The sequence below is a fragment of the Elephas maximus genome, chromosome X (genome assembly GCF_024166365.1).
Source record: "Elephas maximus indicus isolate mEleMax1 chromosome X, mEleMax1 primary haplotype, whole genome shotgun sequence".
NCBI classification, from domain to species: domain Eukaryota; kingdom Metazoa; phylum Chordata; class Mammalia; order Proboscidea; family Elephantidae; genus Elephas; species Elephas maximus.
In genome coordinates, this window is record NC_064846.1 from 152,261,203 (window position 1) to 152,333,291 (window position 72,089).

Below are 72,089 nucleotides of genomic sequence, written 5' to 3' on the forward strand. Positions count from 1 at the left end.
TAATATCAATAATTGGGGAAAAAATAATTCATAATTTAGACAAGATCAATTTTTATTCATGTCCGGTGTTTGTTTATGCTCTATCATTGTTCAGCCAATACTCATTTCCTTCCCTGTCCCTACCTCCAAAGAAGGAGTACATTGCTCTTCCCATTGATCTTGGACACGGCCGAATAACTTGCGTTGGCTGATGGAAAGTGGGCAGAAGTAACAGTATGTGAGTTTCAAGTCTAGAAATAAAGAGGCCTGGCAAATTTCTCCTTGCTCATCTGAGAACTTATGACTATTACCATGAGAAAACTATTCCCCAGAGAGTCACTGCCCCTTTATCCAGGGCTGTAAATGAGACCCATGGAGAAGACCTGAATTGGACTTGGAGCCTGAATCAGTATCGTCCAGATGAACTTCAGACCTGCACACTGAAACAGAGCTGCATCGACCAACACTTAGATATTAAAATGAGAAATAAATGCTTGTGTTGTAAACCACTGGGTTTGGGGGTCTTTTGTTATAGAGCATTATTATAGAAATTGCTGACCAAGACAATAGGAAAAAAATTTTACAATTATTCCTTAAAACTCAGCGTGATTTAATGAAATTCTACTATAGATTGAGTAAATGCGTATATATTAGATATTATAAACTTTGAGAAAGGTTTTTTAAAGAGCTCAATGTACATGAATGGTGTCACACAATTTCTAGATGATGAGAAAAAAAGGAGAGCATTTGTTCATGTGTCTTATTTCTCAATTGACAGTTTGCTAGAGTCTCCCATATACGTAAACACTGTGCCAACCAAGTGAAAAAGCAAACCACATTTTCATTAGTATAAAGCGGCCTACTTCTTCAAAAGACAGCGCAGAAACTGAATTTGAAAGCTTTTCCTCAAATATTGCTTAACTCTTTATGTTGGCTTTTGAGATGGTGAATTAGTATCAGATCGTTGCTTTTAACAAATTACCCCAAATGTAGAGGCTTAAAACAACACACATGTGTTACCTTACAGTTCTGGAGGTCAGAAATCTTAAATGGGTCTCACTGGGCTAAGATCAAGGTGACAACAGGGCTGTATTCCTTTCTGGAGGCTCTAGAAGACAATCTGTTTCCTTGCCCATTCAAGCTTCTAAGTAGCCCTCTACAGTGCTTGCTTCATGGTCGTCTTCCTCCAACCTCAAAATCAGTAATGTTGGGCCAAGTCCTTCTCATGTTGCCATCTGTGTGGTTCCCCCTCTCCTGCATCCCTCTTTCACTTATAAGGATGTTTGTGATTATACTGGGCCCACCCAGATAAACTAGGATACTCTCCCCATCTCAAAGTCAGCTGACAACCTTAATTCCATCTGCAAACTTAATTTCCCTTTGCCATGTAACCTTAGATATTCATAGGTTCTGGAGATTAGAATGTGGATATTTTGGGGGAGCCATTATTCTGCCAGCCACAGGTGGTATGACTGCAAGTTGAACGTGCTAATAACGTTAGGACAAGATACACCACATTGATAAATATATCTCTGTGATATCACAGTGATTCAGGTCACAGACTTTACAGTGAACTTCCAGTATTCCTTAGCTGGTTCCAGCTCCATAAATTTTAGGCAAGATATTGAAGTTCTCTAAGCTTTCATTTTCCCATCTGTACAATTGAGGGTAAAGGTATAATCCTTGCCCCTATTTTGTTGCAAGGATTAAATGCAATAGCACACATAAAGGATATAGCAAAGTGTCTGACGCATAGTGAATGCGATCTGTTATTTCTATACTAAAATGTTCATGAATCTTTTATCTAGCAATAGATTAGGTTTTATGTCTACTTATAATAAATAATTAGCTGGACCTTTGATATTATATTGAATACTGTTTCCGGAAGGAGATTTTCAAACTATGCATCTGGCTATATAGGCTGAGCCTACAAACCGGAAGCTGAAGTCCATAATATTTACCCACTGAATCTACATTTGTCTGAAGGACGAACTCTAAATGCCTACTCATTTAATACTAACCGTGCTGTTCGCCAACTACATTTCTCTCCAGCTAATCTCAAAACAGATATCTAATATTAAAGTGTTGATAAGTTGAAACCACATTTTATGGATCTGAAAACAAATACGAGCAAGATTTTTTTGAGATTCTGATATTGCTTGATCATAATGGCTCTTACTTTACAGAAGAACTAATTGAAATTCAATTACCAATTGAACTAGAAGTACACCTGCAGCATTATTAAAGCATCGGTCTTGGTTAACAGCAATTTCCTTGAGATAAAATCCCACCATTAATTTCCATAACCTGGGTGATGCACAGAGATTACTTGAGGTACATTCAGAAACTCAGGGGTAAACTTTACTCTTTACAGCAGCATAGAGAGTTAGGAGACGCTATAGAGTGTTATTATCTTTCATTCCTCTTTTAAATCAAATTTAGAGTACAAACTCTAGGCATTTCAGGACTCCAGGGTGTCTCACAAAATTTTTACTCATAAGAAATACCCATTTTAAACGACTTGTGCTTCAAGTCAAAGATGATGAAATTACATGGGATTATCTATTTTGTCATTGTAAAAATTTACAAAATAAACTGCAAACAGTTTTAAGGGCCATTGAGGAGTACGTTATCGGAAGAAGGGTAGAAAGAAAAAGTCCCTGGCAAAGGTTCTATTAGCCTAAATTTTCTAGCCAAAAACAATTACTACTTCATTTAAAAATAATTTGTGTATATTGTTCTCTTAGTTAAAGGCCTGGATTGTTTTTTTTTTTAATGTAGTAGTTAAGAGCTTGGCTGCTAACCAAAAGGTCAGCAGTTTCAATCCACCAGGCGCTCCTTGGAAACCCTAAGGGGCAGTTCTACTCTGCCCTGTAGGGTCACTATGAGTCGGAATCGACTCTACGGCAACTGGATTGGTTTTGTTTTGGTTTATAACGCATGTATGTATTGTGTCGTATTAATATTGTAATATTGGAGTATTAATACATTGAAGATGTTTTCCATAAGATATGCACACACATAAATAGATGGAAAACAGCAAAAAGAAAAGGAATTTGTAAAGCAGGTGGATGGGTAGTGTCTTAGTTTCCTGGTGGGTGTCTTTAAAGAAGGGAAATTTATTTTCTCACTGTTCAGGAGGCTAGAAATCTGAATTCAGGACACTAGCTCTAGCCGAAGATCTTTGTCTTTTTCAGCTTCTGTAGCCCTGAGTTCCGGCTTTCCTTGGCTATCTTCACATGGCGTCTACCTTCTCCTGTCTGTGCTTGCTCCTGTGTCTAATCTGCTTTTTTATAACTCAGGAGTGATTAGGTTTAGGACACATCCTAAGCTGATATTACCTAATTAACATAACAAAGGAAACCCTGTTCTCAAATGGACTATATCCACAGGTATGAAAACCCTGACCCATTGCCATCAAGTCGATTCCGACTCACAGCAACCCTATAGGACAGAGTAGAACTACCCCATAAGGTTTCCAAGGAGCGGCTGGTGGATTCGAACTGCTGACCCTTTGGTTAGCAGCTGAGCTCTTAACCACTATGCCACCAGGGCTCCATCCACAGGTATAGGGGTTAGGATTCCAACATATATTTTGGGGGGGGGGATACAATTCAATGCGTAACAGGTTAGTTACTGATTTATCAGAATTATTAGATCCCAGAACTCTTTCCCTACTGGGTTCAAAGGCAGAATGTTACCCTTCAAGCAGGAAACTAGAAGAGTACTTTGGGGAATGTGACCAGCCCAAAAGAAAAGACCTAAACATACTGCCACCAGGATTTCCCTAAGAACTCACATTCCTATCGACCTAGGATAAACCTTCCATTTGTTAAGCTCCTCCATGTACTCAGAATTTTAGAAGGCCAATTATAATTACAAGCAGAAGCCCAAATGTTCCTGGTTCCAGTTTTTGGCTTATAATATTGATAACTAAGAAGAAAAAAGAGGAAGAAGAGGAATAGAACACAAATAATAACAACAAAATAAAATAGAATACATACCTTAGAGAAACAGACACTATGTAAAGAAAAGAAAAATTCAATATCTACAGAGAGGTAAGAGAAAATATCCATGACATAAGACCAGAATGTTACCAAAAAAAAAAAAAAAAAATGTTCAGAAAACAATAAAAGAGTTTTTAAATTTTTATCTGTTAGCTCCAAATCCATCCTTTTGTATTCTACACTGCGATGCAGAAGAGGGAGTCTGTAAAACCCATTTCAGTTTTGCCAGCTGCTCCCTGGTAGAGTCTGCCAGAAGTGGGGTATGAAAGGCAAACTGGGAGACAAGCAAGAAGTGAGGTATTCCCATTTGCTTTCCAGCAATATTTCTTCACCCCAGCAGCAGCATTTCCTTCTAATTCCAGTTGCTGATTCCAACTCATGGCAACCCCGTGTTGCAGAGTAGAACTGCTCCATAGGGTTTTCAAGGCTGCGGCCTTTCAGAAGCAGATTGCCAAGCCTTTCTTCTGAGGCATTTCTGAGTGGGTTCGAACCACCTAGCTTTCGGTTAGTAGTTGAATACTCAACCTTTTGCTCCACCCAGGGGCTCCTTCTTTCTTATAAAAATCTGTTGCCATGGAGTCAGTTCCAACTCATGGTGACCCCATGGGTTACAGATTAGAATTGCTCCATAGGGTTTTCTTAGCTGTAATCTTTATGGAAGCAGATTGCCAGGTCTTTCTTCTGAGGTGCCTTACGGTGGGTTCAAACTATCAGCCTTTTGATTGGTGGCTGAGCGCTTAACAGTTTTCACCACCCAAGGCTTCTTTCCTTCTCATAGCACCAGCTTAATCTAATTTTCAATTTTTCCAACACTTGCAAAACTAGCTTCGTCATGCCCTCCCCCATCAGAGACGCCAGTACTAGTCCACTAGTGCCCCTCCTTAGAAGGAAGGGTAGGTTATAGGCCCGTAGGGCCCCTCCTCTGAACTCAGAGACACCAGTACCAGCTGAGCTCTGCCTCCTTCTCCGGAATCAGAGGATCAGCTTGAGGAGCATCCCCTGCCACATTACTACATTTTAATGATTTCAATCTCTTGCTTTTGTTCCTTTAGCCCTAAGGATGGTAGTTGCTTCCTGCAACTGTGACTTTTCTTTTATCCTTTCAGTAACCTAATTAACAACCTTATAGCTAGTTAACAATTCTTTCTATTAAATTCTCTCTATTCAGAAAACGGGTGTAATTTCCCTCTCCTCAAAGGACTCTGCCTGATATAACACAATAGCAAAAATGAAAATCTCAACGAACAAGTTGGAAGATAAGTTGAGCAAATCTCTTAGAGAAAAAGACAAAGAAAATAAAAGTATAAAATTAATGGCCTGTTCCATTATTAGGAACCCTGATAGTTGAATAATCAGCATCCTAGAAAGAGAGAACAGAAAATGCATGGGAGGAGATAAGTAAATATTTCAAGAATATTTCCCAGAACTGAAGTAGGTGAATTTCCATATTAAAAGGATCCACTGAGGGCCCAGCACAATTCATAAGTATAGATCCACTCCAGATAACATCATTATGGACTCTCAAAACACTAGGGACCAAAAGAAGTTCCTACAAGATTCCCAAGAAGAATTTGGCACAGGAAAGACTCAAAGGGAATTTCCAGGATGATCATGAAGGGATAACAGGATAACAATCACGTAGTAGGCATAACTCAAACTCGTTGGTGTGAAGTCGATTGCGACTCATAGCGACCCTATAAGACAGAGTAGAACTGCCCCATAGAGTTTCCAAGGAGTGCCTGGTGGATTCAAATTGCCGACCTTTTGGTTAGCAGATGTAGCTCTTAACCACTATGCCACCAGGGTTTCTGTAGAGGGCCATAATTAAACCAGTTGCCGTCAAGTCGATTCCAACTCACACTGACCCCAAGTGTGCAGAGTGAAACTGCTCCATAGGGTTTTCCAGGTTGTGACCTTTAGGAAGCAGAGTTGCAGGCCTTTCTTCCAAGGCATCTCTGGGTGGGTTCAAACTGCCAACTTTTTGGTTAATAGTAGAGTGCTTACCCTTTGTACCACCCAGAGACTCCTAGGCATAGACAGAACCAGTCAAATTTAAAGCATGATAATGTTTGTCCAGAATACTGATTTAACTTAAATTTGTGCTGTAATACTAATGGGAGTTTGAAAGAAGGGAAGCGTAGGAATGGCACTATGAAAGAGAAGGGAAGATGTAGAACTAAGCGAGCACTCTGTTCCTACTGAAACTGAAACTCTATGGGGTAGTTCTATTTTTATTTGTAATTAATATTTACAAATAAAAATAGCCATATATACATATTATGTAGAAATGTGGAGATATGTAAGTACCATATTAAACAGTTGAAAGATTTAAAAGTGTTTGCCTCTGAGACAGAGGAATGGGGTCAGTCGAGGCAGGGTGGAGGCAGTGCTGTTGTATTTTTGTTCTAAGCTTTGCAATACCATTTAACTTGTTAAATTATGTGTGGTCAAGTTGATTTATTTTATTACGCTATAATGCATTTATGTATTTCTTTGAAAAGGCTTTTCTACAGGTCTCCAAAATGTCTGAGAAAAAGGAATAAATTTATTAAAGAGTAGCCACCGAGATGCTCTTTTCGCACAAAGGCAAACAGATACAAATTTCCAAATGTCTTCCTTCTACTACGCATAAACAAAACACTAGAACGCTGACTGGCACTGTATCTGATGCAAAGTGCTCATGCAATAAAGGTTCAATGGAATGAACAGGCAATGCCACTCTTCATTCCATCTTTTTGAGTGATTACAGAATACTTATGCCCTGATCATTGTTTATGATTCAGCCATATGTCAAGAGAAAAGTGGGAAATAATATTTATTGAATGCTGAGCCACCAAACCATACTTATTCTCAATACAGTAAGATTTATTACCTTCAAAAATTCACCTTTATAAATATCTGTAAAAGACTCATTAAGATTCATTAATTTACTTATTTTTCTCTGAGAATATGGATTAAGTACCTTAGTAGACATTATTCTAAAATGAATGAAAACAAAATTATGTCATAGCCTTTCCCTTTCAATGCCTTGTGGTATGTTGTTTAGCACCAAACAAATAACTGCATAAAATTTTATTTTACTTTTACAAAACAATTCCTTATCCTCACTTCACACGTGATAGAATGCTCCGAGATTTAATAACTTGTCAAAAGTCAAATAATTTCTTTTAGTGACAACAGTGGGATTTGAACTTAGATTTACCTTACTCTTCAGCTATAGCAGATAACCTGTATTGTTCTCAGAAGTGATTGTTTCAAAGAATTATCATTTGTTAGCCAATATTGTTCTTCCAGAATTGACCCTATGTGTTACCACTTAACATTTTCAATAAGGTTGATACAATTAAGTGCGTAGATATAGATTTGAATATCCCTGAAATCCAAAAGGGCTATGTTTTGCATATTTCTCTGAAGAAGAATGCCGTTAATGCCAATGCTTGGAGCACAATGCAAGTCTCGTGTCCTGCATGTTTAAAACATCATTGGACAAAGCCGCCATTTTCTATCTGTTCTAAACAATTTAGAATTTTAGAACCTGAAAGTATATTTGATAATGTGTAAAAACTAAAACCAAACTCATTGCTGTGTTGAGTTGATTCCGACTCACCGCAACCCCGTGTTACAGAGTAGAACTGCTCCATAGGGTTTTCTTGGCTGTAATCTTTACAGAAGCAGATTGCCAGGCCTTTCTTCTGTGGTACTGTGGGGTGGAGTCCAACCACCAAACTTTAGGTTGGTAGTCAAAAACAAACAATTTGCACTACCCAGGGACCTGTGATACTATACAATCCAACTAAAAATTTTATTAATAAAAAAAACCAAAGGCTGGAGACATTAAGCAACTACTCCAAGGTGTTAGTTCTGTAGTGGTGGGTTTGGAATCAAATCCAGAAGTTCTAAAACCCAGTCCTGTGCTCGTTGGACTAGATAGGCTAAAAAGGAACATTGAAGAATCATCACCCAACCTCTGTTTTCAATATATTAATATCAATATATTTCTTGATTGGCTTTTCTTTCCTAATGTTTGTCTTATAAAAGCTTTAAAAAAAATGCCTGGTAAAGGCCAAAGTAGTATATTAGACAATACGTACATTTCAAAAAGTGAGAAAATAGTAGACATCCTAGAAAAGAAAGAATTGAATAAAAACATAAAATAATATAAAAATGTAATAAAACAAGAATGAGGCTTTGCACAGTCTGATAATCTAAGATATAGGATTACTTGAGCTCTCTGCACCTGACATCCAAAATGAAAATAAAATACAACAAATTCTTGTTGATATTCCTTAATATAAGGAAGTTTTTGTTTAATTTCTTAAACAAAAACCAAACCAAATCCTTTACCATCGAGTCAATTCCAACTCATAGCTACCCTAAAGGACAGAGTAGAACTGCCCCATAGGGTTCCCAAGGAGCAGCTGGTGGATTTGAGCTGCCAGTCTCTTTGGTTAGGCAGTCAAACTCTTAATCGCTTACAAATCTGAGTAGTAAGTACAATCCTTCACAACTTATAAATAGAATAAAACCTTAATCATTGGAATATTGCTACATTAAGATTTTATAAGAAACTTTTAAGAAGTCTATAATATATAGCCCATGTAATTCAATTGTCTGAAAATTTAGACCAGTTGCAAATATCCTTCAGTTAGAATATTTGGTTTATTTTCAGTATTTTCACGGTGTGATTACTTAAGTTTTACTTTCCATGCTATCCTCTCTAATTTCATAGTATCGATCAATGAAATGCATACTTTATGGAAAGTATATTTGCATTATATCACTTTGCTATTTTGTAGAATTTAACCATTGTCATGAAAATGAAGGTAAAAACACTAATAAAAGATGCCTAATACTGGAAAAATTAGCCATCACACACTGGCTATAAGATTAATAGAATATTTAATTTTTATTGAACAAATTTGGTTGGAGTCTATCATTAAAATAGTCTTTAATGTCTAGATATTAAGTCTTGCCAGGATAGTTGACAGAATGTTGAGTGTAGATGTCACAAATTCTATATGCTTTATAGTCAAATAGTAATTGTACCTATCGGTATGCTTTTGGACACATGTAGCTATATACTCAATCAACAGTGGCTACAGCTACTAGCACCTACAAGGAAGATCAGTTAATATGACTATTATTCAAATTTACACACAAACTACTAATGCCAAAGATGAAGAAATTGAAGATTTTTATGAACTTCTGAAATCTGAAATTAATCAACCATGCAATCGAGATGCGTTGATAATTATTGGTGATTGGAATGTGAAAGTTGGAAACAAAGAAGAAGGATCAGTCATTGAAAAATATGGCCTTGGTAATAGAAATGAAGCTGCAGATCGTTTGACAGAATTTTTTGAGCCCAATGACTTGTTCATTGCAAATACTTTTTTCAACAACATAAAAGGTGACTGTACACCTCGACCTAGCTGGATGGAATACACAGAAATCAAACCAAATACATCTGTGGAAAGAGACAGTGGAGAAGCTCAATACCATCAGTCAGAACAAAGCCAGAGGCCGACTGCAGAAAAAAAAAAAAAAGAGACCATCAATTGCTCATATGCAAGTTCAAGCTGAAGTTGAAGAAAATTAAAACAAGTCCACGACAGCCAAAGTACAACCTTGAATATATTCTACCTGAGTTTAGAGACCATCTCAAGAATAGATTTGATGCACTGAACACCAACAACCGAAGATCAGACGAGCTGTGAGATGACATCAATGACATCATACATGATGAAATCAAAAGGGCTTAAAAAGACAGGAAAGAAAGAAAAGACCAAAATTCATGTCAGAAGAGAGTCTGAAATTTGCTCTTGAATGTAGAATAGCTAAAGTGAACTGAAGAAATGATCATGTAAAAGAACTGAACAGGAGATTTCAAACAGTAGCTCGAGAAGATAAAGTATTATAATGAAATGTGCAAAGACCTGGAGTTAGAAAACCAAAACAGAAGAAAACGCTCAGCATTTCTCAAGCTGAAAGAACTGAAGAAAAAATTCAAGTCTTGAGTTGCAATATTGAAAGATTCTATGGGCAAAATATTGAACTCAGGAAGCATTGAAAGAAGATGGAAAGAATATACAGAGTCACTGCACCAAAAATAATTGGTAGACATTCAACCATTTCAGGTGGTAGCGTATGAACAAGAACCGATGGTACAGAAGGCATTGGCGAAAAACAAGGCTCCAGGAATTGATGGAATACCAATTGAGATGTTTCAACAAATGGACGCAGCTCTGGAGGTGCTTACTCACCCATATTTGTGCCCATTCCAAAGAAAGAAATTCAAGCCTGATTCAGAAAAGGACGTGGAACAAGGAATATCATTGCTGTTGTCAGATGGATCTCGGCTGAAAGCAGAGAATACCAGAAAGATGTTTACCTGTATTTTATTGACTATGCAAAGGCATTTGACTGTGTGGATCATAACAAATTATACATAATGCTGCAAAGAATGGGAATTCCAGAACACTTAATTGTGCTCATGAGGAACCTGTACATAGGCCAAGAGGCAGTGGTTCGAGCAGAACGAGGGAATTCGATGCGGTTTAAAATCAGGAAAAGTGTGTGTCCTAGTTGTTTCCTTTCACTATACTTATTTAATCTGTTGGAATCAACTCAACGGCAAAGAGTTTTTTTTTTTTTTTTAATTCGATCTGTATGCCGAGCAAATAATCCAAGATGCTGGACTATATGAAGAAGAGTATGGCATCAGGATTGTAGGAAGACTCATTAACAACTTGTGATATGCAGATGACACAACCTTGCTTGTTGAAAGTGACCAAAAACCAAACCAAACCTGATATCGTGGAGTTGATCCCAACTCATAGTGACCCTATAGGACAGAGTAGAACTGCCCCACAGGGTTTCCGAGGAGGGCCTGGTGGGTTCGATCTGCCAACCTTTTGGTTAGCAGCCAAACTCTTAACGACTACGCAACCAGGGCTGAAAGTGAAGAGGACTTGAGACACTTACAGATGAAGATGAAAGACTACAGCCTTCAGTATGGATTACTCCTCAACATAAAACAAAAATCCTCACAACTGGACCGATAAGTAACGTCATGATAAATGGAGAAAGCACTGAAGTTGTCAAGGATTTCATTTTACATGGATCCACAATCAACACCCATGGAAGCAGCAGTCAAGAAATCAAACAAAGTATTGCTTTGGAAAAATTTGCTGCTAGAAGAATGAACTAATCTGTCTTGGAAGAAGTACAGCCAGAATGCTCCTTAGAAGGGAGGATGGTGAGACTTTTGTCTCACGTACTTTGCACATGTTATCAGGAGGGATTAGTTCTTGGAGAAGGATGTCATGCTTGAGGAAGTAGAAGGTCAGTGAAAGAGAGGAAGACTCTCAAGGAAATGGATTGACACAGGCTGCAAAAATGGGCTCAAGCATAGCAATGATTGTGAGGATGGTGCAGGACCAGGCAGTGTTTCATTCTGTTCACAGGGTCAGGAACTGACTCAACTGCACCTAACAACTCCACTTACAATATAATGACATTAGCCAGTTATAGGAATTTTTTTAAGGTTGTATTTCTGATTATCTAACTTTAATTGAGGTGAATTAAAGCAAAGCAGGAGGCAAGCACTATTTAGAATTGTCCCATAGAAAAATTCTGATTTGTGTAGGAGGAGAATTAACTAATAAGAGATGAGCCACCACCTCTGATGTAACAACATTGGGGGAAAGATAGTGAGGCTATCTTTGCACACAAGACCATGGTCCTGAGAATGACAAATGTATAAGAAGATTGATTCCCTCTTGGGTTTTGGAAACATGACCAGGTACATCTTCAGTGTTCAGATGAGGAGTTGTAACACTGTTCAACACCTAATGACATTCCCCATCTGTGATGGTTAATGTTACGTGTCAACCCGGCTAGGCTATAATTCTCAGTGGTTTGGCAGACACTATATCACCTCCCATTTTGTGATCTGATGTGAGTATCCAATCAGGTGGAAGGGTAATTTCCTTGGTGAGGGGCCTGCATCCACAATATAAATGAATGGGTCTGCAAAGCTCACTCTTTCCAATCCTGCAGTTTCTCTAACCCACGGCTTTGGGTCTTGCCAACCTCCACAATTGCATGAGCCATTTACTCACAATTGTGTGAGCCATTTTCTTAAAGTAGATCTCTATATATTTCACTGGTTTTGCCCTTCTAGAGAACCCAGAGCTCTGGTGGTGCAGTAGTTAACCGCTCGGCTGCTAATCGAAAGGTTGACAGTTCAAACTCACCAGCAACCCCATGGGAGAAAGATGTGGCAGTCTGCTTCTGTAAAGATTTACAGCCTCGAAACCCTATGGGGGGGGTTCTACTCTGTTTTATAGGGTCACTTTTATGAGTTGGAATCTACCCTATGGCAACGAGTTTTAGAGAACGCAGACTAAGATACCATCAGAATAGGATCATCAACGAAAAATGGGGCCATAGCAGCAGCCAAGCCCTTTGTCCAAAGTGGTTACGATAACATAAAATCTATCAACTCCAGGGAATATCCAGATAATGGACATCTCCTAGTTTAGTCCAGGAATATCCAACCTTTTGTTATTTATTACCCTTTCCTTGCCTTTATTTCTACAACTTGTTAAAACATGGCTAATTTCAATGATAAAAGCAAAGGAGACTAAAATATGCTCTCTGCAGTTACACAGGCTGAGATAGAAGCCATTCTGAAACTAATAAATATATAATTTTATTTAAAATGTTTTCCATTTCAATGAGCGGTTAGTATAGGGAAAAACATATGCTATATGGTTCTATTATTTGGATCTATGGTTTGGTTCCATTATTTAACAGTTATTGGAATATCTAACGAGATTTGTTTCAATTGTGTGTGTATATGTGTATATATACACACATGCACACAACACACACACACATAATACACAAATACCAGGCAATGTAATTGCCAAATTAATGATATTTTTATTATGAAATTCTTTCAGAATACTCAGTTTATGTAACATACTCATTGATTTCAATCACTGATTGATGGATCTGTTTGGGATTTTTAATAAATTTACATCTACCAAATTGGAAAAAATATATATACCACAGTTTTATAGCTTGACAGTTATGCAGAGTGAAGGTAAATAAAATTGTAAATATAAACATATTTCATAAAGTTTCTTATTGTTCTTGATAATGATAAATTACTCTGATCGTTCAATCTTGATATTGAGACATATCCAGATATTCCTTTTTTCAAAGCAAGAGAATTGTGATTAATCTTAACAATACAGTTTACAGGATGGAGGCTAGAAGATACTTGAGAATTACTGTCTTTAACAAGTGAAATACACTTTAGGTTCTGAGAGAGCACACATTTCTGCACCCATGTTACTTGAGTAAATTAAACTCCTAGGTCCTGGGCCCCATGCTGTGATGATGGATTTAACACTTCGTAATGAGTGCTGAGTAATATTTACCTGTATCCTTATTGGCATTAAGTTGCTTTATGTTAGAGAAATAGGAAACGTCTGTTGAGTTTATTAGAGCAGTATTAGGTTTAAGACTTAAAGACTTTTCCTCATCTGTTAAAGCAAATAACTTCTACTTATGAAGGCAGACTGTTTAGATACCCAGTGCTGCTATAACAGAAATACCACAAGTGGATGGCTTTAACAAACAGAAATTTATTTTCTCACAGTTTAGTAGGCTTTTTGCTGTAGTTAGGGGCCGCCAAGTCCATTCCAACTCATAGCGACCCTATGTAAACAGAACGAAACACTGCCCCATTCTGTACCATCCTCACAATCATTGCTGTTTGAGCCCATTGTTGCAGCCACTGTGTCAGTACATCTCATTGAGGGTCTTCCTCTTTTTTGCTGACCCTCTACTTGACCAAGCATGATGTCTTTCACCACGGACAGATCCCTCCTGATAACCTGTCCAAAGTAAGCGAGGCAAAGTCTCACTATCCTCACCTCTAAGGAGCATTCTGGCTGTACTTCTTCCACAACAGATTTGTTTGTTCTTCTGGCCTTCCATGGTATATTCATCTTCCTCCAATCTTGATGCCACATTCTTCTTCATATAGTCCACCTTCTTGGGTTATCTGTTCAGCATACAGACTGAATAATTAAGGGTAAAGTATATACCCCTGACACACAAATCTTCCCTGATTTTAAACCACATAGTATCCCCTTGTTCTGTTTGAATGACTGCTTCTTGATCTATGTACAGGTTCCTCATGAGCACAATTAAGTGTTCTAGTATCCCTATTCTTAGCAATGTTATCCATAGACTGCTATGATCCACACAGTTGAATGCCTTTGCATAGTCAATAAAACACAGGTAAACATCTTTCTGATACTCTCTGATTTCAGCTAAGATCCGTCCGACATCAGCAATAATATCCCTCATTCCACATCTTCTGAATCCAGCTTGGATTTCTGGCAGTTCCCTGTTGATATACTGCTGCAACCAGTTTTGAGTGATCTTCAGCAAAATTTTGCTTGACTGTGATGTTAATGATATTGTTCGATAATCTCTGCATTTTATTGGATCATCTTTTTTTAAAATGGGCACAAATATGGATCTCTTCCAGTTGGTTGGCCAAGTAGCTGTCTTCCAAATTTCTTGGCATAGACGAGTGAGCACCACCAATGCTGCTTCTGTTTATGGACACATCTCAATTGATATTCTGTCAATTCCTGGAGTCTTGATTTTCACCAATGCCTTCAGTGCAGCTTGAACTTCTTCCTTCAGTACCAACGGTTCTTGATCATATGCTACCTCCTACAGTGGTTGAATGTTGACCAATTCTTTTTGGTATAGTGACTCTGTATATTCCTTTCATCTTCTGTTGATGCTTCATGTGTCATTCAATATTTTATGCATAAAGTCCTACAAAATTGCAATTAGAGGCCTGAATTTTTTCTTTGTTTTTTTTTCAGCTTGAGACATGGTAGTGTGTTCTTCCCTTTTGGTTTTCTAACCTTAGATCTTTGCACATTTCATTATAATACTTTACTTTGTCTTTTCAAGTCACCCTTTGAAACCTTCTGTTCAGCTCTTTTATTTCATTATTTCTTCTGTTCACTTTAGCAATTCTATGGTCAAGAGCAAGATTCAGAGCCTCTTCTGACATTCATTTTGGTATTTTCTTTCTTTCCTGTCTTTTCAATGACTTTTTGCTTTCTTTCATGTATAATGTCCTTGATATCATTCCACAACTCACCTGGTCTTTGGCTATTAATGTTCAACGTATCGAATCCTTCTTGAGATGGTCTTTAAATTCAGGTGGGATACACTTAGGGTCATATTTTGGCTCTCATGGACTTGTTTTATTTTTCTTCAGCTTCAGCTTGAACTTTTGTATGAGCAATTGATAGTCTGTTCTGTAGTTGGTCCCTGGCCTTTCTCTGACTGATGATATTGAGTTTCTCCCTTGTCTCTTCCCACAGATGTATTTGATTTGATTCCTGTGTATTCATTCCAGTGCACAGTTGCCATTTATGTTGTTAAAAAAGGTATTTGCAATGAATAAGTTGTTGGTCTTGCAAAATTCTATCATACCATCTCCAGCTTCATTTCTGTCACCAAGGCCATATTTTCCAACAACCGACCCTTCTTCTTTGTTTCTAACTTTCCATTCCAGTCACCCGTAATTATCAATGCATCTTGATTACATGTTTGATCAATTTCAGACTGCAGATGTTGGTAAATATCTTCAATAGTTTCATCTTTGGCATTAGTGGTTGGTGGGTAAATTTGAATAATAGTTGCATTAACTTGTCTTCCTTGTAGGCATATGGATATTATAACTGACAGTATTGTTCTTCAGGATAGACCTTGAAATACTCTTTTTGAAGAATATGATACCCTTCCTCTTCAACTTGTCATTCCTGTCATAGTAGACCATAAGATTGCTCGATTCAAAATGGCCAATACCAGTCCATTTCAGCTCAGTAATGTCTAGGATATTGATCTTTATGTGTTCCATTTCATTTTTGACAACTTCCAATTCTCCTAGATTCGTACGTTCCACCTTCTGATTATTAATGGATATTTGCAGCTGTTTCTTCTCATTTTGAGTCATGCTACATCAGCAGATGAAAGTTCTGAAAGCTTGACTCCATCAACGTCATTAAGGTCAACTCTACTTTGAGGAGGCAGTTCTTCCCCACTCATATTTTGAGTACCTTCTAACCTGAGGGGTTCATCTTCCAGGACTATATCCGATAACTTTCCACTGCTATTAATAAGGCTTTCACTGGCCAATTTTTTCAGAAGGAGACCACCAAGTCCTTCTTCCTAGTCTGTCTTAGTAAGGAAGCTGTGCTGAAACCTGTCTATCATGGGTGACCCTGTTGGTATTTGAAATACCAGTGGCATAGATTCCAGCATCACAACCACAGACAAGCCACCACAGTACTGTGTTTGTTGTACTGTGGTTGCTTGTTAGGAGGCTAGAAGTCTGAATTCAGGGTGCTGGATCTAGGGGAAGGCTATCTCTCTCTGTCAGCTTTGGAAGAAGTTCCTTGTCTCTTTTAGCTTCTGCTTTTGGGCAAACTTCATGTGGCTTGGCATCTTTCTTCCCCCGTCCCTGGCTACTAGCTTGCTTTTAATCTCTCTTATATCTCAAAGGTGATTCACTCAAGATACACCCTACACTAATCCTGTTTCATTAACATAACAAAGACAACCCATTCCCAAATGGGATTATAACCGCAGGCATAGAGGTTAGGATTACAACACCAATTTTGGGGTTACACAATTTAATCCAAGTTGGCTAAGATCTCACACTTTGAAACCTAGGTGGCTTTGGCCTCACCTTTTAGACGCATGAAAGATGGTGGCCGTACTCTTTGAAACCTAGAGGGTCCTGCTTCCCGTGCTCCTTCCAACAGTTCCACTGATCTCTGAGCTGCTCCCAGGATGGTCATTTTCTTTTCTTGGAGGACAATAGAGGTAGCTCCTTTGGCCTGTTTTCTGCCTGTAGAATTCAAGAGATAAACAATGTTCTTTCCTTTAGTTCTTTATCCCCTTTAGTCTAAGATGACAGGTTTTCTGCTGTGGTAGTTGGTGAGATCAGTCACAGACTTAATTTTCTTAACAAAAGGTTCTGTAGCCATGTCCCTGGTGAACATTCTAGGGCACATGTCCTTAGTTTGTGCAATAGAATTTTCCAAATCTTTAAGTTCTGTTTTCATTTTGTCAGTTTATTTTTAAGTCCATCTCTTTCCTCCTGCATTTTACTATAAGCAGCAAGGAGAAGCCAGGTGGACCTTTTAAGATCTTGCTTAGAAATCTCCTCAGCCAGATAACCAAGTTCATCATTTACAAATTCTACCTTCCACCAAACATTTGAACATAATTCAGACAAGTTCTTTGCCACTACATAAGAAGCATCACCTTTTCTCCATTGTCCAAATACATGTTCCTCATTTTCTGTTAAAGCCTCACCAGAAGCATATTTAATGTCCACATTTCTAGCAACGTTCTGTTGTTGGCGCCATATGTATTCTCTAAGATGATAGAGACTTTCTCTATAGCTGTCCTCACTTCCTTCTGAGCCCTCACCAGAATTGCCTTTGTCATTCATAAGTCTACCAACAGTCTCTTCAAGGCAATCTAGGCTTTTACTATTAGACACCTTAAACTTTTCCAGCCTCTATCCATTACCCAATTCCAAAACCACTTCCAAGTTTTAGGTATCTGTTAGGGCAGCACACCACTCTTCCAGTACCAAATTCTGTCTTAGTTATCTAGTGCTGCTATAGCAGAAATACCACAAGTAGGTGGTTTTAACAAACAGAAATTTATTTTCCCACAGTTTCGGAGACTAAAAGTCTGAATTCAGAGTGCTGGTTCTAGAGGAAAGCTTTCTCTCTCTGCTGGCTCTGGAGGAAGGTCCTTGTCTCTTCAGCTTCTGTTTCCTGTTTCCTTGGAGATCTCCATGTGTCATGGCATCTATCTTACCCCATCTCTGCTCTACTGGCTTGTTAAATCTCTTTTAGATCTCAAAAGAGATTAAATCAAGATATACCCTATGCTTATTCTGTTTCATTAACATAACAAAGACAACCCATTCCCAAATGGGATTATAATCACAGGCATAGAGGTTAGGATTACAACACATATTTTGGGTGGATACAGTTCAATCCATAACACAGATCAAAATAAATATACTTCAATTAACCTACTTGTTGTTGTTTTTTTTTTTTTTATACCCAACCCAGTCCCAGTGCCATAGAGTTTAGAGCCATAGAATTTATTTTACACTTTCAGTCTCTGTGGGAGTTGGAGAGTATGCTGAGTTAATGATGTCTTGATTAAAATTCTTGACTCCATTCAAGAAAAAAAAAATATATATATATGTTTAATGAAAAGTATTTTGTAAATTATAGACAAATAAGGCAAGAAAACTGGAAAAAATGTTGCTCTAGTACATAAGTAATAAATTTTATTTTTCACCTACTTTTAACTTTTAAAAAACTTTTACTTTTATGTAAATAAACATTTTAATGAAAATAAAGGTCAAGGTCAGTCAGTATTTCTGCTCTGAACTCATTTTAGCATTTTTTTTTTACTGATTTATTCAATTGTAGCTATGGGAAATTGCATAGTCTATTTATGGATAGTGCTGACAAGCAGCTAAATAGAGGGTAACCTTCATTTTTAAGACGTGTGTCCAATTGAATTAGCAAATTAGCTGCATTTTGTCACAATTCAATATCTGTGAATCCTTAACTCTTACAATTAATTCCCACGAAAAGGTCATGTGTGGCCAGATACGGGTCATCAAAAACACTGCCTTTCTATCAGTGCCCTCTTTCTCTTCATCATTTATATTTCCTTGCCATTCTGTGGAAGAAATATGCTTTAAATGAAAAAAAAAAGAAAAGCAAAAATATATTCTAAAGTATGCAAAATGAATCCTGGTAGTACAAATTGTTAAGTGCTCAGCTGCTAACTGGAAAGTTTGTGGTTCAAACCCACCTAGTGGCTCTGAAAGAGAAAGGCTGGTGATCTGCTCCTTGTAAAGATTGTCGTTAGGTACCATAGAGTTGATTCTGACTCATAGCGACCCTATGAACAACAGAACAAAACGCTGCCTGGTCCTGCACCATCCTCAAAATCGTTATTATGGTTGAGTCCATCCAAGGAGCATTCTGACAGATTTATATGTTCTTCTGGCAGTCCATGGTATATTCAATATTCTTTATCAACACCACAATTCAAAGGTGTCAGTTCTTCTTTGGTCTTCCTTATTCATCGTCCAGCTTTCACATGCACATGAGGTGATTGAAAACACCATGACTTGATTCAGGCACACCTTAGTGTTCAAGGTGACATATTTGCTTTTTAACACTTTAAAGAGGTCTTTTGCAGCAGATTTGCCCAATGCAATGTCTCTTGATTTCTTGACTGCTGCTTTAATGGGTGTTGATTGTGGATCCAAGTAAAATCAAATCCTTTACAACTTCAGTCTTTTCTCCGTTTATCATGATGTTGCTTATTGGTCCAGTAGTAAGGATTTTTGTTTTCTTTATATTGAGGTGTAATCCATACTGAAGGCTGTGGTCTTTGATCTTCATCAGTAAGTGATTCAAGTCCTCTCCACTTTCAGCAAGCAAGATTGTGTCATCTCCATAATGTAGGTTGTTAATGAGTCTTCCTTCAATCCTGATGCCTCATTCTTCTTCATATAGTCCAGCTTCTGGGATTATTTGCTCAACATACGGATTGAATAAGTGTGGTGAAAGAATACAACCCTGATGCACACTTTTCCTGATTTTAAACTACACAGAATCCCCTTGTTCTGTTCAAATGACTGCTTCTTGATCCATATACAGGTTCCTCATGAGTACAATTAAGTGTTCTGAAATTTCCATTCTTCGGAATGTTATCCAGAATTTGTTTTGATCCACACAAACGCCTTTACATAGTCAATGAAACACAGGTAAACATCTTTCCGGTATTCTCTGCTTTCAGCCAGGATCAATCTGACATCAGCAATGAAATCCCTGGTTCCATGTCCTTTTCTGAATCCAGCTTGAATTTCTGGCAGTTCCCTGTCAATATACTGCTGCAGCCGCATTTGAATGATCTTTAGCAAAATTTTACTTGCATGTAACATTAATGATATTGTTTGATAATTTCCACGTTCCGTTGGATCGCCTTTCTTGGGAATAGGCAAAAATATGGATCTCTTCTGGTCAGTTGGCCAGGTAGCTGTCCTCCAAATTTCTTGGCATAGACGAGTGGTCACTTCCAGTGTTGCATCAGTTTGTTGAAACATCTCAATTGCTATTCTGTCAATTTCTGGAGCTTGTAAATATTACATCCAAAAGACCCTACTGGCAATTCTACTGTGTCACAAGAGGCGGCTATGAGTCAAAATCGACTTGACCACCTGACAACAACAAAAACAGAGTGTGAAATCATTATGCTTATGTCTTTGCATTATTTGCAAGCTATTTAAAGTGAATTTTGATCTCATCTATAAAGGCAACATCTACAGAGCCATCATAAAGGAGAATTACTTAATATTAAACCATTTGGGCAGTCAAGTAAAAACAATTCAGGCATTTTGCTTGAATTGCATGAGACTGCATCAGTCAACTCTCTGCTACATATGGTTTTTATATTTCTATATTTTACTAATAACTATATGATTGTTAAATTGCTTAAGAAGCATGGGAGCTTATACAAAGTTACCCTTTCTGAAGTGAAGGTTACAGAAAAAAAAATGCATCAATTAAAGAAGTTATGATCTAAAGGAAATAGCTATGAAAATTTTAACTATGAGTTGGGGAAATTATGGGTAAATGGTAATTAAACGTGTTTATTTTAAGAAACAAAATTAGGGTAATTTACATCATAATAAGGCTTACCTCTGGGAAAGTTTCCTTTATTAATACATCTAATATTCAGGGTATATTCTTAAGGAAATTTTAAAGTGACTTCAACTTGGATGTTCTGTGAAATGCAACATTTTCCTCTAAGCCTGTTTAGTACTCACTGAAATTGTATAATGTCTACTTCATGTTGGAATCTCGAAATATCATTACTTCCACCTTTGGTAATACAACCTCACAGTTTAACCATGACCCTTATTCATTTTGTGTGGGACTTCAACTAGCCCTGTTGAGAATGTGAACTGTGTATGCTGCTGGTATACTACACACTCTGAAAAATCCCCAAGCACCTTTCAGAAGTGATTAGAAAGTCATGTTTCTTATCAACCACATTGTTAGCAGGCACCAAGATCTGCGAAAGGAGCCCTGGTGGCGCAGTGGTTAAACACTGCACTGCTAACCAAAGGGTCAACAGATAGAACCCAAAAGCAGCTCCACAGGAGAAAAGACCTGGTGATTGGCTCCTATAAAAGTTCCCATTGCCTTACAGTCGATTCCATGTCATAGCAACCCTATAGGACAGAGTAGAACTGCCCCATAGAATTTCCAAGGCTGTGATTTTTACAGAGGCAGACTGCCACATCTCTCTCCCGCAGAGCAGCTGGTGGGATTTAAATGAGGACATTTCTGTTAGCAGCTGAGCGCTTAACTACTGCCCAACCAAGGCTCCCTCCTGTAAAGATTACCGAAAAAAAAAACCAAACCCACTGCCGTTGAGTCCATTCCTACTCACAGCGACCCTATAGGACAGGGTAGAGCTGCCCGATAGAGTTTCCAAGGAGCGCCTGGCGGATTTGAACTGCCAACCTCTTGGTTAGCAGCGTTGTACTTAGCCACTACGCCACCAGCATTTCCCCTGTAAAGATTACAGCCTAGAAAACCTAATGGGGGCAGTTCTACTCTGCCTACAGGGTTGTTATGAGTCAGAAACGACTAAAAGTCATGCATCAACAAGGTCTGAGGAGTTTAAGAAAAAAAAAACCCTGCATAACCAGACAAAAACAAATTCCATTCCCCAACATTTTACCTTGCAGTTTTGCTTCCTAAAGAGCTACAAAGGAAAAATCAGAATCAAAAGTTATGTCCCAATGCATGACACTGTACTCTGCTCTAGAGTGTCCAAATGCAAATGCAAATAACCGGATTCTGTTAGCGATACTATCGAAAACTTTGCCATAGAATTTCAATTTCATCATCTGAATTGCATGTCCTCAGCTTTAACAGCCTCTGTTAGAGTGCCAGATCTATTTCTTGGTAACGTAAACCTACCCCCATGTCAAAATATTTGGATTTTATTCTAGAATAACAGAATGTGGGCTGCTTCCAAGGTTAGTTGTAAGGAAATAATAAAGCGAGAAAAATCATCCTGTCTTTTCTAAACCATGATTTATGATTAAAAAAAAAGAATAATTTCTTCTTTTCCCTAACATTCTTTTCTTCCTGTTTTGTTTTTATATTCTATGTAATAAGAATGAGGAAAGAAATCAAAGGAAAATAATAAGAAAGTTGGGCTATGGTCAAAATTGTAGAGTTTTAGAGAATTGATGACTTTTCTATTTTAGGTAATTTAGGATCCCTCAAATACATGTGGGAGGAGCAATAGGAGCAATTTACTATTCATGGTAAGAAAAAATGATCTTAAAAAGACCATCCCTATTATTAAGAGTATAAAATGTAGCCAGCGCACAGCAACGAAGTCCTCAAAGTGATCGGACACAGTTTCAGCTCTGCAAGGCATAAATATACAAGCCAAATGTCACAAAGGAGGGTATTTTGCTTCTATGAATAATTTTGGGAGGCTCTGTTAAAAAAAAGAAAGAAATATACAGACAATATATTCAGTAGAGAAAGTATTGTGTTCCATTACTATTCTTTTTTATATGAGTTATTTAATCTACCTTGACTACATTTTGAAAGATTTTCCAATTAACATTCAATAAAAGCTCAAAATAGCCAAGGCAGTTTGGGTTTCATGTGTCCTAGGCTTAGTGGTATACATTCCCACTAAAAGAGGATCTTGGCTTGAAACAATTAAAGGCAGATCGGCTACTTCCAAATGAGAATGGGTTTTGCCCCAAAGCAAAAACCTGTTAAAATCTATGCATCTATGTCCCATGTGATATCTGTTCCTTCTCTTCCTCTTTAAGTCTCTGAAATTAATAGGAGAGATTCCATGTGGCACATTTGTCTTGGACTAGTCATTGACTCTATAATTCCCTATTACACTGCAGAGGCCAAACCGAAAAGCCCAGTGCCGTGGAGTCGATTCCTACTCATAGTGACCCTATAGGACAGAGTAGAACTGCCCCATAGAGTTTCCAAGGAGCGCCTGGTGGATTTGAACTGCCGACCCTTTGGTTAGCAGCCTTAGCACACTTAATGTCCCACCCAGAGGCTAAAATGATGGGAAAGAAATTGATGATTAGCAATAGAAGGCTATGTTAAGTACATTCATCACAAATATAATTTAAAACAATGGGGAAAATCATAAACATGCAGCTTTTATTTCACTTATTTCCAATAGTTTATAAAATTGTACATCTGTATAAAATATTACTATATTACTTTAACATAATACTTTAAAGAAGGAGTCATAAATTTAAGTCCTATGGACCAGCCCAAAAATAAGTTTCAATGGACTGTGAGCCCTCTATGCTCATGTGCAAAATTTTGTGTGTATGGCGATATGTGAATTTATTTAAGAAAATACTGATAGTTTTTTTTTTTATCATATTCTCAAAAGGCTCTGTACACTGCCCCTCAAAATAATATGCCCTTTGACATTAGAGTTGACAAAACAACTTTACCATTATTACCTCCTTTGATCCTGAAAATAACACTGTGGAGAAAAACAAAAAAAATTATCACCTTTCTTACTTATACCTGGGGAGACTGAAACTTAGGGATATTCAGTAATTGGCTCAATCACTCGAGTAATAATTTTAGAAACCAAACTGAGGTCCCAGGAAATCTGACATCTATTTCAGTGATTCTCTCATGTAGGATTAAAAATTGTGCAACTAGTTTTAAATACAGTTCAATCTATTTCTTTTAAAAGATCACCGTAGATTCCCATTGTTTTCCCATTAAAAACAAATATTAATTTTTATTTCACTTTGGGATCTCAGACATGTCACTTATCAAATAGATCTTTGGTCTAATGCCATAACCCCATCTCTCTGCAATGCTATGTTTTGGATCCTGGCAGGAGGGAACAGTGTGCTCTGAAGGCTGCAATATTGAATTCTGTGGCGGGTCAAAGGATGAGGGCAACTTATTTGCAAAGCAGAAGTCCTGAAAGAACAATATTTCAGGTCTTTGACCTCAATGATAAAGGAAGGTTATTTGATAAGCAAAGTCAAAGGAACATTCTTTTCTTTTCACATGAAAGGAAATACAACACCGATGTATATAGACAAAAGATTACAACAGACAAAAATGAGTTTTTGGTTTTTTTTTTTTCATTTGGATTGACATTCTTCCCCCAAGTGGACATTGCAACAGTACTAATAAACTAGGAAGTAGCCTTTGACACTGAGGGAAGATAGTGTATCTTTTGAATGTCACAGAGTTAAGGGGAATATATGGAATTTAAAGAATTAAAGAATTTTCGGTTAATAATAAGTTAACTTTGACAATATTCAAATAAAAGAAATGAGAATTGTATAATGGTTTGAAATAGGTGACCAAGTAAAAAAAAAAAATGTCTACATGCATTTCTACTTCCATCAGGTCAAGAAAAATTAGGATAACGATATTATTTCTCAAGGCTCTTATAAAAAGGTTTTAATACATTCGAATATATCCTTCCCATGATGAAAAATGAACTATACTGGAGTGCACTTTAACTCCTTCAGGTCACAAAGACGTAAGTATCAGTCAGAGTTCAACCAGAGAACCAAAACCAGTAGGAAGTAGAGATTAAGGGATTTATTGCAAGGAATTGGCTGACACAAATGTAGGGTCTGGCTAAGCAAGTCTGAAATCTGTAGGGTTGGCCATAGGAAAGGCAGGCTGGAACTCTTGGCTGCTAGGTGAAGCCGCAGTCCACAAGCGGAATTTCTTCTCCCTGGAAACCTCAGTTCTGATCTTAATCCTTCCACTGACTCAATCCTGATTATCTAGATCTTCTAGGATAATTTCTTTTACTTAAGATCAAGTGATTATGCCCTATTCAAAGATAACATGATCCTATACATAGAAAATCTCAGAGAGTCCACAATAAAGCTACTAGAGTTAATGAATGAATTCAGCAAAGTTGCAGGGTACAAGGTCAACCCACAAAAATCAGTTGGGGCGCTATACACCAGCAATGAGTAATCTGAAAAGGAAATTAAGAAAACAATTTTGCTTACAGTGTCAACTAAAATAATAAAATATCTAGATATAAATTTAACCAGGGAAGTGAAAGACTTGTACACTGAAAACTATAAAATATTACCAAAGAAAATAAAAGAAGAACTACATAAATAAAAATATTGCATTCATGAATTGGAAGACTCAAGCGTGTTAAGATGTCAATATCACTCAAAGTGATCTATAGATTCAAAGCAATCTCTATCAAAATTCCAGCAACCTTCTTTGCAGAAATGGAATATCCAGTCCTCAAATTTATACGGAATTGCAAAGGGCCCTGAATAGCCAAAGCAGTCTTGAAAAAGAAGTACAAAGTATAAGGGCTCGCACTTTCTGACTTCAAAACATACAATAAAGCTACAGGAATCAAAACGATCTGGTACTGGTATAGGGATAGACGTATAGACCGATAGGAATACAATTGAGGTCCAGAAATAAACCTGTACATGTATGGCTAATTGATTTTCAACAAGGTGCCAAGTCCATTCAATGGAGAAAGGATAGTTTCTTCAATAAATGGTTCTGGGACAACTGGATGTCCATCTGCAAAAAAATGAAATAGGACCCATACCTCACACCATATATGAAAACTAACTCAAAATGGTTCAAAGACCTAAATGTCAGAACTAAAATCATAAAACTCAGAGCAAAACAGAAGAGTTATGTGATGAGACCTTGTCTGCGACAATGAATTCACAGATATGACACCAAAAGCACAAGAAACAAAAGAAAAAGTAGACAAATGGAACTTCATCAAAATTAAAAACTTTTGTGCATCAAAGAACTTTATTGGCAAAGGGAAGTTACAACCTACAGATTGGGAGAAAATATTTGAGAACCATATATCTGATAAGAGATTATATCCAGAATATATAAAAAACACAACTCAGCAACAAAAAATCAAAAAGCCCAATTTAAAAATAAATAAAGGACTTAAATAGACATTTTTCCATAGAAGATACACAAATGTCCAATCAGTACATGAAAAGATGTTCAACATCATTAGACACTGGGGAAATACAAATCAAAATCACAGTGAGCTATCACTTCACCCTCACTAGGATGTTTATTATCAGTAAAATGGAAAATAAAAAATGTTTGAGAGGAATTTGGAAAAATTGGAACCTTTATGTACTGCTGGAAACTCTGGTGGTGTAGTGATTAAGTGCTACGGCTGCTAACCAAAGGGTCGGTAGTTCGAATCCTCCAGGAGCTCCTTGGAAACTCTATGGGGCAGTTCTACTCTGTCCTATAGGGTCGCTATGAGTCGGAATCCACTCGGCGGCACTGGGTTTGGTTTGGTTTTTGGTATGTACTGCTGGTAGGATTGCATAAATGGTACAGCTACTTCGAAAAACACTTTGGTGACACCTCAAAAAAGTTAAACATAGAACTACCTTATGACCCAGCAATTCCACTCCTAAGTATATACCCAGATGAATTGAAAACAGGGACTCAAACAGATATTTGTACATTAATGTTGGAAACCCTGGTGGTGTAGTGGTTAAGTGCTACCATAAGGGTCAGTAGTTCAAATCTGCCAGGTGCTCCTTGGAAACTTTATGGGGCAGTTCTACTCTGTTCTACAGGGTCCCTATGAGTTGGAATTGACTCAACTGCAGTGGGTTTTTTTTTTTTTAATGTTTATTATGGTATTATTCACAATAGCCTAAAGTTGGAAACAATCCACGTCCATCGACAGATGAATGGGTAAATAAAAAGTGGCATATCCATACAATGGAATATTATTCAGCCATAAAATGAAATAAAATTTTGATCCATGCTACAACATGGATGAACCTTGAAAACATTATGCTGAGTGAAATAAGCCAGACACAAAAGGACAAATATTGTGTGATCCCACTTACATGAAATATCCAGAATTGGCAAATGGATGGAGAGCAAAGCTTATTATGGTTACCGGGGAGGGGGAAATGAGGAGTATTGCTTAAGGGATACAGAGTTTTTGTGAAGAGTGATGAAAAAAACTTGGAAACCGATAGTGGTGATAGATGCATAACACAGTGAATGTAATTAATGTCACTGAATTACACACGTACGAATAGTTGAAATGTTTTGTTACACATATTTCACCACAATTTTTTTTGTTACAAATCAACCGATTATGGACTTTAATCATATCTATAAAATATCTTCATAGCAACATGTAGATTAGTGTTTGATTGAAAAACTGGGGCCTATAACCTAACCAAGTTGACATGTAAAACTGACCATCATAATACATTATTCATTAAGTTACCATTTGGCGCACTAAATAGTACTTAGACTAAGTTGATTTCAACTCATGGCGACCCTATGGGGCGGAGTAGAACTGCCCCATAGAGTTTCTCAGGCTGTAGTCTTTCTGGGAGCAGATTGCCATATCTTTCTCCCTCAGAGCCACTAATGGGTTCAAACCAGTGATCATTCGGTTAGGAACCAAGCACTTAACCACTGCACCACCAGAGCTCCACCAGAGCACTTAGCCATTGCACCACCAGAGATCCAAGTATATATTATTTATTTGTATGATTTGACTAGTCTAGATTGCTCTAAGCCAGGGGCTGGCAATTTTTTTTTTTTTTAGGTCAAGGGCTAGATAATAAATATTTTAAGCTTGCACGCCATATGATTTCTGTTGAAGCAACATTATATACATGAATGGGCGTGGCTGTGTTCCACTGAAATTTTATTTACAGAAACAGGCGCTCTTCCTTCAGGCCATAGTTTGCTGACACCTGCTGTAAACTAGCATTTTAATTTCCAATATCATGATGCAATCATGGAACATTTTCTAAACAGTTGTGTACAAGATGTGTACAAGGCTCTGTGCTGGAACCTAGAAAATTTGCAAGGAGCGGAAACATCCTAGTGGAAGGATTGGATAGGTAGATAATGAATACAAACAAGGAGCAAATGTATATGATAAAGGTCTATTCAAAGTTCTCTGGGAAACAGATGAGGCTGGCCTTCAAGACACCTGTGGGGATCAGGTGGATACAATCAAATAGAGGACATCTGAGTGGGCCCTTCGGGGAGTGGAGACGTCTATAATAGATGAGAGGGGGTGAGGAGAAGGCAGAGGGGGAGACAGAGAAGGGAAGAGGAGGGGAGAAGAGGGAAAATTTCCAACAGTAGGCTTGAAGGTAGAAAACTAAATAATACTCTGGATGGACAGTGAGCAATCCAATGTCACTAGAGGACATATAGAGAGAATAACTAAGGAAGAATTAAAAAAATGTAGGCCAGGGACATATTGGAAATGGACCTGGAGTATCACCCTAAGAAGTTTACCAATTACCCTAACAGGAAATAGGGAGGCCATAAATTACATTTAAGAAGAACGTGTCTTTGTTTACTCCATAAAGTTCCACCTAGTTGCATTGTCAAAAAAAAAAAAAAAAAAAACCACCTGCAGTATCTTGTTAATTACCAACTTAGTATTAATTTTTCTAGGTCCTTGGGTGATGCAAAAGATTTGCACTCACTTGGATGCTAAACAAAAGTTTGGTAATTCGAACCCACCCAGCGGCACCACAGAAGACAGTCCTGGCAATTTGCTTCCATAAAGGCTACAGTCAAGAATAATCCTATGGAACAGCTCTACTGTGTAACATAAGTCAGAATCGACTTGATGGCAATAGGCTTGGATTTTTGGTTTACGGATTTTTTCCTTTCATTCAGCACTCCAGTCTTCTTTCAGGTATGATTTCCCCATGAACACCACATACTTTAATGAATGGTTCCAGCCATGGGCCTGACTGTTTTAAGATCAATCCCATCTCCCTTGCAATGAGTGCAAAACAAACAAAAAAATTAAAGGTATGCTGTTTTCTATGAGTAGGAAAAATAAAAATATATATCTAGTGGGCAAATATTTCCTTTTTCAGGGAGTTTCCATTACACCTAACCAAAAACCAAACCCATTGCCCTCAAATCTATTCTGACTCATGGTGACTCCATGTGTTAGAGAGTAGAACTGTTTCATAGAGTTTTCTTGGCTGTAGTCTTTATTTTAGTCTTCATGGAAGGAGATCACCAGGCCTTCCACAATGCCACTGGGTGGATTCGAACTCTCAACCTTCAGATTAACAGACTAGCACAAATCATTTTTGCCACCCAGGGATCTCCTATTACACCTAAAGCCCACGTTATTAAATATTTTGTCAGTATAAGGATGACACGATTTTTACATTCTAAACATAAAACTGGGAAGTGGAGTTCAACAAGTTAAAATATCTGTGCGAATTGAACAGCCTGGTTCAACCAGGGCTGGACTTAAACAGGAATGAGAAAAGTGAGGTTGTTCTGTACCCCTCTTTGGTATATTAATTTGTCTGCTATAATTCTGCAATGTAAATTTTGTTTTAAAGATTTAGAATCTCATGGAAGGCAATCCAACGGGAACACATTTACAGAGAAAACTTGTTTTCATTTTGTAGAAGTACACCGTGGTTCTTTTTTCTTTTTTGACTACAGGGAATGAGTGTCTACCCGAGAAAAATAAATTATGTGGCTGGAACCTATATGTAGCAGATGATTTATTTAAGGTATACTTTGAAAAGCGTACATGCGATGCTAAGGGGACTAGCTATAAAAATGGCTCAGCCCCTACTCACAAGAAAGTCTGCATCTTGTAAATTTAGTGTACCTGCTGGTGTCTGTTTGCAGTTTATATTTAGCTTTTCAAGGGCCAAAAAAAAAATGCTTTTGATCTCCTAACATTGGTAATTATCTCTAATTATAGCAAGAGCTCTGTGTGTGTGTGTGTGTGTGTGTCAAACAGCCCACGGTTTTTATTTCTGTTGGTTGCATATTTTAACTTGTGCTGTGCTTCCAAGCCTCTGTTGGATTTAGATCATTAGCTTTTCTACCAATATAGCAGTCAATGAGACCACAAGAGTGTTTGCCTGCTGATAACCACCAGAAGAAAAAACCCACAAAGCCATTTGTTTCCCAGTTTCCAGTTAGAATTCCATCAGTGAAACTTAGCTCAGTGTTCAGTCACAGAATACACACTGTTACAATCATGTAAAATCAAGTTCAGGATGAATTCCTATAGGGTCTGGATGTGTTTTCCCATGATCTACTACTGCGAAAATTACAGATAATGGTATTTGGGTTATGTCTTTGTTCAGTAGATTCATCTTTCATTGACACATCAAAATCCAGGAAATATGAAAGATTTCTTATCTCCGAATGGCTTAGGATTATTAAGGGAAATGAAAAGGAAGATTCCAGAATTTACTCGAGTAGGACTGAGAGGCATAAGAGTAGGTAGGAAGTTAGTGATTGAGTGGGATGTGTCACCATTGTTCTCACAATTTAGCTTCAGTTCCCATAAACTTACAAATCAGGTCGCATCAACTTACTTCTTCCATGGCTTCTCCACTTTGGTGCCAGGGCCTCAACTTTTTCTCTATTCCAAGGCTGACAAGACAATTCTCTCTGGCTGGGCATGGCTGATATAGCTCAAACCAGAACCATATTACCTCCTGAAGAACCAACAATTCTAAGGTTTAAACATTAAAAAAAAAAAATATATATATATATAAAAATACACACATGTATATACATACACACACACACACACACACACACATATATATATAAAACCCACTGCCATCGAGTTGATTCTGACTCATAGCAACCCTATAGGACAGAGTAAAATGCCCCATATAGTTTCCAAGGAGCTCTTGGTGGATTTGAACTGCTAACCTTTTGGTTAACAGTGGTAGCACTTAACCACTACGCCACCAGGGTTTCCACATATATATATATACACATATTCCACAATTTGTGGAAATTGTATAAATATTTGTAAATGAACCATTCAGGAGGTACCTGACCGGGTGTGTATGTGTGTTCCCTCCGTGTGTTGGGGTGATTGTATTAAGGATCCCATTTCTTCATTCCTCCTAGAGTGCTTCTTGCCATGAAACTCCTACACAGCATGCTTTTTGACATGTAACTCTTAGGTGTTCTCCAACTCTGTCAACAGAATATTTGCAAATATGATGAAGGCTTGGAAGGTGTTTGTGTGTTTCTGCTTTTGGTATCTGTCATCATCATGAGAAGGTCTTGCCTGGGCTAGCTTGCTGGAGGATGAGACATGAGGAACAAAGTTGAGTTGCTTCTGTTGTCCCCTCCAAGGATGTCCTAAATGAGTCAACAGCCAGCGGACCTCTAGAAATACGGATGAACCCAACCAAGATCAGCAGAGCTACCTATTCAATTTGTGGCTTATCATAAATGGATAAACAAGCTGAGCCCAGCCCAGATCAGCTTATCACCACAAACCATGAGCTGAACTAACACTTATGTTTATTTGACTCTGCAGTTATTTGGTTGCTCGTTACATACATTCCTGTGGCAATAGATACACTTTGCATGAAGATAATATGAGTTATGTCCGGAAGGTTTCCTGTATTCTGGAATCTTCCTCTGTAATTGAGGCAACTAGTCTTTACAGGGGCTGTGCACAAATTTTTAAAATGCATAGACCTGGTTGGGTGAATATCATCCAATGAGCATTCAATCATTCTTGCCTGCTCACACATCCCTGTAAAGATGAGTCACACAGGCCACAAGTGACATTCATACTCTGCACTAAGCCACACTGCCACCGACCCTAGTAAGATGACTATATCAAATCTGAGACAGATAGTGGCAGGTATCCTGTCTCCAACAGCTACCAACAGGCAAGAGAAGCTACATCGGGGCATGTTCAGAGCAGGGTCTGGAGAGAATGTAGCTGTGTATACCTGTGTGTGTGTGTTACCTGGTGAATGTGTGTGTGTGTGTGTGTGTGTATGTGTGTGTTTTCTCTGGAGCATGTGTGCTTCCCTGTGTAGATATGAGAGTTTATGTAGGAGCAGGCTCTCTCCCTGTTGCTCCAGAATTTAGGCAGGAGGCCGTGAATCTCCACTTCCTGTTACCATTTCAGTGAGAATAAATCTATGATGTCAATGGTGCCCTGTAGATGTGATGGTCCTGTGCAATATACAAATTGAAATCTGGTATATAACACTGTGAATCCTATAATTTTTTTTTTTTTTTTTTTTTTATCATTGGTAAGGTATTCCTCTGTGGAAGGTGTTTTTTTTTTTATTTCATTCTGGAAGGACTTACTGACCATCTACTGTGGATCAGGCCCTGGGGATTCAAAGATAAGTAAGGCACTATCCTAGCAGCCATCAAGGATCCCAAAGTGGAATCAAGAGGCAAACACAGAAATACTTTTTTGTATAGCATTATAAGTGGTTATTTGGAGCAACAATCGAAGTACTGCCGAAGAAGAGAGAGATCAATTGTGTTTGATATGGGGGTTCAGGTAGGGTTCATAGACTGGTTCACAGCATAGAAAAGAAAAAAAATGAGTACATTAGGAAGAAGTTCTTCAGGAAGACAAAAGGGAAGAGGAAAAAGCCTCCTAGAGAGAGGGAACAGCAAGAGTATGCAAATGACTGCAGAGATCTGACATCACTAGTTTAAAGATCTCTAAGTTCAATGGTAACATGAGCAAGGGCTTAATAAGAGATGAGGAAAAAAAAAGGGGTAGGAAAGCTACTGGAATACGGAGGATTATGGAAGACATGAAAAGGAGGTTTGACTTTATCCTGTAAGCCATGGATCAGATGTGAAAGAGAGAAGTGCCAAAATTAGATTTGCATGTTAGCAGTATAGTGGAGGAAGGGCCTGGAAGGAAGGGGACTATACCAATAGTTTACATCTGCGCTGTCCGCACCGTAGCCACTAGCCACATGTGGCTATTCAGCGCTTGAAATGTGCTAGTCAGAAATGAAATGTGCTGTGTCAAATACGTACCGGATGTCAATGAAAAAAAGGAAAAATGCAAAATATCATATTAATATTGTTTTACATTAAATGCATTTAGAAAGTGATAATATTTTGGATATATTCATTTAAATAAACTATACTTTTAAAGGAAACCCTGGTAGCTTAGTGGTTAAGTGCTATGGCTACTAACCAAAAGGTCGGCAGTTCAAAGCTACCAGGCGCTGTACCAGAAAACTCTATGGGGCAGTTCTATTCTGTCCTATAGAGTCACTATGAGTTGGAATTGACTCAAAAGCAATGGGTTTGGGGTTTTTTTTTTTTGGTTTTATACTGTTAAAATTAATTTCATCTGCTTCTTTTTATTTAATGTAGCTAGTAAAAAATTTTAAACTTAGGAATATGGCTTGCATTATACTATATTCTTATTGGATAGTTCTAGTCTAAGGAGCCCTGGTAGGTCAGTGGTTAAACCACTTGGCTGCAAACAGAAAGGTCAGCAGTTAAGCCTACCAGCCGCTCCATGGAAAAAAACATGTGGCAGTCTGCTTCCATAAAGATGACAGCCTTGGAAACCTTATAGGGCAGTTCTACTCTGTCCTATATGGTCAATATGAGTCGGAATTGACTCAATAGCAATGGGTTTAGCTCTAGTCTAGATTATACATGACTAAAGATCTTGGTTGTGACTATAGTTAGAAGACAGGGAGAGGACCGTACAGCTATTAAAGGAGGTGGAACTGACAGGGCTCTGTGTGACATTGAGAGAGATGGAGAGGCCTAGAATGGTTCTGAGAGTTTAGGCTTGATTGACAGAGACAACGATGAGTTTAAATTATGTTTGAATTACGGCATTGGTGAAGAATATTGAATATACCATGGACCGCCAGAAGAATGAACAAATCTATCTTGGAAGACTTACAGCCAGAGTGCTGCTTACAAGCAAGGATGGCAAAACTTCATCTCACATACTTTGGACATGTTATCAGGAGGGAGCAGTCCCTGGAGAAGGACATCATGCTGGGTAAAGTAGAGGGTCAGGAAAAAGAGGAAGACTCTCGATGAGATGGATTGACACAGGGGCTGCAATGATGGGCTCAAGTCTAGCAATGATTGTGAGGATGGCACAGGATCAGGCAGTGTTCTGTTGTACACAGGGTCGCTGTGAGTCAGAACTGACTCAGTGGCACCTAACAACAACAACAGCCTATGGAAAGGAAAGAAAATCATAACCATTAATGATATTGCCTTAGAGAAAATGCATGGAGAGGAAGAAATGCAAACCACGGAAGCTGGGTAAAATAACTATTTAAAGGAAAGACAGAGGTAGAGGATCCCACTAAGAACATTTAGTCAGAAAGATGGGAGTGCTTCAAGGACTGTGGTTTACCAAAACTGAGGGAGAAAATATGAAGAATAAGAGGAACTGAGCATTATTTTATGGTAAAAGAGAAGTCAGGTAGAATTAAGACATGGTCTTTGGATTTGGCAATTAGCACTCATTGTTGACCGTTCATATTCTGGTTCTAAGAGTTTTTTTTTTATCAGCACTCAATATGAGCTGTTAATTCAGCATTAATAATAGCTTCAACTTTCTTGTCAACTTCAGTCAATTTGCCTTCCTCTCAATTGCTATAATTGTAGCTAGACTTCGAAAATACTTTTTCTAATAAAACCTGTCTTAATGACTTGATTTGAGGGTAGAGCATGGAAGAATCCCACATTCTTTTTTTCCTGTGACTCCTCAAGCAGTTTGGGTATTTCCTTAGTTTATATAAATTTTATATAATCTCTGACGTCCTTTTATGTCCAAATTTGAATTGTTGCTTGGCGTCCCTTTGCCCTGACTAATGGCCTTTCTAGCTACTTTGATAGTCTTAATTTCTTCTGGGCAGGAATCAGATCAGGCTTACTCAGAAACAGACCCTAAAACAAAGATTAGTATCTAAATAAATTATTAAGAAAGAGTTCCCAAGGGAAAAATGTAAAGAAGGAGGAAAAATAGGGCAGGGAATGGGAGGAAGGCAAGAAAGACTGCAACGTCATCTCTGGTGAAGTCCTACAGGGGACTCCTTCGGTCTCATCTCATGGGAGAAGTCTGGAGTATAAGTTATACTTCAGTGCCCCTCACACCATTGGATGCCCCAGGAGAATGTAAATTCCCAGGCATTTCTGACTTGTCGGTAAAGTAGCTCCAACAGATCTGGGGAAAGCTGATAAAGAGACACAGATGCTGGCTGTTGAAAGTGAAAGCACAGAGAAGAAGGAGTCACATGAATGGACAAAGAAATCCACAGGGATCCAGGTCAAACACCAATATTATGCTTCACTACTGCCAAATGAATATAGGTGAAGACACGGTCAGAGAACGTTATAAAACTATACACACACACACATAAAGTTTGATTCTAGGATGTGGAAGAATGAGAAACTAAGTCTTCCTAATAAGTCTGGAAAGTTTTAAAAGAGATTAGTGATTTAACTAGGGCTTTTTTTTGAAGATGAGTGGATTGGGAAAAGCATTTGCTGATACACAAATTTCTAAGCAATTGGCCATGCTGACATACAAACTTCTTAGACAAGTGGAATCTGAGAACACTGTAATCCTGATTGCAATTCAGGGTCTTCTGACTCTGTCAGGTGTAATGTACCATATTTTACGCAAATAACACAAACCTTCTATGTTTGTTTGCCGACTATGCCCTCCCCCCAAGGTATTTTCATAAACGCACCGTGTTATTCTTTTTACAGCTACCCACTAAAAACCCACTGCTGTTGAGTCGATTCTGACTCATAGCGAGGGTTTCCATATACTTTTTACAGGAACATGTAAAAAAAAAAAAAATTGGCACAGTGGCGCTTGTGAAAATACCTCAAAGAGGGAGAGCACGTTTGGCGAACAAATATAGAAGGTACACATTTTGGGGTAAAAATGTGGTATCACCCTCTCTGTATTAGTTTTCTATTGCTGCTGTAACATATTAGCATGAATGTAGCAGTTTAAACGAAACGTATTTATTATCTCACGGTTCTGTAGGTCAGAAATCCAACATGGGTCTCACTGGGCTAAAATCAAGGTATCAGCAGGCTGCGTTCCTTTCTGGAGGCTCTAGAGGGGGATTATTTGTTCCTTACTAATTTGGGTGACTGACAGAATTCAGTTTCTTGAGGTTGTAGGGCTGAGATCCCTGTTTCCTTGCTAGCTGTCAACTAACAGCTGTGCCTAGCTTTATAGATCACCTGCAGTCCTTGCTGTATGGTCCCCTTCCTCCATCTTCAAAGCCAGAGGCAGCAGTCAAATCCCTCTCTGGCTTAAAATCTCTCCTTCTTCTTCCCTATCATCTCTATGACTCACTCCTTGGCCTTCCTGGTGGCGCAGTGGTTAAGAGCTACGGCTGCTAACCAAAAGGTTGGCAGTTTGAATCCACCAGCCTCTCCTTGGAAACCCTAAGGAGATGTTCTACTCCGTCCTATAGAGTCACTATGAGTCGGAATCAACTCCAACACGAGTTTGGTTTTGTGTGTGTGTGTGTGTGTGTGCATTTAAGAGCTCGTGTAATTAGATTGCTTTACCCCAATAACCCAAGATAATCTTCCTAGTTTAAGGTTAACTGATTCACAACCTTAATTCCATCTGCAACTTTAATTCCCTTGTGCAAAGCAATGTAACAACGTATTCACAAATTACTGCCTTTTAACCCCTTTATAAATATCTGAGAGATCCAGGGATCAAGTCTCTCACCTGGGGTAGAACAATTCACTTCATGGGACTGGAGGGTTTTGTTCACCTCATGCATTTTGTTAAGAGCTCAGCTGCTAACTAGGTTGACAGTTCAAATCCACCAGCCGCCCCTTGGAAAACCTATGGGACAGTTCTACTCTGTAATATAGGGTCACTATGATCAAGATCAAACCCATTGCTGTTGACTCAATTCTGACTTTTATGAGTCAGAATTGAGTCAACAGCAATGGGTTTGATCTTGGTTTTGGGTTTATAATAGCAAGTTTCCTAATAAGGTGCCTTTTGCCTGGATGATAAAACATTTTTGTTATTTCCCTTTGCCCCCTTGTGTTAAATGTTGTAAAACTTCCTGATGAATTAAACATTTTATCAAGGCATGATCACCTTCTTTATCTCTTCTAGTGCTTTTTGCCTTAAGGGATATGAGTTTTGGTCCAAAATGATAATCTTGGCCAAGGGCAAAAATCACCATGGGCCATCAAGATTTGTGACTCTTGCTGAGTTGCCAAACAGAATAGTCTACCATACATATTTAACTCAATTCAGTCTAAAGTTAATCAGCCTTCTTTAAAAAGTTGTAAGGACATTAAAATGTTTTAACTGTGATCACTACCCTCATTACAAGCTACAATTTTTATCCATGTTTAGGTTTTACCACGATTATTGTTTAATACCACAAATTAGACATTGTTATTATTATGTAGTCTGTTTGTTTGTTGTAGCCCTACGATTACTGTTTTCTTCATTCTTTTTCTGCTTGTATCTCAGACTTTCTTCCTGGGGTCATTTTCCTTCTTCTTTGACTACATTCTTTACAAGTACCTTTATTGAAGTCTCTGTGGGTAGTGAACCTTTAGTTTAGTCAGTGCTACTCTGAAAGTACCTTTATATCATTTTTGTTCTTAAAAGATAGTTTGCTGGATATACATTACAAATTCCTTTTTTTTTTTTTTTCCTCAGCACTTTGAAATATTATTCCACTTGCTTCTGGCTTTCCTTATTGATATTGAGAAATCAATTTTTACCATTTTCTTTCTATCTGCTTTTAAAATCTTTGTCTTTGACGTTATTCAGGTTCACCTTGTTGTGTCTAGATGTATATTTAGTTTTACTTATCGTATGTGGGATTCATTGAAACAGATATGACTAATGGCAGGAATATTTATTTCTTACAAACCCTACTATGAAATGAGCTCTCACTCTTAATTCCAAGAACAATAACTCCTCAACTGCAGAAATTCTATTCCCCAGACTGTAGCAGGTACCTCAGTTAATTTTCCTTCATTGTCCTCAGCTCTTCCCAAGAGAATTTATTTCAGCCTAAAGTAGCTGGAATTTTGGCATCAAGTCACATATCCCTACCCTTCCAGACAATAGCTCATAAGAATGGGGAGCAACTGACTCAAAGCTGAACAATCCATGGCCAGCCAGTAGGCAATCAGAATCTCTTTCTTAGTTTCTGAACTAAGGGACAAAGCCATTGTAGTTGGAAGACGTTGAACACTTGGGCTGAAAAATCTGGTAAAGTGAGATCAAGAATTAGTACTATGGCTAGCCAAAAGCTGTGTGCATGATAAAATTAGCAAAGAGCAAAAATTTAAAGCTTTTCAGACATGGACAGTCTTCGAAAAGAACAATGGGACAGATGTAATAAAGATGCATTAATGGAAGCCTATATAGTAAGAAGGAAACCCTGGTGGCGAAGTGGTTAAGAGCTACAGCTGCTAACCAGAAGGTCGGCAGTTCGAATCCACCAGGCACTCCCTGGAAACTGTATGCGGCAGTTCTATTCTGTCCTATAAGGTCACTATGGGTTGAAATCGACTCAATGGCAATGGGTTTGCTTTGAGAGAATAAATCTTTGATGATTTTCTATTTCCCATGAGGCTGATATATTTTCTGCAACCGAGTTCAGTGAAAGTCTCCTATATTTTTAAAATGAACCCCTTGCTTACTTGTACTTGTCTCAGTGGACTTCCGAATTTTCCTCAAACTGATCTCTGACTAATACAGATACCACCTCTATTTGTTCCCATCACTATGCCCGGGCTTGTGAGACACACATAAATGATCCAGAGCCTTCTCCAGTCCCATTTATGCTAGAGGGGAAAAGACAAGCAAAGGTAGTCACTAAATTTCAGCCTTACACTCACTGAACAATATTTATTTTCCTTGTTGACTCCTAAAACCAGGGAATGGTATTAATCATTTTGACCATTTAGGTAGTAAAATTGTCTTCTTGTAAAAGTTAGACTATAAATAAATGTTCTTCAAAAATACAGTGATTTCATATTTTACAAGAGTATATGATACATGAGCATGCTAAATTATGGGTACCACATAATGTAATTTTTGAGTTTATAATATAAAAATAATTTAATGCATAAACACTTTATCATTTTACCTCAAAACAGGAAATAATGTTTACAGGAATGTTTATCAAATATTTGCCATTATAGAACAGGGGTTGGCAAACTATGACCTGTAGGCAAAATCCAACCTGCCATCGTTTTGTTAATAAGGTTTTATTGGAACACAGCCACACCCATTCTATGTATGGCCTATGGCTGCCTTCGATGTACAATGGTAAGGTTGAGTAATTAGAACAGAGACCATATGGCCCACAAGGCCTAAATTATTTACTATCTGATCCTTTACAAAAAAAAAGCTTGCCTACCCCCGTTGTAGAAATAGAAGTCACATTATTTATCACTTTACCAAAATGGTGTAAACACCAGACATGAAATTTAATTTCTAGATGTCTGCTGGGTTGTGCACTCACAAAATGCTCAACTTTCTTCTAGGGAATAAATGGAATAATTTTTTTTTTCCTGCATGGAATCATGACAGAGAGGGAAGAATTGGTTAGTGATTTTTTTTAATAGAAGCATCTTTAATAAAAAATGCCAAGAAACAGATAGCATTTTATTATCCAAAAATGAATGAAGAAAGTTCACAACAACAAAGAAATAGGCTCACAGAAATAGAATTCACTAGGGAAATAAAGAAATAAGAAAAATGGGATGGTTTTTAAAAGTGTAGGATAGCTTCAAAGAAGCTATATGAGCAAGATTTTAGATTATTAAAATAATCATCTAAAATTCAAATGGAAGCATCAGTTGAATAGAAAGTAGGCTAAGTTATTAAAGAGGAGAACAAAGATATTTCACAATTAAAATTAAGGTCAACAATACAAAGTTGTGGACCTGAAGAGGCAAACTAAAAGATAAACTTTATGTTTCTAAAATCACAAATAATATAAAAAAAAATCCTTTGAAGAAAATATACATTGACATGGTATTAAACGAAGCACACCATCATTATAATAAGCTGAAAGACAGAACAGTTGTTCCAGCATTGCACGTTACAATGCTCTACTAATTCTCTTTGCCTCCAGACTCATTTTCCTTCAACACGCAGACTATATGCTTGCCATTGCTTTGGACATCATTCTCCCCAAACAAAACTTTCAATGACTTCCCATTAAGCCATGGGATTTTAGAGCAGGAAGTATCATTAAGTGCCATCAAGTCCACTAACCTTATCTTACACATGATGGCAATAAGAAATGTAGAGTGAAATAGTTGGCCTATGTAGTGTAACTGAATAGTGGATGTTAGGATTGAGCCTCGAGCACCCCGACACCAAGAACAGTGTTTTTTCTGCCACATCAACTTTTCTACAATACAGTTGTCTTTGGTATTTACTTTGACTGATCTATTATTGAAACACTTCTCCAGATAGACTTGTTTTCTGGTTTGCTAATTTATCTTCAAGTTCAGCTGTAAGAGTCATGTACAGTCTCTGTTTTTCTGCATTCCCCCTTTCTCAAAAGATAATAAGAAAAGTTGGAGAGTTTTGCACAATACCTATTGCATAGAATGAACCAGTAAAGCTAACTGTATTTATATAAATATATAAAATAAAATCCTCTTTCTTCCTTTATGACGCTAGGCAATCTCCCTTCCCTGGGAGTGCCCTTAGAATATGTGGCCTGATATACTTGTTTGGCTTTTAGCACCTGCTCTCCTGTATTGAGTCGGAATCAACTCCTTGGTAATGGGTTTGGGAGGTTTTTTGGCCCTTGTATTGGATTTTGGAGGCACTGGTGGTGTATTGCTTAAGTGCTACGGCTGCTAATAATAAAGGTTGGCGGTTCGGATCCCACAGATTCTCCTTGGAAACTCTACAGGGCAGTTCTACTCTGTCCTATAGGGTCAGAGTTGGAATTGACTCAACGGCAATGGGTTTGGTGTTGGTTGGTCTTGAATTTTATTTTTCTCTGTACATTTAAGTCTGGTTTTATCCAACTCAGTTGTGAGCATTTAGGGGCAAAGATGATTTATAACACTCTGAACATAATAATTTCTCAATGGAGATTAAAAGTATAGTTTTAAACTCCACAATTACCTCCATACAGTCAGTTGTGATAGTATGACAATGAAAAAGAATGTGAGAACACTCTAAGAATATGTGTTTCTCCATACAAAACCAAAATCTTTATCAGTCCATCTGAGAGTGAACAAAACCGTAAAAAGGCAATCTTTTTATTGGATTAGAATTTATTTGTAATGTATTTATATTAGTGCATTGGAGCTCAGACTCAGCTTTTAGAATAAATTATGGGTTAATTTTAAGTAATATTAACAATGCTCATACTTTTAAAATATATAAAATTTGTGACACAATTATATCATATAAGGCCTTCCATAAGAGAGTGGAAAGAATCATTACATGATCATAATTGCATGATTTCAAAGCCCTAACTTAAGAAATTGATTGGATCAGAAGAAAGGGCTGTAGGTCAGAGAGGTGCATGTTATTAAAAGTGTTAAATGTTATCTGTTACAACTGCTCTTAGAGGTCAGGATCATAATTTAGACCTTGTGACTTAAATAAAAATTCTGGATCCGTTAGCCCATTTAGAGCACAAGATCAAAAGTCTAAATATTAAATGTAATTAAATTTTTGTCTAAACATACATCCCCATTCCACTGCCGTCAAGTTAATTCCAACTCATAGCGACCTTGAAGGACAGAGTAGAACTGCCCCATAGAATTTCCAAAGGGTGCCTGGTGGATTCGAACTGCCGGCCTTCTGGTTAGCAACCATCATACTTAACCACTACACCACCAGGGTTTCCAACCATACATACTCTCATGCAAACAATTGATATATTATTTGTGTAAATCTGAGCATTTTTTTTTTTTTATCACTCTGTCCCCGGCTCTTTATTTTTAGTTTCTCTTTTATCCTTCTTTTATTCTGAGACGTCGCCAATATACAGAAAAGCTGGTAGGACATATAGCTCAGTTTAACGAATGATTACAAAGTGAACACCTTGTTACCGCCTTACAGGCCAAGAAATGGAAACTGCCACTCCGACCCCCAAGCCCTCCTGTACCCCCCATTCTCTTCCCTCCCCCAAAGGTAATCTGTATTGAGTTTTGTAATAAGCATTTCCTCGTTTTATGTAGGGATTCCTAAACACGAATTTATTTTTTAACTTTACATGAATGGAATCCCACTATTTTCTATTTCATGTTATTTGCTCAATAATTTTGGGCGACTTATCTACTGTTTGTCTGGTTTCGCAGCTATGAGGTCCTCCAAGGCTCAATGTACCTCCTTTACCTATCTGTTCTAGTGCGGATAGCCATTAGGTTTGCTTCCGGTTGGGGGCTATTATAAACATGTTGCTGTTAAAGTTCGCTGTGCTTTCCTGGGGCAGGTGTTCAGGAGTCTCCGGGGCACATACCTGGGGACGGAATTGCTGGATCACAGCATGTGTATTATCTTCACTTTTACTAGATAATGCCAGCCTTTTTCCAAGGTGGTCATACCCACTTACACTCTCACCAACTGGATATCAGTCCCTGTTGCTCCATCTCCCCCTCAACACTTGGTATTCTCAGACTTAAATATTTTGCCAATCCAGTGGGTGTGTAATCACATCTCATTTGCATTTCCCTGACTACTAATAAAATTGAGCACCTTTTCCCATGCTTATTCACCATTTGGGTATCATCTGTATTTGCCTCTTAAGTCTTTTACCCATTTTCCACTGTGTTGTAGGTTTTTTTCTTATTGATACACGCTCTGCATAGGGCACTTTGTTGCTTATGGTGTTGCAAGTGTCTTTTCCCAGACTGGGTTTGTCCCATCACTCCCTTTACAGTGTCTTCTTTCTTTTTTTCTTTAACTTGGGCTACTTTTTATAATTTATTATTTCGTTGTTGTTGTTGAGACCACACACAGCAAAAACATACACCGATTCAGGTTTTCTACATGTACAATTCAGTGACATTGATTACATTCTTCAAGTTGTACAACTATTCTCACCCTCCTTTTCTGGATTGCTGTTGTAAAAATGGCATGGTTTCAGGAGGGAGGAGGAGAATTAACAACAGCGTCACCCCAAAGCTGATTCCTGTGAGGTGGAGGTCAAACATACCTCCACCCTCCAACCTTTTTACCAGTTCTGACACCAGCCCTCCCTGCTACGGCATTCTCTGCTTCTTTGCTGTGTTTGATAATTTGTTGCAATGCAATGGCCACACAGAACCTACAGACCATACTCATGATTACGGGATTTATTAGGGAAGTAACAGGTTGCAATTCAGCATCGGGATCAACTTAGAGGTAACAGGAACAACTCAGAATACAGTCCTTTGATGTGGACAGCTTCTTCTTGACCATGCCTGCAGACAGGGTTCTGCCACTGAGTCCTGCTCGGGCCTGGCCTCTGCCCTGCTTGGGCAAGTGTTAAAAAGCTCTTTAGTTCCACAGATAAGTGCCAGGAGGCACTCCACTCCACCAGGAAGCCTCTTGCCTGAAGGCGCTCAGCTTTCTTGCTCCATAGGTTGGCAAGCCCACCGTAGCCACCTCACTCCATGGGCCAGGAAGCTCACCACAGTGTCTCACGCCAGTCTCCTGGTTCTGCTTCTTCCTTTTCTCTGCCAGTGGACTCTGCTGTGCTTGCCACCACTTCTCACTCCTGCCACACCATCTTTCACTATCTTCAGTATTATAGCTCTCTCCCTCTCCTGAGTCGAGGAGGTTCTCAGCACAGGGATCATGGGTCCAAAGGATGCACTCCACTCCCAGTTCTTCTTCTTGATGGTAGTAAGGCCCCGCCCTCATTCTGGGATTGGCTGTTTTTAAACCTAGAGGGAAGACAAAATTGACCAATCCCCTACAAGTGTTCTATGTACATTATTTGCATAGTCCCACCCCTGAAATTGTTCCATGCTCCTTATTTGCATTATTAGAAGGCTGTCCAATCCCCTTGGTGGGCCACAACACCTTATTTGCATAGTCCCACCCCTGAAAGTGTTCCATGCACCTCATTTGCATTATTAGAAGGCTGTCTAATCCCCTTGGTGGGCCACGAGCACCTTATTTGCATAGTTCCAACCAATCATTTTGTGGAAGTTACCAGACCATGGCTAGAAGGGCCCTCAAATAGTAATTCACTACACCATAGTCCACCTCCTGGCTCTTCTAGCCATTGGTTCTGTCATACTTGTAGGATAACTTCCCCCTCACAATTATTTTAACAGTCCAAATCAGTCATTAACAATTAGTCCTTCAGTAGGGCAAAGAGTCCCCAGGGTGAGGTTACTAAGGTACCAGTCATTTAGGTCTGCAGCAGGTGTCCGTCTGATCTGGTCAGGTTCTCCAAAAATTGTCTCATTCTCATCTTTTTTGGCCTCGAGCCATTTCACTCTGATCTCCTGTTTCCGCTGCTGTTTCTCTGCCACTGGACTCCGCTACACTTGCTGCCACTTCTTGCCACTCCTTGCTGCTGCTACACCGTCTCTTGCTATCTTCAGTGTTACAACTGTCTCCCTCTCCTGGGTCTAGAAGGTTTTCAGCACGGGACTAAGCACCAAAGGATACACCCTGCTCCTGGCTCTTCTTCTTGATCGTAGTGACGTCCCCCTGTACATTTTTTAAATGCATAATTTCAGCTGAAAGAGAGAGCAAGGTAATAATTTCAAAACACAGAGGAGATGCTCTCTTAAAATCAAGCTAATTTTAAATTAGTTCTAATTACAATGTGCATATGAAATGCCTTTAGTTGGCTATCATAAAATTTTAATTTTAGGAATATTCCACTCACTAATAGAGAAAGGGTAAAGGTGATAGACAACTATTTCCAAAGTATTATTTGTAAAATAAAATGTGAGTATATTAGAATCTTAACTGACACTTCTACCCAACCAAACCTTATTTGTGTATTTTAAAAAGTGCTGTTACATTTTCTAATCACTTTTGCTCTTTAGCCTTAATGTTTTAACATTTTAACAAGAGTAAATGGCATAATATTAGGTAAATTATCATTATCTCTTTGTCTTATTATTTTTTGGGTCTTGTGTGCATATACTGTAATTTATTCCAGTGGGAAACCCTTTATGTATTTGATTTTTATGATATATTTGTAAATACTGCCTTTTATGTTTTAACAGCAAATATTATGGATACGCTCTGAAGTATTAGTAAGAGAATAACTGACTTAATGTCTTGCCTCAAAATTAACCAACACTTTAATTATCATTTGTAGTCAGTGTTCACATAAATATATGAAATTAGACGTGTTTTGGAGGTTCATCTAACTCAGTTACTTCCACAGTCTAGAAACTTTGCAATGCCAAGGACAAACAAGAATTTAAGGCACAGAAAATAGAAGTATCGTAACGGCTGGTCATAGACATTAGACCAATAAAGAACATGGTGAAAACAGAAGGTGATAGGAAAGAATTGAGGGCCAGAAGTCTATGGTGAGATCCAAGAGAAGGCTTGTAAAAAATAGGAAAGTGGAAAATGTGAAAGAAAAGCTGATATAAATTACCGCTGAATAAAGTCTGATACTTGTATGTCACCACCATGACAGACACTGTTTCTCATCTAATCATATAGGCATTCCCAGTCTCCACCACAACACTTTCCTAATGATATAGATTCCCCATCCAAGAGTAAAGGTTGACCATGCTGAATTTTCATTTTCTAGGGCTTTTCTGAGGTCACAAATGAACATGCATACCCATCCTGACCAAAGAAGATCTGAGGGGAATATCGTTGGAGCCACTCTTTTGAAAAAAAGAAAAAGAAAATCTCCCCTCCCTACCCCCGTTAAAAGGTAATTTGTGAAGAGAAACTGCTCTTTCTATCTTTGGGACAGATACATTGAGCTGTGGCAGCTATCTTGTGAACATGAGGAGACAAAGCTAATGTCAAGGATGTAAGTCAAAAAGATGATCAGGCCTGGATTTCTGAAGTTACAAGTGATCTGAACCAACCCTAGGTCACCTGGTTTCCAGTCTTCTTGTCATATGAGATTGTAATGAAGATGTATACTAAGTTCCACATAATCCTCTGCATTTAGGAAGGAATATTGGAGAAGCTTGAGTCAAGGTCATTTAAACATTCATCCATCTCAAACCAAAAGAGTAATGGATATTAAGATTCAGTATTGAATGGGGAAAAATGTCTCTTAAGCATATGACTGAGTCAGAACTGACTCAATGCCACCTAACAACAACAAAGCATATGACTCACAACAAGGAGGTATATATTTTCAAGAATTTTCTTTCTCAAATGTGATATATTAACAAGTTTCTAGTAATTAAGGATGGGTAATTTAAAATTAATTGTATCCTACTGCCTCTGATTCAATGTGTGAAATGTCATTTATGGTGTATTTACTGTATTCTCTTTACTAACTCATTTTAGTGAATGTGAATATATTAATGAGGGATTACGTAGATTCACACTGAAGCTCCATCATCAACCCCAACCCACTACACTCCTTTATCTCCATATTAGAACTTGAGTTTGTATGTCATGGCTTACTTACACAGGTGTTTTCATGAATCTAATCCTCACAGCTGCATTGTTCTATTTTTCTTATAATACAACTCAACCTTGGTTTTTATTATTTCTGTCTGGAGAGGAAAAAAGTCCTCTTACACCACAGGCTTGCCCTAGTGACAAACCAAAAACCCGTTGCTGTTGAGTCAATTCTGACTAATACCGACTCTAAAGGACAGAGTAGAACTGCCCCAGAGGGTTTCCAAGCAGCGGCTGGTGGATTTGAACTGCCGATCTTTTGCTTAGCAGCTGAGCTCTTAACTGCCACTCCACCAGTGACAAGTCCAGTTTAATAAGCACCATGACTATTTAAGTTATTATTTAGTAATAATGCTGATTATAATAAAGATACTGATTTAATTCTCCATGGCAATTTTGCTTTATTACATTTGGTAACATTTTAACACTAGAAACTAACAATGTGTTTTATTCAGGGTTTCAAACCAGTTTGAATTGGCCAAAGAAACAAAACTGAAAAGGACTTGAATTTTTAAAATTTGGTCGATCCAGAACCATAACTGGAACAGGGCCTGCCGGAGCCGAGGGTGTAGGGTCACCACTCAGATGTAGCAGGAGAATGGGGCAGCCCAAAGCCTAGGGAGCAGAGTTACTGTCCCATTGAACCTGAAAGGTGGAGCCTGAACCTCAGGGCTCAAGGGCCTCCACCCAGAATCCAGAGGGCATGGCCAACACCCGGAGTCTGGAGGGCAGGGCCATTGCCTAGATTGTCTCAGAGAACAGTCGGTTATTTTCAAGCCTTGAGAGCTAATGTAAATGCTCTGCTGGGTTTTGGACTTGCTTTGTGCCTTTTACCCCTTCTTTCCCTCTAATTTCTCCCATTTGTAATGGAATATATATACCTCGTGCCTGTTCCACCATTGTATTTTGGAAACAGATAATTTGTAGTCTAGATTTCACAGGTTCACAGACGAACAGAAACTTTGCCCCAGGATGGAATATGCCTAACGTCTCACCCATATTTGATTTAGATGATTCAGAAGATGAGATTTGGGACGTGGAGTTGATTTAAGACTTTTCAGGTGATGTGATGGGGTGAATGTGCTTTGCATGTGGGAAGGACATGAATTTTGGGGGACCAGGGGATGGAATGTTATGGATTAAACTGTGTCCTCCAAAAAATATGTGTTGTAAATCCTAACCTCTGTGCCTATGGTTATACCCCATTTGGGAATGGGTTGTCTTTGTTATGTTAATGGGGCAGGATTAGAGTAGGGTGTATCTTGAGTAAATATCTTTTGAGATATAAAAGAGATTAAAAGCAAGCTAGTAAGCACACATGGGAGAAGAAAGATACCAAGCCATATGAAGACCACCCAAAAGCAGAAGCAAAAAGAGACAAGGAACTTCCTCCAAAACAGACAGAGAAAGAGGGCCTTCCCCTAGAGCCAGCAACCTGAATTCAGACTTCTAGCCTGCTAACAACAACAGGAACAACACACAAGCAACCATGTTATGACAACACACAGTACTGTGGTGGCCTGCGTGTTGCTGTGATGCTGGAAGCTATGCCATTGGTATTTCAAATACCAGTAGGGTCATGGTGGACAGGTTTCAGTGGAGCTTCCAGACTAAGATAGACTAGAAAGAAGGACTTGGTAGCCTACTTCTGAAAAAATTGGCCAGTGAAAACCTTACAAATAGCAGAGGAACATTGTCAGATATGGCGCTGGAAGTTGAGCCCTTCAGGTTTGAAGGCATTCAAGTGAGACTAGGGAAGAGTTGCCCCCTCAAAGTAGAGTTGACCTTAATGACATTTGCTGATGTGGCATGACTCAAAATGAGAAGAAACAGCTGCAAACATCCATTAATAATCTGAACGTGTAATAGATTTAACACATTGAATAGTACTGTCCAAAGACCAGATGAGTTGTGGGATAACATCAAGGACGCCATATGTGAAGAAAGCAAAAAGCCATTTAAAAGACAGGAAAGAAAGAAAAGACCAAAATGGATGTCAGAAGAGACTCCGAAACTTGCTGTTCAACAGAGAGCAGCTAAAGCAAATGGAAGAAATGATGAAGAACTGAACTGAAGATTTCAAAGGGCAGCTCAAGAGGACAAAGTAAAGTATCACAATGAAATGTGCAAGGACTTGGAGTTAGAAAACTAAAAGTTCTTTCAAGCTGAAAGAACTGAAGAAAAATTCAAGCCTCAAGGTGCAATAATGAAGGATTCTATGGGCAAAATATTTAATGATGCAGGAAGCATCAGAATAGGATGGATGGAATACACAGGGTCACTGTACCAAAAAGAATTGGTCGACCTTCAACAATTACAGGAGGAAGCATATGATCAAGAACCAATGGTACTGAAGGAAGAAGTCCAAGCTGCACTGAAGGCATTGGCGAAAAACAAAGCCCCAGGAATTGACAGAATACGAATTGAGCTGTTTCACCAAATGGGTGCAGTGCTAGAGGTGCTCACTCATCTATGCCAAGAAATTTGGAAGATGGTTACCTGGCCAACTGACTGGAAGAGATGTACATTTGTGACCATTCCAAAAAAAGGTGATACAACAGAATGGGGAAATTACTGAACAATATCATTAATATCACATGCAAGTAAAATTTTGCTGAAGATAATAAAAAATGCTCAAAGCAATACATCAACAGGGAACTGCCAGAAATCCAAGCTGGATTCAGAAGAGGATGTGGAATGAGGGATATCATTGCTGATAACAGATGGATCTTAGCTGAAAGCAGAGAATACCAGAAAGATGCTTACCTGTGTTTTATTGACTATGCAAAAGCATTACCTGTGTTTTATTGACTATGCAAAGGCATTCAACTGTGTGCATCATAACAAATTATGGATAACATTGCTAACAATGGGAATTCCAGAACACTTAATTGTGCTCATGAGGAACCTTTACATAGATTAAGAGGCAGTTATTCGGACAGAACAAGGGGATACTGATTGGCTTAAAGTCAGGAAAGGCGTGCGCCATGGTTGTATTCTTTCACCATATCTATTCAATCTGTATGCTGAACAAATAATACAAGAAGCTGGACTATATGAAGAAGAATGGGGCATCAGGATTGGAGGAAAACTCATTAACAACCTGCGTTATGCAGATGACACAACCTTTCTTGCTGAAAGTGAAGAGGACTTGTAGCACTTACTGATGAAGATCAAAGACCACAGCCTTCAGTATGGATTGCACCTCAACATAAAGAAAACAAAACTCCTCACAACTGGACCAGTAAGCAACATCATGATAAACGAAGAAAAGATTGATGTTGTCAAGGACTTCATCTTACTTAGATCAACAATCAACAGCCATGGAAGCAGCAGTCAAGAAATCAAACAACGTATTGCATCAGGCAAATCTGTTGAAAAGATCTCTTTGAAGTGTTAAAAAGCAAAGATGTCACTTGAAGACTAAGGTGCACCTGACCCAAACCATGGTGTTTTCAATCACCTCATATACATGTGAAAGCTGGATGATGAATACGGAATGTTGAAGAACTGACACCTTTGTGTTTGTAAAGAATATTGAATATACCATGGACTGCCAAAAGAACAAACAAATTTGTTTTGGAAAAAGTACAACCAGAATGCTCCTTAGAAGCAAGGATGGCAAGACTAGTCTCACATACTTTGGACATGTTATCAGGAGGGATCAGTCCCTGGAGAAGGACATCAAGCTTGGTAAAATAGAGGGTCAGCAAAAAAGAAGAAGACCCTCAATGAGATGGGTTGACATAGTGGCTGCAACAATGGGCTCAAGCATAACAAGGATTGTGAGGATGGCACAGGACTGGGCAGTGTTTTGTTTTGTTATACATAGGGTTGCTATGTGTTGGAATCAACTTGACAGCACCTAACAAGAATAACAACAACAATCTTTATGGAGGAGCTCTGGAGGTACAGTGGTTACGAGCTTGGCTGCTAACCAAAAGGTTGGCCATTCAAATCCACCAGGGAACACTATTGGGCAGTTCCACTCTGTCCTAAATGTTCGCTATAAGTCAGAATGGACTTAGCCGCAATGGGTAATCTTTATGGAAGCCAACTGCCACATCTTTCTCCCATGGAGAGGTAGATTTCCACTGCTGATCTTTTGTTTAGCAGCCGAACGGTTAACTCCTGTGCCACCAGTGCCCCATTCGACAGAATACTGTGTATAAATTAAGAAGAATGAAATTCATTTATATATGCTAAAATAGAAAGTACTGCAATGAAGTAAAAAATGAAAGTGATAAAAATATGTATACATAATCCAATTATAATTTAACTACATATATATAAGTAATGTGTGTATACACATAGTTTATGTACAAAAATTTTAATAAAACAAACTCAAGCAATGAACAGCAATTACCTTTAGAGAAATTGAGAATACTGGTTGGGGGAACTTTTATCTTCTAATTGGTAAAAGTCTGAACTTTGAGCATGTATAACTTTTTTATAAGGAAAATGAATTACATGCATTCATTAAAATTAATAAAATTTAATTTTACTAATATGTAAAGATTTCCAAGAATTTCTGGTGAGTTTTTTAAAAATCTAGCCATTGAGTAAATTAAGTAGGATGATCTCAGCTTTGTAAAATACTTGTTCAGCCTTGAAAAGCTAAAATAGCTAAGAAATAAATCTCAAGGGGAGAAGAGATATCTGGCTTTGGACAGAAAGTAGAAATCTTAGAAAGGGGTGAAGAAAGGAAATAACTCATGAATTCACTGAAAGGAAGGATAAAAAAAAAAAAAAGAAAACCCAATCCTGTTGCTGTCAAGTCAATTCCAACTCATAGCAACCCTACAGGACAGAGTAGAACTGCCCCATAGAGTTTCCAAGGAGTGGCTGGTGGATTCGAACTGCTGACCTTTTGGTTAGCAGCCATAACTCTTAACCACTATGCCACGAGGGTTTCCAAAAAGAATTACAGCATTGCTAAATTTATATAAGATATAATGGGTATATATATGGAGCATATGTTAAGACAGGTTCAAAGAGAAGATCACAATGTCTAAGCTCTGGAGGAAATGGGCAGGATGGAGATGCCTGTTACTGCCGAGAGACAGGAAATTTGAAAGAGGGGTAGAAATATATAATTGCTCTGTTAGTTTAAACTAGTTAACTGGGCTGTGGCTTTGCTGTCTTAAATTGGGAGCCTGTCAGTGATCATAGTAAATATGGTAGCTGCCGCAAGTAGCTAACCCAATCTAATAAACACCATCCATAGCAGATGACTGGGGATTATTTAATAATGTTGATCATATGAAAAAATGAATGATGAGATAATTTCTCTTTCCCATCTCTTAACTACATTCATTTAACTGCAGTCCAATGCATTCAGATTCCTTCCTTTTCACTTGCTTAGCAAAAAATGACTGCTGAGTTATTTAAGTAAAATAGCATTCCATTTACAAATTTCAAAATGTGACATTTCAAACTATCTCCAGGCAAATTATTTTATTAAAATATCAAAAGGCTTTGAGAACATAGGAATGCAGTACCTTAATTCAGTGTTACTGACTGTATTAACTCTGGGTCAGCAGCATTAGCAGCATCTAGGAACATGTTGTTGTGTGCCGTCGAGTTGGTTCCGACTCATAGTGACCCTATAGAACAGAGCAGAACTGCCCCATTGAGTTTCCTAGTCTGTAATCTTTACCGGAGCAGATTGCCGGGTCTTTTCTCCTGTGAAGAGGCTGGTGGGTTTGAACCATCAACCTTTTGGTTAGTAGCAGAGCTTTTGACCTTTGCGCCACCAGAGCTCCCTGGGAATATGGTAAAATTTCCAGAGAAAGGAAAAATCTCAGGGCTCACTCCAGGCTTACTGGATCAGAAACTCTGAAGTTGGATCCCAGAAATCTGTGCTTTAACAGGCCTTCCAGGTGATTCTGAGACACGCTCAAGTACGACTGTTATTGTTGTTAGTCACCGTCGAGTCGGCTCCAACTCATGGAGACCTTATGTATAACAGAATGGACCATTGTCCAGTCCTGCGCCATCTTCGTGATCCAAGTTTGAGAGTGTAGCCTTAATCCATAAAGATTCAAATGATGGACAAAGCACAGGAAAAGGGACAGCTGAACTTATGGATCCTGGTTTATCTTTCTGAATCATCTGACATCCTTTAGGTTTCAGATCGAAACCTGAGAAATTCCAGTTTTCCTTTCTTCCCTGACAGAGCTGAATACTACCAGAGCAAATTCTATGTGAAAAAAGACTGCTGTCTTCCCTTGTCACTTCTGCAGTGCAGAAAGGGGAGTTTAAAGACTCTTAGAACATACAGCTGCATTTCCATCGAAGCTGGCAAATAATGAATACCTGTCTCTGGAACTTTTTTCTGTACTAACGGACAAAGCCATTTCAGACCATCTGGCTGCAGGCCAAATTGCCTCAACCTCAAAAGCTGATGCTTGGGCGGACACATTAGGATTGAGTGTGTTGGCACTGCTCTGTGATGGCTACCCCATGGGGCAAGCCTGAAATATGCCTTATTTGATCCACTCTTATTAATGAATCCATTTACATGATTATGAAATCCACCTGGAAATGCGAAACATCCAGAACAGTTTTCATCTTTTTAACAAAATGTAATATGGACGCAGACACTTTCTTACAAAGGTAAAAATAGTCTTACCATATGATCCAGCAATCATGCTCCTAGGTAGTTGCCTAACTGATTTGAACTTATGCCCAACAAAAATGTCCAATCAAAAATGATTAGATTTGCTTTATTCAAAATAGCCCCAAAGTGGAAGCAACCAAGATGCCCTTCAAAAGCCAAATGAATAAACTAGGGATAAGCAAAATGTAGTACGTGCATATAGTGGAATACTACTCAGCGATAACAAGGGAATGGGTTATCAATACAAGCAAAGGCATGGATAAATCTTAAATACATATTGGTAAGTGAAAAAATCCAATCTGAAAAGGCTGCACACTGCATGTTTCCATTTACCTGACATTCTGGAAAACGAAAAACTATAGATATGGTCAATAGGTCAGTGCTTGCCAGGGGTTTGGGAAGGGAAGAGGGTTGAATAGGTGAAGCACAAGGAACATTTTGAAGAAACCAAAAGAGATTAAGTTGACAAAGAATGATTAGTAGTAGGTTGTTTTGTTTTGTTTTAACGTAGGATGTCAGAGAATGGTAGTCTATAAGGGGAAATAGGGAAGATACCTGGTATCAATAAGGGAGTGAGACAAGTGACTCTATAGGGAAATTGCTCTCAAAGCCCCTGAACCGGCAGCATTGGCATCACTAGGCAACTTGTTAGAAATGCAAATCATTGGGCCCCACCTCAGACTTACTGAATCAGAAACTCTGGGGTTAGTGCCCAACAATATGTATTTTAACAAGCCCTCCACGTGTTTGCAATGCAGCTAAAGTTTGAGAACCACTGGTGTAGGGCAAGTGTATTTCAGGTGGAAATAGCAAGTGCGAAGACACTGAGACAGGAATATGTTGATTTTGTTTGAGGAACAGCAAGGAGACAAAACAAAAGTGGCTAAAGCAGACTGAATGAGGTAGAGGTAGTGATAGAATTTAGGAAATGAAGCTAGAGATGAGTGCTCTGGTTGGTGGAACAGATCAGTTACTGACTTGTAAACCATGATATGACTCTGGTTTTTATTCTGAGTGGGGAGCCTCTGAAGGGTATTGAGCAGTGCAAAGACATGATCTGACTGACATTTTTAGACTATATTGTGTGGATGGTAGATGGTGGGTGGACAGAGTAGAAGTGGACAAGAGAAAAGGTTATTGCAATAATCCAGGTCAAAGACATGACCGCTTGGACTAGAGACAGTTTCTGTAGGTTGGGGGATGTGTTAAGTCTGAGATGTCATCAGATATCCTGGTTGAATTGTTAAACAGATTGATTATTCAAGTTTACATTTTAGGGGAAAAGCCAGGGCTGAAAAAGCAGATTTGAGCATTTTCAGAATATAGTTGCTTTTTTTAAAGCTATACAACTGGTTAAGATCTCCTAGGAAGTGAGTGCTGAAAGAAAAGAGGAACAAGGACTCAGTTCAAGAAACTCTGCTATTAGGAGGATGAGGAAGAACAAAGCAAGTGGACAGAGAAGGAGTGGCCAATGTGAGAGGAGAAACAAGAATGTGTGATGTCCCAAAGGTCAAGTGATCAAACCAAACCAAAGTCATTGCCGTGGAGTTGATTCCAACTCATGGCAGCCCCCATGTGTTACAGGGTAGAACTGTTCCATAGAGTTTTTTTGGCTGTTTTCTTGACGGAAGCAGATCACCAGGCCTTTCTTCTATGGTGCTTCTGGATGGGTTTGAACCACCAACCTTTAGGTTACAAGTCAAGCACAAACCATTTGCAACACCCAAGGGACCTTAAAGGGCAAGTGAAGAGAGGGCTTAAAGAAAAAGGGAGTTAGTGTATCAAAAGCTGTTGATGGGTTAATTAAGTTAAGGATTAAGAAATTTCGGCAACATATAGGCCATTGGTGATCTTGGTCAGGACAATTTTAGTGGAGAGATAGATGCAAAATGATGACTGGAATGGGTGAAACAAAGAATCGGATTAGAAGAAGCGGTGATGGTGAGTACAGACAACTTTCTGAGAAGTGATGCTGTAAAAAGAAAGAAAAGAAATTGGCAGGGAGCACAACAGAGAGTCCCTGATGGAGCAGGAGTAAAGTGGAGTGCAGCACTCAAATCCACATAAAAAGATCAGAACTGATGGCCTGACCGAGGCAAGAGGAACCCCAGAAGACAGGACCCCCAGACTCTCTGTTCACCCAGAACTAAAACCATTCCTGAAGCCAACTCTTCAGACAAAGATTAGACTGGACTATAAGACATAAAATGATACTGGTGAAGAGTGTGCTTCTTAGCTCAAGTAGCTACTTGAGACTAAATGGGCAGCTCCTGTCCGGAGGCAAGATGAGAAGGCAGAAAGGAACAGGAGCTGGTTGAATGGACACGGGAAACCCAGGGTGGGAAGGAGGAGTGTGCTGTCACATTATAGGGATAACAACCAGGGACACATAACAACATGTGTATAAATTTTTGTATGAGGAATTGAGCTGTAAACTTTAACCTAAAGCACAATTTAAAAAAAGAAAAGAAATTGGGTTATGTCTAAAGGGAGCTGTGGGATCAAGGGAAAGTTGTTGGATTTTGATTTGCTTTAGATAAATCACCGAATGTTAATGTGATAATGAAAATGAACCAATAGAGAAAGGGGAAGTGATGAAGCTTGAAAGAATAAAACACTTGCAGAAGAATACCATGGAGTAAGAAGAGGAAATGGGGTCCAGTGTGCAAATGGAGAGGTTGACCTTAGAAGCACCACAGTTCAATCATAGTCAAAGTTGGGAGGTTAAGAGTGATAGATTTCTGGGTACCAGAAGAGGGTGGACACTTTCTTTTAATTGTTTCTATTGTTTTCGGTGAAATAAAAAAACAAAATTATCAGCTGAATGTGAACAGAGGAGGGAATGTAAGAAGAATCAAGAAGAAAAGGAAATATGTAAAATAATCCACGGAACCGGAGTTGCCTTGCTCCCATAGTGGTGTTGACTGTTGACAGGCAAGTTTAGGTACTATATTCAAATACCCCCCAAAACATTTTGGCTAAATTTGCTTTATAAATCAAGAAAGATGCATTACATGTCTAACAACGGTCAGCAGGCAATCTTTTCTCATTGTTGTTACTCCAGGGCACAGATGAGGGTGGATCCTTCTGAAGAAGTGTTTCCATGGTTTCCAAGACAGAGGAAGAGGAGAGCTGAAGTGCCTTATAATGACACATGCCACTTCAGCCCACTTCCATTAACTAGAACTAATCATATGATTGGAAGCATCCTGGTGGTACACTGGTTAAGCTCTTGGCTATTAACTGAAAGATCAGCAGTTTGAACTCACTAGCTGCTCCGTGGGAGAAAGATGTGGCAGTCTACTTCCATAAAGATTACAGCCTTGGCAGCCCTATGGAGCAGTTCTACTCTGTCCTATAGGGTCACTATGAGTCAGAATCAACTTGATGGCAATGGGTTAATCATATGGTTATACTTATCTTCAAGGGAATGTGGAAGGATAGTTGTCACGTGGACCCCAGAAGAGAGGGAACCAGATATCATCAGTTAGTTGCAGGATGCGGCACAAAGATCATATGATACGAAGCTAAAGAAAATTTAAGCGGAAAATCTAATGGGGGAAATCCAGAGGGATATTTTTTACAGTAAGAATAAATGTGTGCTTTGTAACTTTCTGAACTGCCTTTATTCTGATATTTTTTAAGAGTAAGAGTAGACAAGCATTGACTGGCTTTTACTTTACCTCAAGCAGTTTACCACAACACTTATAGACTTGATTTTGAAATAAATGATCAGTTAGAGGGGCAGTGAACATAGTGTGTGGGCTGTGGGGTTGGATAAAGCTAGATTCAAACCATTGCCCCTATATATCCCAGCAAGTAGTTGACTCTCCATTCTAAGAAAAATGGGGGTTAGCCTCTCTCTCACACTCCCACTCACACTCATGGGTTTGTTGTATGAATTTAAATGAGACATGATACAATACAATGGGAAGTACACAGCATTACATTTGCAGTATTCTTACACTTATCTATTTACCACTTTTTTTATTATGTAGGATCACTGGAAACCCTGGTGGCATAGTGGTTAAGTGCTACGGCTGCTAACCAAAGGGTCGGCAGTTCAAATCCACCAGGCCCTCCTTGGAAACTCTATGGGGCAGTTCTACTCCGTCCTATAGGGGCCCTATGAGTCAGAATGGACTCTCTAGCACAGGTAACTGGGTATATAGCATCACTACTATAGCTAAGTTAGAGACTAAAACAGACAAAAATGCCTGCCTTCAGGGAGCATAAAAAAAAAAATCAAGACAATCAGTGCAAGTTTCCTTCCCTTCATTTTCTCCAGATAATATTCCTACCACTTTCAAAAATCTGCTTATAGTCTCTTTTCTTTCCTTTCCCCAAACTCTTTTAACTATTTTATTAGTATGGAATGATGGACACTGTCAAATTTTTCATTAATATTTGAAGCTAAAATCAAGCTGTCTTTTAAACCTTACCATCTATTTATGGTATGCAAAATGGCTGACCTAGTTTCAAGACAGCATTTTGTAACCATGAGGCTGAAAAATATGAGAGCCACAACATAATGATAATAAAAACTTTTATCAAAAGTTGGCTATTTAAAAACATGTTCCCGTGTTTGCTGTACTTATATCTATTATCGCCATCTTTGTTGGGCCACTAGAAATTAAACTGTAAATATAATTACACTACATCAGAGATACTTCATCCTATATCTCTTAACAATAAGGACATTCTTCTACATAATCCCAATATCACACCCAAGAAATTTAGCAGTGGTACAGTAACTTTATTCAACAGAGCCTATATTCAAATTTCCCCAAATGTTCTTTTATAGATTTTTTTCTTGTCCCAGTATCCAATCAAGAATCACTTACTGTATTTAGTTGTCATGTCTCTTCAATGTTCTTTAATCTAGAAAATTTCCACCACTCTCTTTGGTTTTTATAGTAGTGATATTTTGAAGAGTATGGGTCAATTGTCTTGTAGAATTCTCCAGATTCTAACTTATCTAAGGGTTTTCTTGTGATGAGATTCAGGGAAAGTATTGTTTGGTAAGAATACTACAAATGTAATGCTGTGTACTTCTGGTATTGTATCATAGAGAACATAATGTCAGTTTGTCCTATTATGGCTATACTAAGTTTGAAGACTATGTTAAGATGGTATTTACCAGCTCTGTTCATTGTAGAGATAAATTTTTTCCCATTGTTATTAATAAACAATTTGTGGCATGATAATTTGAAACCTTATTAATATCTTGTCCTCTTACAACCTTTCATATCATGGTTTTAGCATCTGTGAATGGTTCTTGCCTAAATCAATAAATAGTTGCATCACTGGTTTCAAAGGTCATTGGTGATTTTCTGACTCTATTGTTACATCTAAATTTATTAACTAGCATTTTTCTACAGTGAGGAGTTTTCCCTTTTCTCCGTTTTATCTTGAGTATTACTATGGATTCAGGTTCTTTTTTTTATAGTCAGTGTAATAAAACTCATTACCGTTATTGTCCTTTTTGATGTTAAAATTGTTCCAATTTGACCAGTGGGAGTCTTGGCAAGGCAACTCTCGTACCCTTTTGGTGTGTCCTAGTGGGGATATTTTAAATGTGAATGTAAAGCTTTATTCCTTAAAACATAATACATAGATTTCATTATTCCAGTGACAAACATTTCCTGTTCCTTTGGTGGATCCTCTAATAACTTAGAAATAATAAATCTAGGCATATTTCTCCACTTAATGCAACAGAATGAGTAGAGTAAAAAAAAAAAGTGATTAAGTCACTCTATGAGCGATGAACTCCTCCTGACAAACCCAACATCAAACACCTGTGTCACAGCTGTTCTCAGCTGCATTTGTGTCATTGCTGATTACCCGGAGAAGAACCGCAACCTTTTAACGAGGGTTAATTAGAAAGGGAAAAAATTCACGGAGCACTCTGGAATCTTACCAGTGTTCTTGAGTAATATCAGGTGATTAAAAAAAAAAGTAGGAAATGATAATTTATCACTCGACAGAGTTGCTGATAAAGTGCTTCTCAGTAAGGTCTTGACAATTTGTTACCATTGATATAAAGTATATTATTTTTTAATTGACCATATCATCCTTAGCCGAAAAACAGGCCACATCATCTATCAGGTGGAAAGCTCATTTAAAATCACTGTTGCATGTTTGTAATACATGTTTAATCTTTGGCCTCTGTGACTACTGAATTTAGCTATTTCACGATTTCTATGGAGAAGGTAAATGCTTGTTCTTTTGAGTGCTTTCTTTTGTTTTCCTGGAATTTTGTATAATTATTTGCAATGAATATTTACCTCTTGGGCTTAGCTACATGAAATTACTTTGCCATCTGATATGACTTTCACGGGGAAATAAATGACTTTCGAATTTCCAGCCCCAGGAATGGCACTCATAGGCATTCAATAAATATTTATATAGGGAAAGAGATGAAGAGTTTTAAAAAGGGAAAAAGCAAGAAAAACGCCACAGGATGTGATTCTGTCTCATAGTGACCCCACAGGAAAGGGTAGAACCACCCATAGGGTTTCCAAGGAGCATCTGGTGGATTCAAACCGGGGACCTTTTGGTCAACAGCTGAGCTCTTAACCACCGTGCCACCAGGGCTCCTATATGGGCTTAAAAAATAAAAAGGTCCCTGAGTGGCACAAATGACTTGCACTCCACTACTACCCTAGAAGTTGGCTTTTTGAACCCACCCAGTGGTTCCACAGAAGAAAGACCCGGCGATCTGCTTCCATAAACATTACAGCCAAGAAAACCCTATAGAGCATTTCTACCCTGTAACGTTGCCGTTAGTGGGTATCGACTTTTAGGCAACAATTTTTCTGTTTGCTTTTTGGTTTTTTATTCCTCCTATTCACCTGAAGAAGAGTATGGTGGTCTCATACCAAAAGACAGCTCGCCTTCATTTGAGGTACCTTTGTGGGGATGCACGATGGACTAGGAGTAAAGCGAGGTTTTTGCCATAGTAACTGAACTCCCTACATTTACTCTGAAATCCACGCCTCTTGCTCCATTACTCAACCTCTGACTTTAATATTGTGTGTGAACTAGGACATACCAGTTTTGATTTTCCTTCTCCATTATTATTTTTGCTCCATTGTGTGTTATGTGAGGAGGTGGGGCCATAGATTTTCGTTCACCAGCAGTGAACATCTACTCTGATCAACAGAGTAATGCCAGTCCTTGAGAAATGCCAGTCACTCCTATACATTAATTGAAGAAAGCATTTCCTTTTTTTCTGCTGCCTGTCCTGCTGAGATGTATGTAGACAAGCAAGTATGGTTCCATTATTATAGCCCTCCACCTCTTCAGACTGGGTGCCTCTCATTCCTCACTAGCAGGCAACTGAACCTAGCAGTTTGGTTACATTAGTCAACAATAGTAGGCATGGCCCGGGCATGTAAGCTGCAGAGGAGATATTTCAAGGAATTATAGCAAGAGGGAAAACCTCCTCCAAGAGTTTAACACTCAAGGGTACCCATTGGTGTAGAGTTGACTTCTGACTCATGCCAACCCCATGTGACATAGTAGAACTGCTCCATATGGTTTTCGTGGCTGTAATCTCTACAGAAGCAGATTGCCAGGCCTTTCTTCCACAGAACTGCTGGGTGGGTTAGAACTGCCAACCTTTAGGTTAGTAATTGAGCACAAACTGTTTGTGCCACCCAGGAACCTGTAACATTCAAGGTAGGCTATGGAAATGCTTACAGACTCACAGAGGAGCCCTGGTGGCACAGTGGTTAAGCACTTGGCTGCTAACCAAAAGGTCAGCGGTTCAACCCACCCAGTGGTGCCGCAGGAGAAAGACCTGGTGATCTGCTTCCATAAAGATTATAGCCTTGGAAACCCTATGGGGCAGTTTTACTCTGTCCTACAGGACCGCTATGAGTTGGAATGGACTTGAAGGCAATGGGTTTTTTTGGTATAGATTCCCAGTCTTGAATTTTCCTTTAGAGGAGATTAGAGGGAGAGCCCTTCTGATTTCTAACAGTGCCTTACTTAGGGTTACACCTAGTCAAATATTTGCCCAACTTGAGTAGACAACTAATCACAACTGCCTTTGTGAATCAAATTTCCTAATGGATGAATTCTAAAAAAAGAGATGGAAAATTCTCCTTGATTGCATAAAGAACAATGAGAATCTGATAAAAGAGAACACTGAGGGAAAAGCGAACAGAAGATTTCCTTACACAAGCTAAGAAAAGGAAAAATGAAAAACCACACACAGAGGACTTAAAAACCAAACCCATTGCCGTTGAGTTGATTCCCACTCATAGCAACTCTATAGAAGAGAGTAGAACTGCACCATAGAGTTTCCAAGGAGCACCTGGTGGATTTGAACTGCTGACCTTTCAGTTAGCAGCTGTAGCTCTTAACCACTACGCTAGCAGGGTTTCCAAAGAGGACTCAGGAGAAAAAAATCATTGAAATGTTCTTAAAGATGTTAACGCCTTAAATCGTCTTCTCATAACATCCAAAGCGCTTCATTATCTAACACCGAATTATTTTTCATAATAATTTCATACTACTATGCTATTTTTCTCTGGCTATACTTTGGATCATGAAATCCTTGACAAGTTGTCAAGGATTTCATTTTACTTGGATCCACAATCAACAGCCATGGAAGCAGCAGTCAAGAAATCAAAAGACACATTGCATTGGATAAATCCGCTGCAAAGGACCTCTTCAAAGTGTTGAAGAGCAAAGATGTCACCTTGAAGACTAAGGTGCGCCTGAACCAAGCCTTGGTATTTTCAGTCGCATCATATGCGTGTGAAAGCTGGACAATGGATAAGGAAGACCAAAGAAGAGTTGACGCCTTTAAATTGTGGTGTTGGTGAAGAATATTGAATATACCATGGTCTGCCAAAAGAACGAACAAATTTGTCTTGCAAGAAGCACAACCAGAATGCTGCTTAGAAGGAAGGATGGTGAGACTGCATCTTACGTACTTTGGACATGTTGTCAGGAGGGATCCGTCTCTGGAGAAGGACATCACGCTTGGCAGAGTACAGGGTCAGCGGAAAAGAGGAAGACCCTCAACGAGGTGGATTGACACAGTGGCTGCAACAATGAGCTCAAGCATAACAACGATTGTGAGGATGGCACAGGACCGGGCAGCATTTCGTTCTGTTGTGCATAGGGTCGCTATGAGTCGGAACCGACTCGATGGCACCTAACAACAACATACTTTGGGTCATTCGTAATATGTGTATTTATGCTTATGTGCATTTACTAATACTGTTCCCTGTACCTGGAATTCTTTTCTCTATCTCCCCTCCCCAACTAGAAAAATCGCTTTCATATTTGCAGCTTATATGAACTATATATTATTATTATCCTCTCCTTTATAGATATGCAAACTAAAGCTAATAAAGTTTAAGTGTTTTTTTTTTTCTTTCTCTTAATTTAATAGCAATTAACTTTAAGTCTACGATGGCATAAAATAAAATGTTTGACTTAACAGACATATTTCTGGAAAGAGCAGCTACGCTCAAAAAATATGTGAATCCTAATTAATTTGTGGCTCCCTCTTTCACTTAAGTTTGCTCTACATCACACTTAGCAGTGAACAAAATAATAATGAGGATGAGGAAGCTGGTGATTATTTTTCTACTGGTTATCTTCAGATTGTAACAACAGCAAAAAACAAGCAACTCTTCAGACTGCGTAAAAGTCAGTCCAGAAAAGATATTCATGGTTCCAGGAAGCCTGGGACTCTTTCATCTTTAGCTCAGCAACCCTACTAACTTATTTGTGTATGCTTTTCTTTGCCCTTTGTCCTGTTTTGTCTGTCAAATAGCTGCTAAACGAAAGAAACTGTGCCCAGAAATGTGCATGATTTGAGAGTATCCAAACATTTCATATTGTTCAGAATTCTAGGGGAAAATGTCCCCAATAAAATCAAACTGACAACATACCAGATAATGATAGTAACAGTAACAATAATAATAAACTATAAAATATGACACAAGAGAAGAACCTGTTTCCCTAGCTATGAATTTCTCATCTTTCCTGTTTTCATCAGAGAACCCTCTTTGAATTCGATATGTGTATTTTGAGTCTGGCGACCCAAGCATAATTATCCACCAACCAGTTGTTGTCAAGTCAACGCCAATCATGGTGATCCCACGTGTGTTGGAATAGAATTGTACTCCATTGGGTTTTCAAAGACTGGTTATTCAGAAGTAGATTACTAGAGTAAAACCCACAGAATGGTTTCAAAATAATGAATAAACATCAGAGTCTGTCCTTTTAAGCAACGGCTTTATTTTTAAGCGCAACTGGCGATGTATAAATGAATAATGGTTATGACAAGACAAAACAATGAGTTTAAACAAAGACGGGCATACCACCCAAGCAGGAATTTCATCGAAAAAAAAATGCAGTTGTTGGTAAATTAATCACCATTTTTTCTATTTATTCTAAAACAATCTTGTATTCTGATTTTTCCATCTAGTGTTAGATTTATGCTTTTGTTTCCTATTGACAAAGACTGACTAAATATTACCCTGGTGTAATTTTCCTGTAGCATTAATTATAAATGCCTCACTGGAATAATGTGAAAGCAAAAACTCATTTGGAAAGCCAATCACCCAGACTGCATTCTAATAAATTAAAATCAACAGATGAGAAATTAACCCTTTTCTCACTAATAGAAATATCTTTGTTGATCCATTCGAGTTCACATGTCACAAGATTCACAGATGAGGATTCAATTTCCATAATACATTACTACTATTAATATCTATTAAATGCATTTCCACTCTGTTACAAGCTATCCTGTGTCTTGCGGTGCATCACATCCATAGCAGAACACTGAACAAATTGTGATTTTGTAGTATAGATAGAATACTCAGAAGCTTGATTTTTAGTCGTTAAATAAATCTTAAGTAAAAAAAGACAAGGTGTACAGACATACACACACACATGAGTGCAAGTAAAACTGCAGAAATCTGAACAAGATCAGTGGGTTGTGTCAAAGTCAATTTACTGGTTGTGATATTGTGCTATCGTTGGGGAAAATGGAATAAAGGGTACATGGGCTCTCTTTGCATTAGTTCTTACAACCACAGCTGACTCCACAATTATTTCAAAATTAAAACTTAAAAATACAAGAAAAAATCTGTCTTGTATTTGACAGAGAGACAGAAAGAGCTTGGGAAATGGAAGTTGAGGAGAGTCAAAACAGGAGGACTTAAAATCACTGAGACATTAGGGCCTCATTCAAGAGCCAGGAATGTTGTACTCAAAGTTACCCTGGCTGAAGTCAACAGCTTGCATACTTGTTAGGAATGCCCTAATGATGTTTTTGTTTCCTCTCCTTCTCCTTCTTCTGCTTTTTAATTTAAGCTGAAATAAGATCAGTCCTAATATAAGCTTAGAGTCCTTGGGTGATGCCAATGGTTAATGCCCTCAGCTGCCAACCAGAAGGTTGGAGGTTCAAGTCTACCCAGAGGTGCCTCGGAAGAAAAGTCTGGCAATGTAGTTTTGAAAACTATCAGCCATTGAAAACCCTGTGGAGCAGAGTTGTCCTCTGACACAATTGGGGTCGTCATGAGTTGAAATTGATTGGACGGCAACTGGTATTGATAATATAAGTGTATTCTAAACCATCCATGTTGCTTCATGCTGCAATGGTCATGACATGAGGTAGAAATTGGCAGTGTATATAATTGGGCAAAATATGAAAGATTAAACTATTGGCTGTATCTTTTACCACCCTTTTAATATATATTTTTGTAATTTACAATCATTCTGATAGGAAGTTGTCGACATCATAAAGATAAAAAAAAAAAGATACTCATTCTAAATTCATTTGTGATTTTAATGTAATCTCAATCAAAATATCAAAAATATTCCATTATAGTATCCAACAAGTTGTATCTAAAGTTCATACAGAAGAGCGGGGGAAAGAAAAAAAACATAAGCAATGCCAAGAAATATTAAAGGAAACTGGCCTTGTTTTGAGGAGCCTTGGTGGCCCGGTGGTTAAGTGCTTGGCTGCTAACCAAAAGGCTGTCAGTTCAAACCCACCAGTCACTCAGCGGGAGAAAGATGTGGCAGCCTGCTTCTGTAAAGCTTTACAGCCTTGGAAATCATATGGGGCAGTTCTACTCTGTCCTTACAGGATCACTATGAGTCAGAATTGACTCCACTGCAACAGGGCCTTGCTTTAAATTAAAATATGCTATAAAGTTATAGCAACTGAAACATGGAATTAGTGAAGGAAGAGACAAAAGTTGATGAAGCAGAGAGTCCAGAAAAAGAAATCTTGTATAGATAAGAATTCAATTTATCATAAAACTGCATTTGAAATAAATAGGTAATAATGTTTTTAATATACTAATAATCAGTTGAGTGATGTCTGAGAGGAAAAATCATATAACTGATTTAAAAAAAAATCAATAATAACCCTAATTTATATTCTATAGGGGAAACACTGGTGGCGTAGTGGTTAAGCACTACGGGTGCTAGCCAAAGGGTCGGCAGTTCGAATCTGCCAGGTGCTCCTTGGAAACTCTATGGGGCAGTTCTACTCCATCCTATGGGGTCGCTATGAGTCAGAATCAACTCGACGGCACCGGGTTTTTATATTCTATACCAACCTAATTTTTTAAAAATAATTTTTATTGTGCTTTAAGTCAAAGTTTACAAATCAAATCAGTCTGTCACATATAAGCTTACATACACCTTACTCCATACTCCCACTTACTCTCCCCCTAATGAGTCAGCCCTTCCAGTCTATCCTTTCGTGACAATTTTGCCAGCTTCCAAACCTCTCTACCCTCCCATCTCCCCTCCAGACAGGAGATGCAAACACAGTCTCAAGTGTCCACCTGATACAAGTAGCTCACTCTTCATCAGCATCTCTCCCCAACCCATTGTCCAGTCCCTTCCATGTCTGAGGAGTTGTCTTCGGGAATGGTTCCTGTCCTGGGCCAACAGAAGGTTTGGGGACCATGACTGCCGGGATTCCTCTAGTCTCAGTCAGACTATTAAGTCTGGTCTTTTTATGAGAAATTGGGGTCTGCATCCCACTGATCTCCTGCTTCCTCAGGGGTTCTCTGTTCTGCTCCCTGTCAGGGCAGTCATCAGTTGTGGCCAGGCACCATCTAGTTCTTCTGGTCTCAGGATAATGTAAGTCTCTGGTTCATGTGGCTCTTTCTGTCTCTTGGGCTCATAGTTATCGTGTGACCTTGGTGTTCTTCATTCTCCATTGAACCAGGTGGGTTGAGGCCAATTGATGCATCTTAGATGGCTGCTTGTTAGCATTTAAGACCCCAGATGCCACATTTCAAAGTGGGGTGCAGAATGTTTCCACAAGAGAATTATGTTGCCAATTGACTTAGAAGTCCCCTTAAGCCATAGTCCCCAAACCCCTTCCCTTGCTCCACTGACCTTCGAAGCACTCAGTTTATCCCGGGAACTTCTTTGCTTTTGGTCCAGACCATTTGAGCTGACCTTCCGTGTATTGAGTATTGTCCTTCCCTTCACCTAAAGTAGTTCTTATCTACTAACTAATCAGTAAATAACCCTCTCCCTCCCTCCCTCCCTCTGCCCCTCGTAACCACAAAAGTATGTGCTCTTCTCAGTTTACACTGTTTCTCAAGATCTTATAATAGTGGTCTTATACAATATTTGTCCTTTTGCCTCTAATTTCGCTCAGCATAATGCCTTCCAGGTTCCTCCATGTTATGAAATGTTTCACAGATTCCTCACTGTTCTTTATCGATGCGTAGTATTCCATTGTGTGAATATACCACAATTTATTTAACCATTCATCCGTTGACGGACACCTTGGTTGCTTCCAGCTTTTTGCTATTGTAAACAGAGCTGCAATAAACATGGGTGTGCATATATCTGTTCGTGTGAAGGCTCTTATTTCTCTAGGGTATATTCCAAGGAGTGGGATTTCTGGGTTGTATGGTAGTTCTATTTCTAACTTTTTAAGAAAAAGCCAGATAGATTTCCAAAGTGCTTGTACCATTTTACATTCCCACCAGCAGTGTATGAGAGTTCCAATCTCTCTGCAGCCTCTCCAACATTTATTATTTTGTGTTTTTTGGATTAATGCCAGCCTTGTTGGAGTGAGATGAAATCTCATAGTAGTTCTAATTTGCATTTCTCTAATGGCTAATGATCGAGAGCATTTTCTCATGTATCTGTTAGCTGCCTGAATATCTTCTTTAGTGAAGTGTGTGTTCATATCCTTTGTCCACTTCTTGATTGGGTTGTTTGTCTTTTTGTGGTTGAGTTTTAACAGAATCATATAGATTTTAGAGATCAGGCGCTGGTCGGAGATGTCATAGCTGAAAATTTCTTCCCAATCTGTAGGTGGTCTTTTTACTCTTTTGGTGAAGTCTTTAGATGAGCATAGGTGTTTGATTTTTAGGAGGTCCCAGTTATCTGGTTTCTTTTCGTCATTTTTGGTAATGTTTTGTATTCTGTTTATGCCTTGTGTTAGGGCTCCTAATGTTGTCCCTATTTTTTCTTCCATGATCTTTATCGTTTTGGTCTTTATGTTTAGGTCTTTGATCCACTTGGAGTTAGTTTTTGTGCACGGTGTGAGGTATGGGTCCTGTTTCATTTTTTTGCAAATGGATATCCAGTTATGCCAGCACCATTTGTTAAAAAGACTATCTTTTCCCCAATTAACTGACACTGGGCCTTTGTCAAATATCAGCTGCTCATATGTGGATGGATTTATATCTGGGTTCTCAATTCTGTTCCATTGGTCTATGTGCCTGTTGTTGTACCAGTACCAGGCTGTTTTGACTACTGTGGCTGTATAATATGTTCTAAAATCAGGTAGAGTGAGGCCTCCCACTTTCGTCTTCTTTTTCAGTAATGCTTTACTTATCCGGGGCTTCTTTCCCTTCCATATGAAGTTGGTGATTTGTTTCTCCATCACATTAAAAAATGTCATTGGAATTAGGATCCGAAGTGCGTTGTATGTATAGATGGCTTTTGGTAGAATAGACATTTTTACTGTGTTAAGTCTTCCTATCCATGAACAGGGTATGTTCTTCCACTTAAGTATGTCCTCTTGAATTTCTTGTAGCAGAGTTTTATAGTTTTCTTTGTATAGGTCTTTTACATCTTTGGTAAGATTTATTCCTAAGTGTTTTATCTTCTTGGGGGCTACTGTGAATGGTATTGATTTGGTGATTTCCTCTTCGATATTCTTTTTGTTGATGTAGAGGAATCCAAGTGATTTTTGTATGTTTATCTTGTAACCTGAGACTCTGCCAAACTCTTCTATTAGTTTCAGTAGTTTTCTGGAGGATTCGCTGGGGTTTTCCGTGTATAAGATCATGTTATCTGCAAATACAGATAATTTGCCTTCCTCCTTGCCAATCCGGATGCCCTTTATTTCTTTGTCTAGCCTAATTGCTCTGGCTAGGACCCCTAGCACAATGTTGAATAAGAGCGGTGATAAAGGGCATCCTTGTCTGGTTCCCATTCTCAAGGGAAATGCTTTCAGGCTCTCTCCATTTAGAGTGATGTTGGCTGTTGGCTTTGTATAGATGCACTTTATTATGTTGAGGAATTTTCCTTAATTCCTATTTTGCTGAGAGTTTTTATCATGAATGGGTGTTGGACTTTGTCAAATGCCTTTTCTGCATCAATTGATAAGATCATGTGGTTTTTGTCTTTTGTTTTATTTATATGGTGGATTACATTAATGGTTTTTCTAATATTAAACCAGCCTTGCATCATACCTGGTATAAATCCCACTTGGTCGTGGTGGATTATTTTTTTGATATGTTGTTGAATTCTATTGGCTAGAATTTTGTTGAGGATTTTTGCATCTATGTTCATGAGGGATATAGGTCTGTAATTTTCTTTTTTTGTGGTGTCTTTACCTGGTTTTGGTATCAGGGAGATGGTGGCTTCATAGAATGAGTTAGGTAGTATTCCATCACTTTCTATGCTTTGAAATACCTTTAGTAGTAGTGGTGTTAACTCTTCTCTGAAAGTTTGGTAGAACTCTGCAGTGAAGCCGTCCGGGCCAGGGCTTTTTTTTTGTGGGGAGTTTTTCGATTACCTTTTCAATCTCTTTTTTTGTTATGGGTCTATTTAGTTGTTCTACTTCTGATTGTGTTAGTTTAGGTAGGTAATGTCTTTCTAGGAATTCACGCATTTCTTCTAGGTTTGCAAATTTGTTAGAGTACAATTTTTCATAATAATCTGATATGATTCTTTTAATTTCAGTTGGGTCTGTTGTGATGTGGCCCTTCTCGTTTCTTATTCGGGTTATTTGTTTCCTTTCCTGTATTTCTTTAGTCAGTCTGGCCAATGGTTTATCAATTTTGTTAATTTTTTCAAAGAACCAGCTTTTGGCTTTGTTAATTCTTTCAATTGTTTTTCTGTTCTCTTATTCATTTAGTTCAGCTCTAATTTTTATTATTTGTTTTCTTCTGGTGCCTGATGGATTCTTTTGTTGCTCACTTTCTATTTGTTCAAGTTGTAGGAATAGTTCTCTGATTTTGGCTCTTTCTTCTTTATGTATGTGTGCATTTATCGATATAAATTGACCTCTAAGCACTGCTTTTGCTGTGTCCCAGAGGTTTTGATAGGAAGTGTTTTCATTCTCATTGCATTCTATGACTTTCTTTATTCCCTCCTTAATGTCTTCTATAACCCAGTCTTTTCTGAGCAGGATATTGTTCAGTTTCCAAGTATTTGATTTCTTTTCCCTGATTTTTCTGTTATTGATTTCCACTTTTATGGCCTTGTGGTCTGAGAAGATGCATTGCAATATATCGATGTTTTGGATTCTGCAAAAAAAGAGTATTTCTTTTTTTGTGTTTATGTGGTCTATTCTGGAGAATGTTCCATGTGTGCTAGAAAAAAAAGTATACTTTGTAGCTGTTGGGTGGAGTGTTCTGTATAAGTCTATGAGGTCAAGTTGCTTGATTGTAGCAATTAGGTCTTCCGTGTCTCTACTGAGCTTCCTACTGGAAGTCCTGTCCTTCTCCGAAAGTGGTGTGTTGAAGTCTCCTACTATAATTGTGGAGGTGTCTATCTCACTTTTCAGTTCTGTTAAAGTTTGTTTTATGTTTCTTGCAGCCCTGTGCATAAATATTTAATATGGTTATATCTTCCTGGTCTATTGTCCCTTTCATCATTATGTAGTGTCCTTCTTTATCCTTTGTGGTGGATTTAAGTCTAAAGTCTATTTTGTCAGAAATTAATGTTGCTACTCCTCTTCTTTTTTGCTTGTTGTTTGCTTGATATATTTTTTTCCATCCTTTGAGTTTTAGTTTGTTTTTGTCTCTAAGTCTAAGGTGTGTCTCTTGTAGGCAGCATATAGAAGGATCGTGTTTCTTTATCCAGTCTGAGACTCTCTGTCTCTTTATTGGTGCATTTTTTTTTAGTCCATTTACATTCAGTGTAATTATGGATAAGTATGTGTTTAGTGTTGTCATTTTGATGCCTTTTTGTGTGTGTTATTGACAATTTCATTTTTCCATTTACTTTTTTGTGCTGAGACGTTTTTCTTTGTAAATTGTGTGTTCCTCATTTTCATAGTAGTTGAATTTATGTTTGCCAACCTAATTTTTTGATGAATTAAGTATTTAAACATTAGAGCAAAATTCTAGAAGTTATCACAGAAAATATGTATTTTTATAATGTTGTGTAAAGGGTCAGACTTCTCAAGGAAATTACAATTCACAAGAAAAAAAGAAAGAAAAGAAAACTCATTAAGTTAAATAAGTTTATCTTTATGAAAATAATATAAACAACGTTTGCATGACAAAAGGTAAAATTGATGAATTTAAAGGGAAAGAAAATGACTGGAAGAAAATACTTGCAACGTATATAAGCAACACATGATTACTATCCACAACATCCTGAAAACTCTAAATCAAAAAGAAAAAGGCAATGCAGATATGGAAAAATATTAATACAAGGCAAAGTGTGGAATGACAAATAAAAATAGCCAATAAATACATTGTTAGTGGTCACCCACCCTGGAAATCAGGAGCTTTCAGTTAACGCAATGCTGAGATTATTTTGACACTCACGTCACCATAGATTTAGAAGTTGGACAATTTCAAACGTTGTGAAGAAGCAGAGAGTCAAACTCTCACATTACATTGACTGGAATAAACACTGCTGAAACATTTCGGGAACTCAGTTTGTCAAGATTTACCCTGGTTTTGAACTACTGACCCTACAATTACGTATCTAATAATCTATCCTACAGGAATTGTCGTTGTTGTGTGCTGTCAAGTCAATTGCAACTCAATAGCTGCCATATAGGACAGAGGAGAACTGCCCCATAGGATTTTCAAGGATACTTATAAAAAAACCCACAAAAGCAATATACAAGAATATTCATCACATAGGGTTTGCAATGGTGTAAAATTGGAAGCCAGCTAAACGTGCATCACTAAGGAAGTTTTTAGGTGCATTTTGATGCCATCATACTACAGGTCGTTCTGCAGCTATTGTCAAGAATGAGGTAAATGTAGAAAAATTATGTTGGCAGAGAAAGATGTCTTGAAGCAAGTCCCTGAAAAATAAGTATAGTTTGATGTCATTTATGCATAATATCTATGTGGATAGAAAAATATGGAAGCAAAAATGTCAAACTTTTTAAAACAGCTCCATTTGGAGCAGGTCATGAGAGCAAGAGGCTACAGGAAAATAACAAATCATGTTTCTTATATACCTATATTTTCATCTTTTACATCTTATTCATACTTTATGTCCAATAGTGTGGTATACACACACACACACACACACACACACACACAAAAAAACAAACCCAATACCATCGAGTCAATTCCAACCCATAGCAACCCTATAGGACAGAGTAGAACTGCCCTATA